The 60,948-nt window shown below is 42.3% G+C and overlaps 1 protein-coding gene across 1 annotated transcript; it reads left to right on the top strand.

Annotated features, from left to right (window-relative positions):
• Window positions 1-269: 269 nt before the first annotated feature.
• GNAT3 (G protein subunit alpha transducin 3) lies at window positions 270-51,256 on the top strand. The gene is given in 8 exon segments (XM_048836488.2): window positions 270-387; window positions 24,163-24,205; window positions 33,862-34,003; window positions 41,437-41,594; window positions 45,366-45,494; window positions 47,560-47,689; window positions 48,086-48,239; window positions 50,678-51,256. Coding segments are annotated over 8 exon segments (1,065 nt in total). The 3' UTR covers window positions 50,869-51,256.
• The last annotated feature ends 9,692 nt before the right edge of the window (window positions 51,257-60,948 follow it).

The raw sequence follows: 60,948 nt of genomic DNA, 5'->3' as shown, positions 1-60,948 counted from the left end.
ATAATAGCTGAGTAGGCCATTTTAATTTTTTGACATCATAACCCAGTAATTCCATGTCCCTATGTAAATCTCTGTTTGTGCCGTCTCTGAATCGTGTGATGGATCAAAAGCAACTGCTTAGTCTGAAGGCAATCTCTAGATAAGAGGCTGAATGGGAATTTTAGACTTCCTTATAATATTGCTGTTGCATTGCCTGTTCGAACTAAAGCAGCTCTTCTAATTAGAAATAAACTAGCTAGGACAGTACACTGATTCTGTAACACCACACCATGGGTAGTGGAGTCAGTTCAGAGAGTAAGGAGTCTGCCAGAAGATCAAAGGAACTGGAGAAGAAACTCCATGAAGATGCAGAGCGGGATGCCAGGACAGTCAAATTGCTCTTGTTGGGTAAATAAATAATAATAATCTATTAGTCCTTCTATTAAAGTATGATTTTCACATTGAAACTAAATTTCAATACAGTGATTATCCAGCTCTTACAATTTTACTTTAAAGCAGACATTTATATAAAGTGAGAAATACAAAAAAGTTTTGTGATTTTACAGTGACGCCACGCACCTGCTTTATGTCAGAACATGAATGATCGGGACAAGCAAGAGGAGACAAGCAGGTTGAAAATGAATTTGGTCTTTCTACATTTAATCATTTTTAGATCATTTAAATTCATGGAATAAAAGAATTTGAGAAACAGAAATCACTCTTAGAATAATTAGTTAGAGCAATTGCTGTCGTCTTTTGTAATGTATAATACAGAAAGTAAGAGTCAACGGTACAATAAGCAGTCTAAACGCCCTAGCAAATGGATTGAAAGACGCAATTGATTAAACAAAAAATCGACAGATGCAACTGCCTAATGAAAATGTGTTGTTTTAAATTTGCAAAACTGTTGCAACTTGCTGTATAAAGTAAAAACAGATGGTTTAGTGAAAATGTCTATATGTAAAAATGCTTCTGTGTTCAACCTGTTTTAGAATGTTTAGCGGATTATGTGAAATTAAGGCAGATGGATTTTGCTATATGCCATTTCTCCTCCTGTGAACTAGGGAGTACTTGCCAACAGGCAGCATAAGCAATACCGCAGTAGTAGTTCTGTACATGAGAAAGTTTGGAATTTTATCAGACCTCCATCAGTACACTATGTACTTCTATAGATTTCTGAATAGTGTTCTAGTGTGAGAGTAGTGTGATATTTGGCGTAACAATATAAATGAATTTGATCAGATGACTAGGACTCACTATACCTGTATTTACGAAATGCTTACAAAAGCTTTTACATTGTAGTTTATTCATACCAGTCTCATGGGAGAATTTAACTTCCCAGATTAGACTGGAGGACGAGTGCTAGTAATAATAATAGGGCTCAGATTTTCCTAGATGCGTTAGCTGATGGATTCCTTCAGCAAGTAGTTGCTGAACCGACTAGAGGGGATGCCATTTTAGATTTGATTTTGGTGAGTAGTGAGGACCTCATAGAAGAAATGGTTGTAGGGGATAGTCTTGGCTCAAGTGATCATGAGCTAATTCAGTTCAAACTGAACGGAAGGATTAACAAAAATAAATCTGCAACTAGGGTTTTTGATTTCAAAAGGGCTGACTTTCAAAAATTAAGGAAATTAGTTAGGGAAGTGGATTGGACTGAAGAATTTATAGATCTAAAGGTAGAGGAGGAGGCCTGGGATTATTTTAAATCAAAGCTGCAGAAGCTATCGGAAGCCTGCATCCCAAGAAAGGGGAAAAAATTCATAGGCAGGAGTTGTAGACCAATCTGGATGAGCAAGCATCTCAGAGAGGTGATTAAGAAAAAGCAGAAAGCATACAGGGAGTGGCCGCCCTATCTATCTATCTATCTGCCGCCCTGACCGGGAAAACCGAGAAGTCTGCTGCTTGCCGGGGGCTAAGATTCGCGATGTGACGGAGAGACTGCCGAGACTCATCAAGCCCTCGGATCGCTACCCCTTCCTGCTTCTCCACGTGGGCACCAATGATACTGCCAAGAATGACCTTGAGCGGATCACTGCGGACTATGTGGCTCTAGGAAGAAGGATAAAGGAGTTGGAGGTGCAAGTGGTGTTCTCGTCCATCCTCCCCGTGGAAGGAAAAGGCCTAGGTAGGGAGCGTCGAATCGTGGAAGTCAACGAATGGCTACGCAGGTGGTGTCGGAGAGAAGGCTTTGGATTCTTCGACCATGGGATGGTGTTCCAAGAAGGAGTGCTAGGCAGAGACGGGCTCCACTTAACGAAGAGAGGGAAGAGCATCTTCGCGAGCAGGCTGGCTAACCTAGTGAGGAGGGCTTTAAACTAGGTTCACCGGGGGAAGGAGACCAAAGCCCTGAGGTAAGTGGGAAAGCGGGATACCGGGAGGAAGCACAGGCAGGAATGTCTGTGAGGGGAGGGCTCCTGCCTCATACTGGGAATGAGGGGCGATCAACAGGTTATCTCAAGTGCTTATATACAAATGCACAAAGCCTTGGAAACAAGCAGGGAGAACTGGAGGTCCTGGTGATGTCAAGGAACTATGACGTGATTGGAATAACAGAGACTTGGTGGGATAACTCACATGACTGGAGTACTGTCATGGATGGTTATAAACTGTTCAGGAAGGACAGGCAGGGCAGAAAAGGTGGGGGAGTAGCACTGTATGTAAGGGAGCAGTATGACTGCTCAGAGCTCCGGTACGAAACTGCAGAAAAACCTGAGTGTCTCTGGATTAAGTTTAGAAGTGTGTGCAACAAGAGTGATGTAGTGGTGGGAGTCTGCTATAGACCACCGGACCAGGGGGATGAGGTGGATGAGGCTTTCTTCCGGCAGCTCACGGAAGCTACTAGATCGCATGCCCTGATTCTCATGGGTGACTTTAATTTTCCTGATATCTGCTGGGAGAGCAATACAGCGGTGCATAGACAATCCAGGAAGTTTTTGGAAAGCGTAGGGGACAATTTCCTGGCGCAAGTGCTCGAGGAGCCAACTAGGGGGGGCGCTTTTCTTGACCTGCTGCTCACAAACCGGGTAGAATTAGTGGGGGAAGCAAAAGTGGATGGGAATCTGGGAGGCAGTGACCATGAGTTGGTTGAGTTCAGGATCCTGACACAGGGAAGAAAGGTAAGCAGCACGATACGGACCCTGGACTTCAGGAAAGCAGACTTCGACTCCCTCAGGGAACGGATGGCCAGGATCCCCTGGGGGACTAACTTGAAGGGGAAAGGAGTCCAGGAAAGCTGGCTGTATTTCAAGGAATCCCTGTTGAGGTTACAGGGACAAACCATCCCGATGAGTCGAAAGAATAGTAAATATGGCAGGCGACCAGCTTGGCTTAATGGTGAAATCTTAGCGGATCTTAAACATAAAAAAGAAGCTTACAAGAAGTGGAAGGTTGGACATATGACCAGGGAAGAGTATAAAAATATTGCTAGGGCATGTAGGAATGTTATCAGGAGGGCCAAATCGCACCTGGAGCTGCAGCTAGCCAGAGATGTCAAGAGTAACAAGAAGGGTTTCTTCAGGTATGTTGGCAACAAGAAGAAAGCCAAGGAATGTGTGGGCCCCTTACTGAATGAGGGAGGCAAACTAGTGACAGAGGATGTGGAAAAAGCTAATGTACTCAATGCTTTTTTTGCCTCTGTTTTCACTAACAAGGTCAGCTTCCAGACTGCTACGCTGGGCATCACAAAATGGGGAAGAGATGGCCAGCCCTCTGTGGAGATAGAGGTGGTTAGGGACTTTTTAGAAAAGCTGGACGTGCACAAGTCCATGGGGCCGGACGAGTTGCATCCGAGAGTGCTGAAGGAACTGGCGGCTGTGATTGCAGAGCCATTGGCCATTATCTTTGAAAACTCGTGGCGAACGGGGGAAGTCCCGGATGACTGGAAAAAGGCTAATGTAGTGCCAATCTTTAAAAAAGGGAAGAAGGAGGATCCTGGGAACTACAGGCCAGTCAGCCTCACTTCAGTCCCTGGAAAAATCATGGAGCAGGTCCTCAAAGAATCAATCCTGAAGCACTTGCATGAGAGGAAAGTGATCAGGAACAGCCAGCATGGATTCACCAAGGGAAAGTCATGCCTGACTAATCTAATCGCCTTCTATGATGAGATTACTGGTTCTGTGGATGAAGGGAAAGCAGTGGATGTATTGTTTCTTGACTTTAGCAAAGCTTTTGACACGGTCTCCCACAGTATTCTTGTCAGCAAGTTAAGGAAGTATGGGCTGGATGAATGCACTACAAGGTGGGTAGAAAGCTGGCTAGATTGTCGGGCTCAACGGGTAGTGATCAATGGCTCCATGTCTAGTTGGCAGCCGGTATCAAGTGGAGTGCCCCAAGGGTCGGTCCTGAGGCCGGTTTTGTTCAATATCTTCATAAATGATCTGGAGGATGGTGTGGATTGCACTCTCAGCAAATTTGCGGATGATACTAAACTGGGAGGAGTGGTAGATACGCTGGAGGGGAGGGATAGGATACAGAAGGACCTAGACAAATTGGAGGATTGGGCCAAAAGAAATCTGATGAGGTTCAATAAGGATAAGTGCAGGGTCCTGCACTTAGGACGGAAGAACCCAATGCACAGCTACAGACTAGGGACCGAATGGCTAGGCAGCAGTTCTGCGGAAAAGGACCTAGGGGTGACAGTGGACGAGAAGCTGGATATGAGTCAGCAGTGTGCCCTTGTTGCCAAGAAGGCCAATGGCATTTTGGGATGTATAAGTAGGGGCATAGCGAGCAGATCGAGGGACGTGATCGTTCCCCTCTATTCGACATTGGTGAGGCCTCATCTGGAGTACTGTGTCCAGTTTTGGGCCCCACACTTCAAGAAGGATGTGGATAAATTGGAGAGAGTCCAGCGAAGGGCAACAAAAATGATTAGGGGTCTGGAACACATGAGTTATGAGGAGAGGCTGAGGGAGCTGGGATTGTTTAGCCTGCAGAAGAGAAGAATGAGGGGGGATTTGATAGCTGTTTTCAACTACCTGAAAGGGGGTTCCAAAGAGGATGGCTCTAGACTGTTCTCAATGGTATCAGATGACAGTACGAGGAGTAATGGTCTCAAGCTGCAGTGGGGGAGGTTTAGATTGGATATTAGGAAAAACTTTTTCACTATGAGGGTGGTGAAACACTGGAATGCGTTACCTAGGGAGGTGGTAGAATCTCCTTCCTTAGAGGTTTTTAAGGTCAGGCTTGACAAAGCCCTGGCTGGGATGATTTAACTGGGAATTGGTCCTGCTTTGAGCAGGGGGTTGGACTAGATGACCTTCTGGGGTCCCTTCCAACCCTTATATTCTATGATTCTATGATTCTAAGGGAGGGATCAGCAAGGAAAGCTACCTTATTGAGGTCAGAACATGTAGGGATAAAGTGAGACAGGCTAAAAGTCAAGTAGAGTTGGACCTTGCAAAGGGAATTAAAACCAATAGTAAAAGGTTCTATAGTCATATAAATAAGAAGAAAACAAAGAAAGAAGAAGTGGGACCGCTAAACACTGAGGATGGAGTGGAGGTCAAGGATAATCTAGGCATGGCCCAATATCTAAACAAATACTTTGCTTCAGTCTTTAATAAGACTAAAGAGGATCTTAGGGATAATGGTAGCATGACAAATGGGAATGAGGATATGGAGGTAGACATTACCATATTTGAGGTAGAAGCGAAACTCAAACAGCTTAATGGGACTAAATCGGGGGGCCCAGATAATCTTCATCCAAGAATATTAAAGGAATTGGCACATGAAATTGCAAGCCCATTAGCAAAAATTTTTAATGAATCTGTAAACTCAGGGGTTGTACCATATGATTGGAGAATTGCTAACATAGTTCCTATTTTTAAGAAAGGGAAAAAAAGTGATCCGGGTAACTAGGCCCGTTAGTTTGACATCTGTAGTATGCAAGGTCTTGGAAAAAATTTTGAAGTAGAAGGTAGTTAAGGACACTGAAATCAATGGTAAATGGGACAAAATACAACATGGTTTTACAAAAGGTAGATTGTGCCAAACCAACCTGATCTCCTTCTTTGAGAAAGTAAGATTTTTTTTAGACAAAGGAAACGCAGTGGATCTAATTTACCTGGATTTCAGTAAGGCATTTGATACCGTGCCACATGGGGAATTATTAGTTAAATTGGATAAGATGGGGATCAATAGAAAATTGAAAGGTGATAAGGAATTGGTTAAAGGGGAGACTACAACGGGTCCTACTGAAAGGTGAACTGTCAGGCTGGAGGGAGGTTACCAGTGGAGTTCCTCAAGGATCGGTTTTGGGACCAATCTTATTTAATCTTTTTATTACTGACCTTGGCACAAAAAGTGGGAGTGTGCTAATAAAGTTTGCGGATGATACAAAGCTGGGAGGTATTGCCAATTTAGAGAAGGACAGGAATATCCTACAGGAGGATCTGGATGACCTTGTAAACTGGAGTAATAGTAATAGGATGAAATTTAATAGTGAGAAGTGTAAGGTCATGCATTTAAGGATTAATAACAAGAATTTTAGTTATAAGCTAAGGACGCATCAATTAGAAGTAACGGAGGAGGAAAAGGACCTTGGAGTATTGGTTGATCATAGGGGTTGATGACTATGAGCTGTCAATGTGATATGGCCGTGAAAAAAGCTAATGCGGTCTTGGGATGCATTAGGAGAGGTATTTCCAGTAGGGATAAGGAGGTTTTAGTACCGTTATAAAAGGCACTGGTGAGACCTCACCTGGAATACTGTGTGCAGTTCTGGTCTCCCATGTTTAAGAAGGATGAATTCAAACTGGAACAGGTACAGAGAAGGGTTGCTAGGATGATCCGAGGAATGGAAAACTTGTCTTATGAAAGGAGACTCAAGGAGCTTGGCTTGTTTAGCCTAACTAAAAGAATGTTGAGGGGAGATATGATTGCTCTCTATAAATATATCAGTGGGATAAATACCAGAGAGGGAGAGAATTATTTTAGCTCAGTACCAATGTGGACACAAGAACAAATGGATATAAACTGGCCACAGGAAATTTAGACTAGAAATTAGACAAAGGTTTCTAACCATCAGAGGAGTGAAGTTTTGGAATAGCCTTTCAAGGGAAGCAGTGGGGGAAAAAGATCTATCTGGCTTTAAGATTAAACTCGATAAGTTTATGGAGGAGATGGTATGATGGGATAACATGGTTTTGGTAATTAAATATTCATGGTAAATAGGCCCAATGGCCTGTGATGGGATATTAGATGGGGTGGGATCCGAGTTACCCAGGAAAGAATTTTCTGTATTATCTGGCTGATGAATCTTGCCCATATGCTCAGGGTTTAGCTGATTGCCATATTTGGGGTCGGGAAGGAATTTTCCTCCAGGGCAGATTGGAAGAGGCCCTGGAGGTTTTTCGCCTTCCTCTGTGGCATGGGGCACGGGTCACTTGCTGGAGGATTCTCTGCTCCTTGAAGTCTTTAAACTACGATTATATAGCACAGATATAGGTGTGAGGTTTTCTGCAGGAGTGGTGGGTGAAATTCTGTGGCCTGCATTGTGCAGGAGGTCAGACTAGATGATCATAATGGTCCCTTCTGACCTAAATATCTATGAATCTATACCAGATCATCAGCTAATATAAATCAGCACAGATCCATTGACTTCAGTTTTAAACCAGACTTCAATTTGCACCAGCTGAAGATCTAACCCTCATTATTTAAATAAATTATGGAATAAACATAACACCATAGATATCTCAAGCAATAGTAAGAAGGTACCAGTTTGGTAAATATTACTTGGTTACATCATATTAGGGATATGATGTAACTTGTAAGCAGGAAAAGTTGTAAATCTATTCAGAGATGTTTAGTTGCATATCACATTGGCAAATACTCTATATATGAAAGTTTTCCCTGCAAAATTGACAAATCAGTAATGTTAAAGGGATATATCTTTGCAATCTACTGATGAAAAGTGCTACATAAAAGATAGGCATTTATTATTATTATTATTATTATTATTGTTGTTGTTGTTAGAAAGCCAGAGCTGTATGTGACCATATCAAATCCTGAGAAACAGTGTTCCTTAAATAAGACAAATTACTGTCCTCTCAGAGAAAACTAAAGTTGGTCAAAAGTTGGGGAAGAAGGAATCTTTAAAAAAAAATTAAAACTGAAATTGTAAATGTTGACAAAGATTTTAGTCAAAAATTTTAAAAAATTGACCAGCTCTAGAAAGAAAATCCTATTATAGCCAAAAACAGTGGATAGATAGATAGATATTGGTAGGAAATATTAGAATTATCACACTGGATCAGACCCATGGTAACTCTAGTCCATTATCCTGACTCTGACTCTGTCCAGCACCAGTTCCTGCAAAGTAAGGTGTGGGGAAACTCAAAGGAGACAATTATGAGATAACCTGCCACCAGGAAAAAATTTTTCCCAAACCCCCGTCATGTAGGGGTTGCATTATACTATGAGGCATGAACAGTTTTATCCCTTCCAAAATGCTTCTTTTTCAGTATTTATTATTATAATTCTGGATATGCTTTGCTGGATAAGAGTTTACTACCGTGTTGAACCCCATTAAGATCTTGGCCTAAATGTTATCCTGTGGCAATGAATTCCATGGCTTAACGGCATGTGATATGAAAAAGTATGCCTTTTTATCATTTTAAATTTGCCACCTTTCAATGTCGTTCACTGTCCTCTTGTTCTTGTCTCAAGATATAGGGTGAGTAGCCTGGTCTACCTTCTCAAAACTGTTCATTATGTTTAAGCTCTTTGCTTCTCAGTTTAAACTGATTTTTACTGAAAATTTTCGGGGTTTTACAAAAAGTATTATTCAGGTTTTTTCTGATTTTCACCCTACTTTTGTATCATTCAAACATATAAAAATAACTTGTTTTATTAGGAAAATACAATACATTGCATGCGATATCTGTATTACGATAATATATTAGTCTGTGTGTATATGCAAAGCTGCCTATTGAAGTAAGGCTATGTATGAGTCTGGAAGATACACACAATAAACAAACAGGTACGCATGCAAGCTCTGAAATGCATGCGCTTCTGAACATACTGATGAATCTCCCACCCACCACATACACATTTCAAGCTGTTAGCAGATAACAACTTAAAGATTTGACACACTGCAATGGGAAGGAAACGAAAATCTGTATCAGAATGCATTTCAGAACACAAGGAAGTATTCCAAAGTTTTAAAAAAAACAAAACCAGGAGAAACGGATGAAGTTGAGTGTATGCGCTGCAAATGGTGTAGCCTAGTTATTAAATGTAAATATTTATAGGCTAATAGTTCTAAGTCTACAACAATCAACTGTTTATTGAAATGAAAAGTTTTATTTGGGGATGAGAGAGATATTGTATTCTTAAACTCAGAGGTGGCATTGTGTTTTGTGTTCTGTTTTCATTCTGCAGCAAACCTCGTTGATGAATGGAATTCAAAGCCTCCCCCCCCACCCCACCCCCGTCTTTCCATCCACCGAAATAAACCCCGATATTTTTCATCTGCTTTTGTTGTTGGGGTAATAAACTCTGATAAATTCCCGGGAAAAATTAAATGAAATAAAAATGGAAAAAGAAGGGTCCTAATTATGTTGTACCTTTCAGTCATGTCCCCTTTTATTCACCTTCTCCCTAAGGGAAAGATTTCAGTCTTTTCCATGGGAAATACGTTTTCCCTTCTGGAATCCTTCATGTGGACAATAAGGAGGCAGCTATCTACTAAAGAGCAAGTGAAAGGAAAAGATTTTCTGGGTTTAGCAGATCCTACTTACAGTGTCCTTTAAAAAAAAAATATGGAGCTACTAAGACTGTACTTGGCCTGCCCCAGAGGGAACCACAGTGCTTCCCTGAGCTCCTGTGCAGATGCAGCATACGCCCCCTTCCATGATTAACTAGCACTACTGGCCAGACTAGATCTGGGCCCAGTTCACAGATTTTGGATCTAGCTCTAAAGATGAAATTTCCCCAAAGCTTAGGTTGCTTAAGGTCTGGGCTTTTGGTCCATACCCATCTCTGAGTAAGAGCATGGACCTGATTCTCCTTTCACTTTACACCAGGGTAAATCAAAGCTGCCTGCAGTGTAACTGCACTGAAGTCAATGGAGTTACATCAGCGAAAATCCATTTTGCGATCAGATTCAGGACCCCTCATGCGGGGACGGGGAAATGTATAGATGATGTCAGTACTTTGAGCATGGGTCAGCTATTTTTTGTGCAGAAAGTGTTGTTTGTATCCTTAATGTCATCAAGACCCCAATTATTAAATAATTTCAATGTAATTCTACTGAGCATCATAGAAAAGGACTGTCATGTAGACAGATTTTTACCCATTCAGACCATATATTGCCACTGTATTATAGACCAGATGTCACCATTGTTTCTTTAGAGATAGACATATTGCAAATTAGAAGAGTCCTGAGAGTGACCATAATGCCCTTATGATTAAAAGAATGTAATAGAGTGTACTGTTTCCAGCAGTATTTTTACCAAGAGGAGGATTTAATACTTAGGCTAATCTCTCTGGAGTTCACAGCTTTCAAATAGGAACCCACCTACAAAAATGAAGACATCATTACTTAATTCAATTTCCATTATTTGTTCAAGGAGTTTAGCATGGAGATGCTGATTATTGCTCTTGGAACAGGAATTGGGTTGCACAGAACTATAGGTTTCAGATTCACATAAGTCTCACAGTGGATGCAAAGATGAAAGCCTTTGTGATTCTATCTCCTCCCCCTGGAAAAATGCCCCACTCCCCACCATGACCATCCAGACATGCACATAATTCACATTTGATTTATGAGCTAGGAACAAACCCCAAGGAAATAATAAGGTCTCTTTGAGAACATTTGAAAACTTAGTTAAGTGGCAGCCTTTTTTTTGGTACATTTCATTTAGACTGTACATTTCACAGAATGGAGACCTGCTACTTTATTGTCCTGCCAAACTCAATGGAGACCCATGACAGTGCATCAATAATAATCACAGCGCTCCTATAAGATTGGGCCCCACTGGTAATCTAAGTGATAAACACATTGTTCGAGAATCCTGCTTCAGGACTGCTGAGACTTTGTCCTATGCTAGGGCTCCAAGCAGCATCAGGACTTAGGCAGCTTTGTGCATGCTGACCAGAGGCAAGTTAAGTGCCTGAGCTCCCTTAGCATCTACAGGGTTTGGCAGCTGTTGAATGGTGGTTTTTAGAATGTCAGTGGTCTTTAAATGTCAGATTTTGGTGTCTTGAGAAGCAGTTAGGTGTCTAAGGGCAGGTTTACACTTAAAATGCTGCAGCTACACCACTGTAATGCTTACGTGAAAATGCTCCTCCACGGATTGCAGAGAGCTCTCCCATTGGCATAGTTAATCCAGCTCCGTGAGTGGCAGTAGCCATGTCAATGGGAGAAACTCACCCATCAACATAGCGCTGTCTACATGGTGGTTAAGATCAGTGTAGCTACATTGCTCAAGGGTGTGGATTTTTCACACCCTTGAGCAACATAGTTATACTGACATAGGTCTGTGGACCTGACCTAAGTGCCTTTGTGAACCTGACCTTAAGCCACTTTCAAAAATGAGACTGGGGGCTTGTCTACACAGGACCACAGTCTGGGCTACATGGGTGAGGGGGGTGAATTGTAAAGTGCTGTAATGTGTTGCACTCTAACTGCCTCTTGTAGACCCTGTAGGCACTAACTAAAAGGCACCTAGTTTGTGCTGATGTAGACCGAAACAGCACTGTGTTAATGTGAACTAGGTACCTGTTAGTTCTCATCAGTGAACACATTAGAGCGCTAGGGTTGCCAATCCTCCTGGATAGGCCGGGAGTCTCGCAGAATCGGCCTCAATCTCACGGTGCCTATTGAAACCAATCCAGCAGATTTTAATAGGCTGCTAAAAGTCTGGTTGGTGGCACAGTGGGGCTAAGGCAAGCTCCCTACCTGCCCTGGCTCTGTGTGGTTTCTGCAAGTGACTGGCACATAGAATCATAGAATCATAGAATATCAGGGTTGGAAGGGACCCCAGAAGGTCATCTAGTCCAACCCCCTGCTCGAAGCAGGACCAATTCCCAGTTAAATCATCCCAGCCAGGGCTTTGTCAAGCCTGACCTTAAAAACCTCTAAGGAAGGAGATTCTACCACCTCCCTAGGTAACGCATTCCAGTGTTTCACCACCCTCTTAGTGAAAAAGTTTTTCCTAATATCCAATCTAAACCTCCCCCACTGCAACTTGAGACCATTACTTCTTGTTCTGTCATCTGATACCATTGAGAACAGTCTAGAGCCATCCTCTTTGGAACCCCCTTTCAGGTAGTTGAAAGCAGCTATCAAGTCCCCCCTCATTCTTCTCTTCTGCAGGCTAAACAATCCCAGCTCCCTCAGCCTCTCCTCATAACTCATGTGTTCCAGACCCCTAATCATTTTTGTTGCCCTTCGCTGGACTCTTTCCAATTTATCCACATCCTTCTTGAAGTGTGGGGCCCAAAACTGGACACAGTACTCCAGATGAGGCCTCACCAATGTTGAATAGAGGGGAACGATCACGTCCCTCGATCTGCTCGCTATGCCCCTACTTATACATCCCAAAATGCCATTGGCCTTCTTGGCAACAAGGGCACACTTCTGACTCATATCCAGCTTCTCGTCCACTGTCACCCCTAGGTCCTTTTCCGCAGAACTGCTGCCTAGCCATTCGGTCCCTAGTCTGTAGCTGTGCATTGGGTTCTTCCGTCCTAAGTGCAGGACCCTGCACTTATCCTTATTGAACCTCATCAGATTTCTTTTGGCCCAACATCTCTCTGGCTCCTAGGCACAAGGGTGGCCGGGGGTCTCTGCGCACTGCCCCCATCCCAAGCACCAACTCTGCAGCTCCCATTGGCTGAGAACTGCAGCCTAGAAGCCAGATATGTCAATCACTTCCTGGAGTTGCCTGAGGTAAACACCGCCTGAAACCCGCATCCCTCAATCCCTCCCACACCCCAAACTCTTGCCCCAGCCCTGAGCCCACCCAAACTCCCTCCCATATCCTGCAACCCACACCCACTCCTCCATCCCAACCCTATACCCCAGGCTCAGGTCGGAGCCACCTCCTAGTCTCAGATCTCCTCGGCCCCACCCAGAGCCCACACCCCTTCTGCACCCTGCTCCAGCCCAGTGAGAGTGAGCGAGGGTGGGGGAGAGGGAGCAACAGAGGAAGGGGGGAATGGAGTGAGTGGGGGGTGGGGCCTCAGAGAAGGGGCATGGCCTCGGGATAGGGGCAGGGGAAGGGTATTTGGGTTTGTGCAGTTAGACAGTTGGCAATCCTATAGAGTGCTCTACAATTCACCCCCTCCCCGTTGTCCGGACTATGGTGGCATCAGTCAGTTAGAAATAGTGTAAACCTTTATAACCATATTAGCTGTTTGCTGCCTTTCCCTGGGTTTAACCATAGCCAGCTAGCACACTTTTAAAAACTATTCTCATTGTCTATACTAGGTGCTAAGAGGTGTAAGACAATGTGTTAACTAAAATGTGTTATTTAACACAGCTCATTTATCCCAGTGTAGACAACACCCAGCTTACTCCAGATGCCCATACCAATCCTTACTGCTCCTTTCACCTCCTGTTTCTCACACCTGATTTCATGACTTCTTTCTTGCTGCCCTCCATCCTTTCCCCCACCATACGCCAAGAACATTTCACTTGTCTATAAATAGCAAAGCTCAGCCAGATTCACTTAGCCTAAATACCCCCCACACACACATACACCTGCTTCAACAGAAGAGAGTCAGTCTCAGCAGTGAGGGAGGGGACATTAACTGAGGGACACCAAGTAGCTTCTTCCACACCCCCACCAGGAGTCTCTGGCACTCATTGACCAGCTGTGGGGAAAGGTGCTGAATGGCCAGTATTCCCCAGCTCCCTGGATTTAACCTGAAGTGGGAGCCATGTGGAACCTCTTATCCACCTCAAGCTAGGAATGGGAACCCACTCTGACAGATGCTGTGGGCCTAGCTGATCATTTGGGGGGTCAGAAAAGATTTTTTTCTCCCCTGGTCCAATTGGTAGAGGATCAGGGAGCATTTTGCCTTCCCTGAAGCACCTTCAAGCCACAGTGGCTTAAGTAGGAACAGGTGTAGTATCTAATTGAGGTACTGGAGTGGCGTTGTTTATTGGGCACAACTTGTGGCCAGTTTCCAGTGTAGTTAAAAAAATAAAATGAAGGGTTCGCAGAGGTAAAAGATCTGGGAGCTGGTGTTTGGCCTTGGGCTTTTGGGATAGGGTGAGACCATGTGGCCTTATGGCTCTTGTGGACTGAGGTCCCAACCCTTCAGCACCCTCTGTCCCTCTTGCAGGGGGAAGGTGCTAGGATTCAGAGAGAGCTGAGTCCTGGGGGGTTGGCTGAGGAAAGCCTACCCCGTGTTATGGGTTATATAGTAAAGAGCCCTGTAGCTGCCACAGTGGAACCAATTAAACGCCTGGTATAGAAGAGTGTGGGTGATGGGCAGGTAGCGTCCCTCCCCTCTGCTAAAATGTAATAAAAGTTGCAGCTTGCCGCTTAATTCCATGCATGGGCCTGTCCTCATTTCACTGCTGGTCCGTATCAGTCCAGTTACATTTCTGAACTCGTAGTCATTCATAATCTGTTGAAAAATTTCCTTCCCACCTTCCTTCCAGTCATCATTCATTCCTAATCCCTACCCTCTCTTCCTATCACATGGTTCTGTCTGAGTTTGGGGCTGGTTCGCAATGTCAGATGCTATCTGGCCCTACCTGCTTTGTTAACATCCACTCAATGTGCAGCGGCAGTCAAAAAAGCGAAGAGAATGCTGGGAATCATTAAGAAAGGGATGGATAATAGGACAGAAAATATCATGTTGTTTCTATGTAAATCCATGATACGCCTACATCTTGAATACTGTGTTCAGATGTGGTTGCCCCATCTCAAAAAAGATATATTGGAACTGAAAAAGGTTCAGAAAGGGGCAACAAAAATTATTAGGGATATGGAACAGCTTCCGTATGAGGAGAGATTAATAAGACTGGGACTTTTCAACTTGGAAAAGAAATGGTTAAGGGGAGATATGATTGAGGTCTTTAAAATCATGACTGGTGTGGAGAAAGTGAATAAGGAAGTGTTATTTACTCCTTCTCATAACACAAGAACTAGGGGTCACCAAATGAAATTAACAGGCAGCAGGTTTAAAACAAATAAAAGGAAGTATTTCTTCACACAACGCACAGTCAACCTGCCAGAGGGTGTTGTGAAGGCCAAGACGATAACAGGGATCAAAAAAGAACTAGATAAATTCATGGAGGACAGGACCATCAATGGCTATTAGCCAGGATGGGCAGGAATGGTGTCCCTAGCCTCTGTTTGCCAGAAGCTGGGAATGAGCGAAAGGGGTTGGATCACTGGATGATTACCTGTTCTGTTCGTTCCCTCTGGGGCACGTGGCATTGACCACTGTAGGAAGACAGGATACTGGGCTAGATGGACCCTTGGTCTGACCCAGTAGGGCCATTCTTATGTTCTAACATTACTCTTTAAAATGACCACTGGCCCACATTCATCCCTGGTGGAACTAACTCTGTGAAGGTTAGTGGACTTAACACTTATAGCAATTCTCTGTTCCAAGTCTTTAGGAAACAAGTTTTATGTTTAGCCATTTATACTAGTCTGAGCATGAATGAAGAGTGTATTTCAGAAAGTTAGAAATGGCTTGTTATAGATTTAAAAGCTTCAAAGGTTTAGTTCAAAGAGGCACCCAAGAATTAGGACGTATGTGCAGACTTTATCCCCTTAACTCAAACATCTTGCGTTTAGACTCTAAATATCACAAGAACAGGCTTTCTAGAGACACTTCCATCCAATGAAGTGAGCTGTAGCTCACAAAAGCTTATGCTCAAATAAACTTGTTAGTCTCTAAGGTGCCACAAGTACTTCCATCACTGCATTTCACATTCCATTCAGGAAGAAAATGCAGAGGGAAGTCTTTTCTTATATATTCAACAACAAGCCCTGATGGACTGAGTGTGGATGTCATAAATATAAAGGGAAGGGTAAACCCCTTTGAAATCCTTCCTGGCCAGGGGAAAGCTCCTCTCACCTGTAAAGGGTTAAGAAGCTAAAGGTAACCTCGCTGGCACCTGACCAAAATGACCAATGAGGAGACAAGATACTTTCAAAAGCTGGGAGGAGGGAGAGAAACAAAGGGATAGACCAGGAATGGAGTCTTAGAACTTTTAGTAAGTAATCTAGCTAGGTATGTGTTAGATTATGATTTCTTTAAATGGCTGAGAAAAGAATTGTGCTGAATAGAATAACTATTTCTGTCTGTGTATCTTTTTTGTAACTTAAGGTTTTGCCTAGAGGGGTTCTCTATGTTTCTGAAGCTAATTACCCTGTAAGATATCTACCATCCTGATTTTACAGGGGGGATTTCTTCATTTCTATTTACTTCTATCTTTATTAAAAGTCTTCTTGTAAGAAACTGAATGCTTTTTCATTGTTCTTAGATCCAAGGGTTTGGGTCTGTGGTCACCTATGCAAATTGGTGAGGCTTTTTATCCAACATTTCCCAGGAAAGGAGGGGTGCAAGTGTTGGGAGGATTGTTCATTGTTCCTAGGCAAATTGGTGAGGCTTTTTACCAAACCTTGTCCAGGAAGTGGGGTGCAAGGTTTTGGGAAGTATTTTGGGGGGAAGGACGCGTCCAAACAGCTCTTCCCCAGTAACCAGTATTAGTTTGGTGGTGGTAGCGGCCAGTCCAAGGACAACGGGTGGAATATTTTGTACCTTGGGGAAGTTTTGACCTAAGCTGGTAAAGATAAGCTTAGGAGGTTTTTCATGCAGGTCCCCACATCTGTACCCTAGAGTTCAGAGTGGGGGAGGAACCTTGACAGTGGATCTGGGGGTCAGGAATCCTTAAATTTGTATCTTGGTTTTGCCATTGACTCACTGTGTAATCTTAGACAAAGCACTTAAACACTCTGTGCCTCAGTACCCCAATCTGTAAAATAATAAAATACTTCTCTAGCTCACGGTAATGTTGTAGAGGCCCCGACCTGAGATATCCAAGTACCTTCCATCCCACTGACATCACTGGAAGTTGCAGGTGTTCTGCTTCTCTTCAGAACGGACCCCAGTTTTCAAAAGTGGCCACTGATTGGGGGGGCTTCATTTTTGGGGTGCACAACTTGAGAAGTTAAAATGGAGGCACTCGATGTCAGACGCCACTTTGGAAAATGTGAGTTCCGATGCTTTGCAGGTCTTTGATGATATGAAGTTCAAAATACATGCCAAGGGTCTTTCCTGCCAAGCTCAGCAGCAAACTTTGATATTTTCGAAAGTTTACTGAACTTTTCCAGGCTTCAGAAAAGGGTTGGGTTTTTTTTTTTCAGCTGTAGAAACTAATTAGGGTCAATCATTTTTTATTCAAAGTAGTGTGCCCATTCCTGGACAAACTAACAAATAGTCTGGTGGGGAAGAGTTCTTTATGTTGTTCCTGAATAGTTATACCATTAAAACATCATTTACCTATGGAGAGACTCCAACCTAGGTAGTTATGCAGCTCTTATCATTGTGTATTGTATCTTTACCTTTCCTGGGGCCTGGACTCTGCAGAGGTAGCTGGTGTTTTATGAGCATAAGTGAAGCAACATGTTGCAAAGGAGATGCACTCTGCTCTCACTCACACACGTACACACAGAGACACACCCACACACGGGGACTTCGTTTTTGCATTCTCCTTTTATAGTTTTTTCTCTTTAATCTAAACTAACAGTGATTGAAACTGAATGTGACTGACCTTCCTGCATGGAAAAATTTAACACAGTGGTCCCCAAACTTCTTCATTCATGCCCCCCACCTGGTCTGTGCACACCCCCCCTCCCCAGAACTGCTGTCAGGAGCAGGGCCAGAGCTGCGTTCGAGAGCTAGGGGGCCAGAAGGCCAGGGGCAGAGTGGGGCTGGGTTGTACAGTAAGGGCAGGCATGGGCCCCACTCCCCCCGCAAAAAATAGTTCCCCCACACCCATCTAGGGGGCATGCCCCACAGTTTGGGGACCACTGATTTAACAGAACTTATCTCAGTCTTCATCAGTTACTCCAAGTAGGAGATAACCTAAATAGTTGGAAGGATGCAGTGTTGCCTTCTGGCTAGAGCGCTGGACAGGCACTGAGGAGACCTGGGGTCCATTCCCAGCTCTTCAGCTGGCTTGCGGGGTACGTTTAGTCACCTCTCAGTGCCTCAGTTTCCCCATCTGTAAAATGGGGGTTAAGATACTGATCTCCTTTGTAAAGCACTTTGAGATCTATAGATGAAAAGCACTAGAGAATACTTAATAAATAAGCATTATTAGATTCACTTTGTACGAGCTCCCCCTGTGCATAACTCCAGGAGTGTACCTGTTCTCTCCACAGGTACCGTTGCGGAGAGTGGACCAGATGATATGTCTGGGGCGAGAAAGCAGAAGGAGACTCCGCTGGTTGGAAGGCATGAGATGCTATGTCCTGAGGTTGGGAGTTCCACGACCACCACTCCCAAGAGGAGAAGGCGGGTGGTGGTGGTCGGGGACTCTCTCCTCCGGGGGACTGAGTCATCTATCTGCCGCCCTGACCGGGAAAACCGAGAAGTCTGCTGCTTGCCGGGGGCTAAGATTCGCGATGTGCCAAGACTCATCAAGCCCTCGGATCACTACCCCTTCCTGCTTCTCCACGTGGGCACCAATGATACTGCCAAGAATGACCTTGAGCGGATCACTGCGGACTATGTGGCTCTAGGAAGAAGGATAAAGGAGCTGGAGGCGCAAGTGGTGTTCTCGTCCATCCTCCCCGTGGAAGGAAAAGGCCTGGGTAGGGACCGTCGAATCGTGGAAGTCAACGAATGGCTACGCAGGTGGTGTCGGAGAGAAGGCTTTGGATTCTTTGACCATGGGATGGTGTTCCATGAAGGAGGAGTGCTGGGCAGAGACAGGCTCCATCTTACGAAGAGAGGGAAGAGCATCTTTGCCAGCAGGCTGGCTAACCTAGTGAGGAGGGCTTTAAACTAGGTTCACCGGGGGAAGGAGACCAAAGCCCTGAGGTAAGTGGGAAAGCGGGATACCGGGAGGAAGCACAGGCAGGAATGTCTGTGAGGGGAGGGCTCCTGCCTCATACTGGGAATGAGGGGCGATCAACAGGTTATCTCAAGTGCTTATATACAAATGCACAAAGCCTTGGAAACAAGCAGGAAGAACTGGAGGTCCTGGTGATGTCAAGGAACTATGACGTGATCGGAATAACAGAGACTTGGTGGGATAACTCACATGACTGGAGTACTGTCATGAATGGTTATAAACTGTTCAGGAAGGACAGGCAGGGCAGAAAAGGTGGGGGAGTAGCACTGTATGTAAGGGAGCAGTATGACTGCTCAGAGCTCCGGTACGAAACTGCAGAAAAACCTGAGTGTCTCTGGATTAAGTTTAGAAGTGTGTGCAACAAGAGTGATGTAGTGGTGGGAGTCTGCTATAGACCACCGGACCAGGGGGATGAGGTGGATGAGGCTTTCTTCCGGCAGCTCACGGAAGCTACTAGATCGCATGCCCTGATTCTCATGGGTGACTTTAATTTTCCTGATATCTGCTGGGAGAGCAATACAGCGGTGCATAGACAATCCAGGAAGTTTTTGGAAAGCGTAGGGGACAATTTCCTGGCGCAAGTGCTAGAGGAGCCAACTAGGGGGGGCGCTTTTCTTGACCTGCTGCTCACAAACCAGGTAGAATTAGTGGGGGAAGCAAAAGTGGATGGGAATCTGGGAGGCAGTGACCATGAGTTGGTTGAGTTCAGGATCCTGACGCAGGGAAGAAAGGTAAGCAGCAGGATACGAACCCTGGACTTCAGGAAAGTAGACTTCGACTCCCTCAGGGAACGGATGGCCAGGATCCCCTGGGGGACTAACTTGAAGGGGAAAGGAGTCCAGGAAAGCTGGCTGTATTTCAAGGAATCCCTGTTGAGGTTACAGGGACAAACCATCCCGATGAGTCGAAAGAATAGTAAATATGGCAGGCGACCAGCTTGGCTTAATGGTGAAATCCTAGCGGATCTTAAACATAAAAAAGAGGCTTACAAGAAGTGGAAGATTGGACATATGACCAGGGAAGAGTATAAAAATATTGCTCGGGCATGTAGGAATGATATCAGGAGGGCCAAATCGCACCTGGAGCTGCAGCTAGCCAGAGATGTCAAGAGTAACAAGAAGGGTTTCTTCAGGTATGTTGGCAACAAGAAGAAAGCCAAGGAAAGTGTGGGCCCCTTACTGAATGAGGGAGGCAACCTAGTGACAGAGGATGTGGAAAAAGCTAATGTACTCAATGCTTTTTTTGCCTCTGTTTTCACTAACAAGGTCAGCTCCCAGACTGCTGCGCTGGGCATCGCAAAATGGGGAAGAGATGGCCAGCCCTCTGTGGAGAAAGAGGTGGTTAGGGACTATTTAGAAAAGCTGGACGTGCACAAGTCCATGGGGCCGGACGAGTTGCATCCGAGAGTGCTGAAGGAATTGGCGGCTGTGATTGCAGAGCCATTGGCCATTATCTTTGAAAACTCGTGGCGAACGGGGGAAGTCCCGGATGACTGGAAAAAGGCTAATGTAGTGCCAATCTTTAAAAAAGGGAAAAAGGAGGATCCTGGGAACTACAGGCCAGTCAGCCTCACCTCAGTCCCTGGAAAAATCATGGAGCAGGTCCTCAAAGAATCAATCCTGAAGCACTTGCATGAGAGGAAAGTGATCAGGAACAGCCAGCATGGATTCACCAAGGGAAGGTCATGCCTGACTAATCTAATCACCTTTTATGATGAGATTACTGGTTCTGTGGATGAAGGGAAAGCAGTGGATGTATTGTTTCTTGACTTTAGCAAAGCTTTTGACACGGTCTCCCACAGTATTCTTGTCAGCAAGTTAAGGAAGTATGGGCTGGAAGAATGCACTATAAGGTGGGTAGAAAGCTGGCTAGATTGTCGGGCTCAACGGGTAGTTATCAATGGTTCCATGTCTAGTTGGCAGCCGGTATCAAGTGGAGTGCCCCAAGGGTCGGTCCTGGGGCCGGTTTTGTTCAATATCTTCATAAATGATCTGGAGGATGGTGTGGATTGCACTCTCAGCAAATTTGCGGATGATACTAAACTGGGAGGAGTGGTAGATACGCTGGAGGGGAGGGATAGGATACAGAAGGACCTAGACAAATTGGAGGATTGGGCCAAAAGAAATCTGATGAGGTTCAATAAGGATAAGTGCAGGGTCCTGCACTTAGGACGGAAGAACCCAATGCACAGCTACAGACTAGGGACCGAATGGCTAGGCAGCAGTTCTGCGGAAAAGGACCTAGGGGTGACAGTGGACGAGAAGCTGGCTATGAGTCAGAAGTGTGCCCTTGTTGCCAAGAAGGCCAATGGCATTTTGGGATGTATAAGTAGGGGCATAGCGAGCAGATCGAGGGACGTGATCGTCCCCCTCTATTCGACATTGGTGAGGCCTCATCTGGAGTACTGTGTCCAGTTTTGGGCCCCACACTTCAAGAAGGATGTGGATAAATTGGAGAGAGTCCAGCGAAGGGCAACAAAAATGATTAGGGGTCTGGAACACATGACTTATGAGGAGAGGCTGAGGGAGCTGGGATTGTTTAGCCTGCAGAAGAGAAGAATGAGGGGGGATTTGATAGCTGCTTTCAACTACCTGAAAGGGGGTTCCAAAGAGGATGGCTCTAGACTGTTCTCAATGGTAGCAGATGACAGAACGAGGAGTAATGGTCTCAAGTTGCAGTGGGGGAGGTTTAGATTGGATATTAGGAAAAACTTTTTCACTAAGAGGGTGGTGAAACACTGGAATGCGTTACCTAGGGAGGTGGTAGAATCTCCTTCCTTAGAGGTTTTTAAGGTCAGGCTTGACAAAGCCCTGGCTGGGATGATTTAACTGGGAATTGGTCCTGCTTTGAGCAGGTGGTTGGACTAGATGACCTTCTGGGGTCCCTTCCAACCCTTAAATTCTATGATTCTATGATTCTATGAATTCTGGTCGTTCAGTGTTACAAGCAGAGGTCTGGGAACTCCTTGCTTCCCCTTCTGACTCTATCCCAGACATAAGAGATACATATAAGGTAGGATTATCACTAGCCCTAATCCTCAAAGCGGAACAGGAGGGAGCCAAGGCCCCCAAGACCCTATGCAACCCACTGAAGAGCTATTGTGACTCTGGGTCCTCAGCTCACTTGCCACTGTTCCCTGTGAAGGAGGGATGGAATGCAGGTACCGTCATGACTCTCTGCCCCTTGAATGCTCTGGCCAGAGGAGCGGGCTCAACATGAGGAAAGAAGAAAGGAAAGATTCAGGGTACAATAAATTCTTACTATTACACTCCCTTGGGAGCAAGAGCTCCTTCTGAGGCAGCTAAGAGTGATCCTATACTCAAGACTGAACCGAAAAGTTCTATGTAGCCTATGATTAAAGTATTACTGAAAGATTAATTAAGAGTATAAACAAAGGATTATAGGAGAAGAGATGCACCCATTGGATTTAAATCCCAGCTCCTTCTATAATTTAACATTGTCTTTCAGTCACTGAACAGGGACTCATTTATGTATTATTTTCACTAACATTGTTCAATCCCTGGGCTAGCATTGGTATTTTGCACGAATGTCATAAGACCAGGCCTGAAGAAGAGCTCAGTACAGCTTGAAAGCTTGTCTCCCTCACCAACAAAAGTTGGTCCAGTAAAAGATATTACCTCCCCCCCCTCATCTCTCTAATATCCTGCCAACACAGCTACAACAACACTGCATAAGACCTCTCTGTCACGTAGTGACACTGTGGTAAACATTGCATAATTGGCCGGGATGGGCTGTGGTTTGCTCAGTTCCTTAAATGGGTATTGAGAAGAAACTGACTGATGACCTATTACAAAATTTGCAAGTTTCAAATGCAAAACCAATTGTTGACATGGTCGTAATTAATCACAGAGCGTGGCAGGTGGCTGCATTGGCCAACTTCGCATCATCATGGTATTTTTCACCAGTGCTTTCTGCCACTCATCTGATGGGTTTCAGAAGAATGTTTTGCATCTGTTTTGCTGGTTGTTGTGACTCATTTGCTGACATTTAAATGTTGTGAACTTTAAAAAAATCTGTTTAGAAAATACTTCTCATCAACTCATTCCCTTTAGCCAATGAACATCTAGTTGGAATAGCGATGGCCTGATTCTCCACTGCAAGTAGCCATTTACACCTGTGCCAAAGGAGGGTAAATCAAAGTATTTGTGCACTCATGCCGTAACCGACAAAGAGCAGGGCAATGGAAAATCATGTTCCTTGAATTCCTGGCGTTTAGCCCTCAAATTATGCCCCAATTCATACAATTGAAACATTAGGGCCTAAGACCTAGATGTGGGAAGTAAGTTACCCACCTGAGCTGCGAACATTGCTACTCCCCAGTCTGTGCTCTGACCGCTTTTCATGTGAGTAAGTGCAGCTCCGCTTGCTTTGCAGCAGGGGGATATCGTTTTGTGACTGTTAGCCATTTTGCACCTGAATAGGAGGGCCAGGTTCAAATAAATAAGGCTACCCACTCCCAAACCCTGATCTCAGTTCTTCAACTGACTTTATGCAGGCAGACTCAGGGACCCAGGCAGAACCTCGGTGAAGTCAATGGGGCCCTGTGCAGATACAGAGTTCTTCCTAAACTGAGCGAGCTTGGTTAGGGTCCTACTTTCCACACACACCCTCACTCTCCCTTCTACATGAGAGTCCAAGGTTATGGTGCATAGAAAGTGGAGTTATATCTGCAACAACGGGTTTGCACCCATGATGCTTCTAACTTTCCACACTCCCCCACCATGCAACATGATGCAGGATCAGGGGACTTTTGTTCATGAAGCTGAGCTCTCATATGCTTCAAGTGCCCAGTGGATGCTGACAGAACATAAGTCTGGCCCATTTTCTTTTCTCTTTGTTTCCAAAATCTATATTATTTTAATTACATCAGTGTTCTTTTAGCTTTTACAAATGACATTTCTATTAGGATTTCAGTGCAAAATACGCCTTGATTTAAAAAGAAAGAGGATTCTATGAGATAAAATGATGCCTCTGAAGAGAGTATGCGCCTCTCCCCTTCCCCAGTTTTTGTCCATGAAAATTATGGAATTTGCAAGATTGTTTTAATGTCTATTAGTCTTATTTGTGTATCAGAAATATTTTTGAATATTCCATTTCTGCAGGTGCTGGAGAGTCAGGAAAGAGCACTATTGTGAAGCAAATGAAGTAGGTATATGAATATTAATTTCCATTATAAAGTTTGTATACTTGCAGTATGTGCAGCAAATGTCTCAGCTATCAGTAATTTTATTTTCAAATAAAATGCAACAAAAAATTAAAATCAACTTCCAATTCCAACATACAAAGTGAAATACAAAATGATTGGAGATATATAGCTGATTTTCTAATCAAATATATTTGGCAAATCTTGCACTGATCCAACTACTACTGAAGTCAAGCAGCCTTTCCATTAGCTTCCACAGGAATTGCACCAAGCCATGAGTAAGGCTGCATGTCTGTCATGGAGGTCACTGAAGTCACAGATTCTGTGACTTTCCATGACCTTTGTGATTTTTGCAGTGGCCACTGCTGGGGCAGTCTCGGGCCACCACGTCCCCCCTACCCCCACCCCAGCAGCAGCAGTAGTTTGGGTGTGGGAGGGGGCTCAGGGCTGGGGGTTGGGTGTGCGGGCAGAGCTTACCTCTGGAGGGGGCTCCCCGGAAGGCCAGGGGGCTCTGCACGCTGTCCCTGCCTGCACCCAATGGGTGCTGCAGAGCCAGAACTAGTGGCAGGGGCAGCGTGTGAAGCCCCTCTGGCCTTCCCTCCCCCTAGGACCTGCAGAGACATGCCGGCCATTTCCAGGGAGCTCTGAGGAGCCAGGTAGGGAGCCTGTCAGCCCTGCCAACCCCCCATAGCATCAGTGGAGGTCCTGGGCCATGTGTCACTGCCCACCACCCCACTTGCACCAGAGGTGGTCCCACGCCACATGCCACCGCCTGCCTCCCCCAGCACCAGTGGGGGTCCTGGACCACCCCACCCAGCAACCACAGTGCCCCCCCCACCCCCGCAGCACCTGTGGAGCCCCAACAGGCCACCCCCCAGCACCCACAGTGCCCCCCCAGGGCAAGTTTTAGTTAGAAGTATATAGTACAAGTCATGGACAGATCACAGGCCTTCAATTTTTGTTTACTGCCTGTGACCTATCCTTGACTTTTACTAAAAATACCCATGACTAAAATGTAGCCTTAGCTATGAGTATTAGATCAAGGAGTATAACTGAACTCATAAATCTATGCTTTGCTTCTCAGAGTGTCAATCGCTGTTGATCTTCACAGATTTCAGAGTAACAGCCATGTTAGTCTGTATTTGCAAAAAGAAATGCATCCGATGAAGTGAGCTGTAGCTCACGAAAGCTTATGCTCAAATGAATTGGTTAGTCTCTATGGTGACACAAGTACTCCTTGATCTTCACAGAATTACTCTAATTCCTGCCTATAGCCAACTCTCTAGTGAATGCAAAGATTGTGTCTGGCCCTTGTGCCTTGTGCTGAGTGGGAGGTACAAGCATACCTGATTGCACACTTTGCACCAAGGCTAGGGACAAGTGCAGGGAATGATGTCTTTGTGTACCCAAGAATGTAAACCTCTCCAAAGGGCAAGGGAAGAAGCTGGGATGATGGCCCTACCCCACTTGCAGGCATCAATGGTCCCAGCTGGACACGCTGGGAAGCACAGGTAGGATCATCCAAAGGGCAATATCCCTTTACAGACTCTCATTGGGGATTTGATTGTGCCATTACCTCAGATAAACCTAGTGCAGTAACTGTTCACTCAACAAGGGCCTGGTCCCGCTACCATTGAAGACAATGACTGTATTTCCATTGATTTCAAAGGGAGTGGATTAGGCACTTAATGAGCTTCATCATGGACTATTTTATTATATTTATATCTAGGCTGTTCACATTTCTTTACATGTAACTAAGCAGGCCAATTTTTCTAAAGGTAGCTAAAGTAGTAGTTTAAAGAAGTAACTCAACTGTGCCAAACCAGTGGCAACATAACTCCGACTTAAATGTGCAGCCCATGTCCTCCTTTACATTTAAAAATTGTAAAATTGTATTGTTTAATCAGGGCTTATTTTTCCAGGTGAATTTGTGAATTATTGCCTGAAATTGCTTTTTATAGTCATCTGACAAATACAGAGGGCGATTACAAAATTCCAGAGCCAGAACCATTGTAATTATTTGAGCATGCCGCCACTGTATTGGTATCAATCTGTTCCAATGTAAACATTTTTAAGGAGAGCGTTTTTAATAGAGGGGACACTTTATCTCTTATTTAAAATTTTCTGGTTATTTGACATCCTTATCAACCCATTTAAAGAATAATTTGGACAATGTTGGCACAGGGATAAATGCCATAATGGAAAATGTTTCCTTCTTTTCCTTTTGGGTTTGCAGCAGGACAATTTTAATAACATCACCATAACTTTCACCAAATGTTTTTGCCAACTTTTCTGTTTCAAGTAAGATAATGTATTTTTTATTTCCTTCATTGTAAGTCTGATTGAGCCGCACATCCTCTGCACACTCTGCAAAGTGCTTTAAAACGTACTTAACCCCCACTGAAGTTGTGCTGAAGTGCTTTGCTGAATAGGGCTAAATTTAAGCTTGTTCTGCGAGAAATCTGAGAGCTAATTTACCTGATAGCATTAGAGGTAAACCTGAAAAGCTCTATGTAACTTTCAAAGCCCCATGTCTATAAGATTTAGAGCTGGTGGGAAAATAGGGGGGTTTCCATGGAAAATTATTTAAAAAATTGTTTTCATTTTTGTTAACAATTTCCATGGAAAAGTTTGACTTTTTGGTGAAATATCAAAGCCAAAATATGTTGGCCAAAACCTGAAATATTTCAATATTCAAAGGTTTGATTGTCAGGTGTTCCGTTTTTCAAAAAAATGTCAAAATTTTCCATGGAAGCAGACACTGTTTCCAAAAAAAAAAATTGTTTTGTTGAAAACTTTCCTGTCAAAAACAGTTTTGACAGAAAATTTTTGACTAGCGCTAATGAGGCCATCCTAATACTATTAATATGATTTTTTTAATGAATACATTACAATACTATACTTTCTATTATTCATCATAATGGAGATATCTGTAGACCTGATCCAAACCCCACTGAAGTCTGAATTATTCCATTGGCTTCTGTATTCTTTGGATAACATCCTCTGAAACATAAAGGAGAATTACAGCTTATTTTCAGTTAGAATTGAGGAAGACAATTCTTCAGCTATTAAAAGCTGTTCTTATCCTTCTGAGTATTTACAAGGTGATATCACTGGTTTTAAATGTTCTCTAAAGAAGGCTATGCTTTGAGAGTGCATTTGAAAATGTTTCCTTGCTTGTTAAAGTCATACATAAAGAGAATAGGGGGCTGCTACTGACTAACTATTCTTCGGGCTGGGTAGCATGGATGCTGCCAGAGGACATGAATATAAATATAAAAGCCTCAAGAGAAAACAAGTATTTTTCTTTTTGTAATTACAGTAGCTAGTGCTATTTTGAGGCCCTCTATTTTCTTCCTTTCTTTGTTGTTCAAATGCTTTTAAGGATAATAGCAACATTTAAAATGACTGAAAATTATAAGTGCATTTGCCTGTCTTCCCTTCAGATGTTCACAACCCCCCACCCTTTAAAACAGACGGTAAAAACGTGTTCTTTTAATCCCACACTTCCACACAACCTCTAATGCATGCATTGCTATGGGGCATGCAGACTAAAACAGCCAGCCTTAGGCTTTGAATGCTCTGTAGTTTGGAGTTTCCTTACATTTCATGCCATTGTATGTACTAAAGCATCTGATTTTTATAGCTGGAGGGCTATAAGGGTCACTGCACAAGTTCCAAAATATCTTGAAAACATATCGGAAATAGTTTTTTTCTGTAACAAATAGCATATACAGAAAGTGAGATGGGATAGTACAATGTGGAGGTTTTTTAATACTCATTTGGATGACTTTCTCATGACCTAGTTTTCCACTCATGACGAACATAGACATTCCACGCTCACCCCAATAAGTACTCCATGCTACCATGTATCCTCTACGTGCCTCATATGTTACATACAATTGGCATTCATTTTTTTCTTTCATTTTGAACGTTTCTAGAGGTTCTAGAGGTGTTTCTCATTCTGGGGCCAAGCCCACTGAAATCAATGGGAGTCTCTGAAGCCTTCCACTGTCTTTGATGGGCTTTGAATTAGATCCAATATATATTCATTTTGAGAATGTCACTCAAACCACTAGGCACTTCCAAAAAGGAAGGTAAGCTTTAAGCTATTTTGGAACTGTTTTAGAGAGGGGGTTTGGTACCTCACTGTATGCAAAGTTGTAGCTTTGCCTTTTCTTTTGTGATTCGGGTCAGAGATATTCCATTCTATTCTATTTGTGATTCGGGTCAGAGACATTCCATTCTAGTCCACTCCCATTCTCTCCTAGGCCTTGTCTACACTACGCAGTTTTGTCGATGCAGGTTATGCCAATGATCAAAAACCAGTATAATTACATCGCTTGTGCATGTTCACACAATGCTCCTTCTGTCAGCAGAGCACGTCCACAGTTGGTGCTCTAGTATTGACAGTGAAACGCTATCCCACTGTGCTACTTCCCACCTTCTGCAGCTAGGAGGTGTGCGACGGCAGAGTGGATCGCAGTGCATCATGGGTGTGGCTCCACGTCCCATGATGCAGTGTTTTCCATCCCATCATTCCATGGGCTTCTGACTGCGTTTCACAGCATTTTTCAACAGCCCCTGTTTACTGTGCGCCCACCATCTCTGTCTGAAAAGATTGATCCTGCACTGCTCTCTACTGTTGTGGTCACTGTTATAAACATATTGCAGATGGTTATGCAGTATATCATGAACTCCCCATCTGAGCAGGAATCAGAGTTGCCTGACCTGCTGTTTGTCATGGAAAGAAACTACACCAGATTACTTTAGGCATTCATGAGGCAGCTGCACACAATGGTGCACCGCTTTTGGGCTTTGGTGGAGCACTGAGTGGTGGAGCACTGAGTGGTGGAATCACATCGTTATGCAGGTCTGGCATGATGAGCAGTTGCTGCAGAACTTTCGGATGTGGAAAGCCACCTTCCTGTGTTTGGAGCTTGCACTGCAGCGCAAGGTCACCAAAATGAGAGCTGCCCTCTCAGTGGAGAAGCATGTGGCAATTGCTGTGTGGTGACAGTTACAAATCAATTTGGAGTCGGGAAGTCCACCGCTGGAGCTGTGTTAACGCCAGTGTGCAGGGCCATTAATCACATCCTGCTATGAAGGACTGTGACTCTTGGCAATGTGCATGAAATAGTGGACAGCTTTCCAGCAATGGGATTCCCTAACTGCAGCAGGGCAATAGATGGTATGCCTATCGCAATTTTGCCCCAGACCATCTTGCAATGGAGTACATCAATAGAAAGGGGTATTTTTCTATGGTATTTCAACTACTTGTGGATCACTGTGGATGTTTTACTGACATCAATGTGGGGTGATCTAGGAAGGTACATGACACATGCATCTTTAGGAACATTGGTCTGTACAGAAAGCTACAAGCAGGGACTTTTTTTCTAGAACAGAGGATTCCAGTGGGAGATGTTGAAATGCCCATATTGATCCTGGGAGACCCAGCCTACCCCTTAGTCCCATGGCTCACAAAGCCTTACACGGGAATCCTGGACAGCAGCAAGGAACACTTCAACAATAAGCTGAACAGGTGCAGAATGGTCATAGAATGTGCCTTTGGAATATTAAAAGCACACTGGCGCTGCCTTTATGTCAGGTTAGACCTAAATGAGGAAAATATTGCCATGGTCATAGAAGCCTGATGTGCACTCCATAATGTTTGTGATACTAAGGGTGAAACATTTCCCCCAGGGTGGAGTATGAAGGTGGATCGCCTGGCATCTGATTTTGAGCAGCCAGATACCAGGACTAATAGAGGGACACAATGGGGGGGAGGAGGGCTATTTAAATCAGGGAAGCTTTGAGGCAACATCTTGACAATGAGCAGCAGTAATGTGTCTTTCTATACAGCACTCTACCATGCTTTGTTAACTTTCATGAAAATTTTTGTGCAGGATTTGTGCAGGAAATGGCCCAACTTGATTATCATGCACATTGTGTAAAGAGTTGTCACTTTGGATGGGCTATCACCAGCAGGAGAGTGAATTTGTGTGGGGGGGTGGAGGGTGAGAAAACCTGGATTTGTGCTGGAAATGGCCCAACCTGATGATCACTTTAGATAAGCTATTACCAGCAGGACAGTGGGGTGGGAGGAGGTATTGTTTCATATTCTCTGTGTATATATAAAGTCTGCTGCAGTTTCCACGGTATGCATCCGATGAAGTGAGCTGTAGCTCACAAAAGCTCATGCTCAAATAAATTGGTTAGTCTCTAAGGTGCCACAAGTACTCCTTTTCTTTTTATGAAAATTTTGATGATTCCTGATTAGGATTTGTAATCAGCCAATGATGAAATTGCCGTCGTGTATTAATTCCAGCAGCAATCACCATGTTTTGGAGACAAATAAAGATTGGTTATCTTTCAGAGAGTTTATTTTTATTAAATACCAATTAACAACATACACAAAAGGCTTGGTGGGAAGGGATATAATAATAAAGGGCAGTGTAGGCTCTCATAGCTGTTTATAAGTCCAGCTATCATTTTGGAAGCTGTCCGAAAGCGTGGAGTGAACGAGTTACCGAGATGGGCTGGGAACTTAGAAGGAATGTGTGGGAGGAGTTTGGGGAGGGCATGGAAAACAGTTCTGTATCAGTTCAGGGGGAAGGGGTGCACTTCCTGCGTGTGAACGGTTTCAGACCAGGTTGCTATACTGCTCACCTGTGTGCCGCTTTGGTCCCTGCACAAGCAATTGCTGATTGGCGCGGGAAAGTTTCCTACAATGGGGGAAGGAACAGAGCTCTTCTCTCCTGTATCATGAGACAGACTCCTGGGACTGGCTAGATCCCTCTGGACTGGAAAAGAGATCAGGACTCGCCACACCACCAGACGACCCTGCCATATGCTGCACATCATCCTCCAACTTGACCTCCTCATTCACGACTTTATCCTTGGGGTTGAGTCCACTGTCCTCAGTCTCCAACCCTGCCGAAGTATCCATGGAGCTCTTGGTGGTTGTCATAAATATAAAGGGAAGGGTAAACCCCTTTGAAATCCCTCCTGGCCAGGGGAAAGCTCCTCTCACCTGTAAAGGGTTAAGAAGCTAAAGGTAACCTCGCTGGCACCTGACCAAAATGACCAATGAGGAGACAAGATACTTTCAAAAGCTGGGAGGAGGGAGAGAAACAAGGGGTCTGTGTGTCTGTCTATAGTCTGTCTTTGTCGGGGATAGACCAGGAATGGAGTCTTAGAACTTTTAGTAAGTAATCTAGCTAGGTACGTGTTAGATTATGATTTCTTTAAATGGCTGAGAACAGAATTGTGCTGAATAGAATAACTATTTCTGTCTGTGTATCTTTTTTGTAACTTAAGGTTTTGCCTAGAGGGGTTCTCTATGTTTTTGAAGCTAATTACCCTGTAAGATATCTACCATCCTGATTTTACAGGGGGGATTTCTTTATTTCTATTTACTTCTATTTTTATTAAAAGTCTTCTTGTAAGAAAACTGAATGCTTTTTCATTGTTCTCAGATCCAAGGGTTTGGGTCTGTGGTCACCTATGCAAATTGGTGAGGCTTTTTATCCAACATTTCCCAGGAAAGGGGGGGTGCAAGTGTTGGGAGGATTGTTCATTGTTCTTAAGATCCAAGGGTCTGGGTCTGTAGTCACCTAGGCAAATGGGTGAGGCTTTTTACCAAACCTTGTCCAGGAAGTGGGGTGCAAGGTTTTGGGAAGTATTTTGGGGGGAAGGACGCGTCCAAACAGCTCTTCCCCAGTAACCAGTATTAGTTTGGTGGTGGTAGCGGCCAATCCAAGGACGACGGGTGGAATATTTTGTACCTTGGGGAAGTTTTGACCTAAGCTGGTAAAGATAAGCTTAGGAGGTTTTTCATGCAGGTCCCCACATCTGTACCCTAGAGTTCAGAGTGGGGGAGGAACCTTGACAGTGGTGAAGGTGGGGTCACTGCAGAGGATGGTGACCAGCTCCTTATAGAAGCGTAAAGTTTTCGGTGCAGCATCAGAGCAAAGGTTTCACGCCCTTGCATTCTGATATGCTTACCTCAGCTCTTTTATCTTTGCATGGCCCTGCTATGTGTACGATTTGTAGCCCTTCTCCAGAATGCCATGAGAAATCTGGCCATAGGTATAAAAGTGCCTATGGCTGGAGCGCAGCTGGGACTGCACTGCCTCCTCTCCTCACAGTGCCAGCAGATCCAACAACTCAGGTGTGCTCCAAGCAGGACGGCATTTGCTGTGTGGAGCCACCATTGTCATCTGCGAAGATGCTGTGTGAGCTGTCCATGCCGAGAAAACAGGAAGTGGAATTTCAAAAATTCCCAGGTCTTTAAAGGAGGAGGGGTGGATGCCTGTGTACCTGGGTGCTAACTGCTGACCAGAGCAGTCACAAACGGCACTGTGGGACACCTCCTGGAGGCCATTTACAGCAACATAACCAAGTGCAGTGTCTACACTGACACTTTATCGATATAACGTTGCCGCAAAAAGCTCTTCGCCTCTTGTCGAGGTGGTTATATTTTGTCGGCAACGCAGGAGAGTTTTGTTGGCAGAAGGAGCATTGCAGTGGGTACACCTCCACTGTTTTGCCAACAAAACTGTGTAGTGTAAACAAGGCCTTAGTGTAGGCTTGTGCCTTGCAAGAAAAGTCTCGCTGTACACTTCTGTTCATTCAGAACTACATTGTCACAGCCCTTATTCTACTGGGCAGGGAGTACTACTTAGCCCTGTTTGGATTGTAATTCTGGCTACAGGGAAACAGCAGGAGTAGCTCACTTGGTACCCTTTCTTCACCTTTGAGTAAGTGGGCAGGAAGAGTGGGAGGAGTGGGAGTAGCCTTGGCTCTCTGCCCTGTATTTCCAGTCAAACACCTAGCTGGATGCACAGCAAGGAGTAAGCTGCACCCCAAAATGAGGGGAAGTAACTTATTCCCCTCCAGAGTCAGTGAGGAATTGTGTCAGAGGGCTTGTTTTCATGCACCGGGGCACCATAGTAGCACTTAAGTGAAGACGTGACTATGCCAAAGGGAGAGCTCTTGTTGGTGTAGTTAATCCACTTCCCTGAGAGACAGTAGCTATGGCAACAGGAGAAGCTCTCCAGTCAAGATAGCACCATCTACATGGCAGGGTTAGATCGGTATAACTATGTCGCTCAGGGTCGTGGATTTTTCACACCTCTGAGCAATGTAGTTATACCGATATAGGTCTGTAGTGTAGACCCGACCTGAGTAACAATTTGTTCTCTGGGCTGCTCCTGGAGCAGTGCAATTAGGTGCCACCCCTAACTCAGACAGATCATGAAGTTCCAATCTATCCCTCAGTGTTAGATCTTCCATTCATCCTCACTGTCCATCTGGCTGTGAAACAGGAGAGCTACCATCCCAGTCCTTTTGTTCCCTTTAGCCAAAGGACTGTTCCCTGCTAGTTCCCTACTATATTAGCCACTCCAATGTGGGCAGAGATGTGTAGAGATAGTGGTCTCGAACCTACCCACCTCTTCACCAGCCAGAAGAGCTGACTGACTTCAGAGACTCACAATTGGCTTCACATTTCCTGATTTACAAATGGTTCTTCTAGAGGAGGCTACATTAAGTTCTTCTTAGTATTCAAACAGAATTCAAAAGCACTTGTTATCCAGTTCTTCTTGAACCTTTACTTGAAAGTTATCTGAGATCTGTTTTTCTATTTGCATCACAGGATCATCCATAAAGATAGCTTCACAGATCAGGAATGCATGGAGTTCAGATCTGTCATTTTCAGTAACATGTTGCAATCCATCCTGGCTATCGTGAAGGCAATGTCCACTTTAGGGATTGATTATAAAAACTCAGCCAGTAAAGTGAGTATGACATCTGTGCCTTTGAAAAGGCATACAAATACAAACGTTTGTATCAAGATAATGGATGCCTATGGGATAGCAAGAGAGCTCAGCCTTTGTTTTACTGTAGTGGACACATTTATTCTTCTTGAATTTTGTTTGTGTCACTGTGTCCTTCGGCATCTGAATTGTAACATTTAACACTGAATTGAACATTTTTTTGAAGGCTGACACATGAGATTCGAGATCTAAACTTTTGAGCAAAATGTTATTCAATTTGTACAAATATTGCCCAGAACCCAAACCAGTAACTCACCTCCTCGCCACTAATAAGAGAGAGAATCCCTTTGTGTTTAATAGCTACTTTTCCACTGCTGTTGGGAAGTGCAATGATTTTTTCCCTTTTATGGACAAATTTGGGGGCTCAGTTTGGGGGCTGAAAGGTCACTGAGCCATGGTGAGAGTAGTGCAGAGTTACATGGCCTGCTTGTGCTCCCCAGAGCTCCCACATTGTGCAGAAGCAGCACACCTACCACTGCATCTGTAAGGGGTGCAGCGTCTCCTCCCCTGTGTGGTTGCTTAATTCTGCTGGTGGTGCACAGAGGAAGACGTGACCTCCACCCCCCACTTCTCTCTCCAGCCTCATGAGGGTGGCTGGTGGCATTAGTGGTGCTGGTACTTTCCAATCACTGAGTACCCATCAAATATTGCCACTGTGGCTTGCACACGGTGGAGTGCACAGGGAGTAAAGGAGGAGGGAAGCCCCTTGCTCCCTCACACACACTTTGTGCCCTTGCACACGGACCAGCTACTTTGAAGTCCTATTATGTATTAATGTTCCATATGCAAAATGAAAGCGTTAGGTCTACTCTTTAGAGATACAGACATACAAGTAATTCTCACTTCCTCCACACAAGAAAGTCTATTATCCCAGACTTTTCATGCAAAGCTCCCATCACTATCACCAGGAGCCGCAGGGACAGAACTCAAATAAGGGCCTACATCTTCCCATTTAATGCTATGATTAATCAATTCCCGGTAATTAACACATATATTCCCTATAATTCACATCTATTGATCTGGAATCACAGTATAGTAAGGTCATATTGGTCTTTCAGAGTGGAGAAGCCCCAGCAGGTACTGACCATCTCCTTGTTGCTAAAATGGCAGTTACCTCCTGATTTCACTGCAAGGCTGTGCCTCTTATGACACATAAGGCAAAATGCATCTGTGAAAATTCAGCACTTGCTAACTCCGTCACAATAGAGAACAAATTTGACACACATGGTGCTCTCTCAGATGACGTAGAATCAGCTTGGACAGCCATAAGTACAATCATCCAAGAAGCCAGAGATGCTGTTCCCAAACTGGAATGCTACAAGTGATTCCCTTGGCTATCTGATGAGATATTTCAAATTTTGCAAAAGAAATCTAAGGCTAAACAGAGCCATGATGCTGCTGAACAAGGTGTTTGCCATGATGCCATTGACAAGGCACTTTTTGGTTGAGAGTAAAAATGGGGCATGAAGCTTATTTTGACAACTTGGCAAAAGAGACAGAAGATGGAATAAGATCTAATAAATTATTCTCTGCATTCAAAGCTACTTACTCACTTCGATCAAAACTGGACTTTGAATGGGGTTTATGTGGATAAATACAGCTGATGAGTAAAACATGTTTGACCCAAGAAGTCCTGCAAAGATGGAAAGAATATTATGAGACTGCTCTTAACAATTGTGAATTAACTCCATGCCCATATATGGATGCATTACTAGTAGTTGCATTTCCTGACCCTGAAACCTGTATAGATGTTCCTACATGGGAAGAGTATCACTGCCATGAAGAAACTGCAAAGCTGCCAGACCCAATAGCATAACACCTGAATTTCTCAGCAACACCAGAGAACCCAGAAGAGCAGCATTTTTGTCTGGGCTTGTACTACTGGGAAGGTTTCAGTGGAGTGGAAGAAAGGGATCACCATCCCACTTTATAAGTGCAAAGGTCCATGCACTGAGTGCAGTAGCTACAGGCCAATAACCCTGCTTTTCCCAGAAAAGTTTTTATATGTGTCCTACTCATCTACCTCCAGCCTTTCGTTGTGAAATGCCATTGTCCAGAGCAATCGGGATTCACTGCTAGGCAATCTACAATGCACACTACACTTGCTTTTTGTCTTTTATTTGAGATCTATCACAAATTCAGTGGTGGCAAAAGGTGGGAAAATTTGCAGACGATACAAAACTTCTCAAAACAGTTAAGTCCCAGCAGACTGTGAAGAGCTACAAATGGATCTCTCAAAACTGGGTGACTGGGCAACAAAATGGCAGATGAGATTAAATGTTGAGAAATGCAAAGTAATGGACATTGTAAAACATAATCCCAACTATACATATAAAGTGATGGGATCTAAATTAGCTGATACCACTCAAGAAAAAGATCTTGGAGTCATTGTGGATAGTTCTCTGAAAACATCCACTTAATGTGCAGCAACAGTCAAAAAAACGAACAGAATGTTGGGAATCATTAAGAAAGGGATAGATAATAAGACAGAAAATATCATATTGCCTCTATATAAATCCGTGGTACTCCCATATCTTGAATACTGCATGCAGATGTGGACACTCCATCTCAAAAAAGGTATATGAGGAGAGATTAATAAAACTGGGACTTTTCAGCTTGGAAAAAAGACAAATAGGGGGGATATGATAGAGTTCTATAAAATCATGACTGGTGTGGAGGAAGTGAATAAGGAAGTGTTATTTACTCCTTCTCATAACACAAGAACTAGGGGTCACCAAATGAAATTAATAGGCAGCAGGTTTAAAACAAACACAAGGAAGTATTTCTTCACACAACACACAGTCAACCTGTGGAACTCCTTGCCAGAGGAAGTTGTGAAGGCCAAGGCTATAACAGGGATCAAAAAAGAACTAAATAAATTCATGGAGGATAGGTCCTTCAATGGCTATTAGCCAGGATGGGCAGGAATGGTGTCCCTACTGTCTGTTTGCCAGAAGCCGGGAATGAGTGACAAGGAATGGATCACTTGATGATTACCTGTTCTGTTCATTCCCTCTGGGGCACCTAGCATTGGCCACTGTTGGAAGACAGGACACTGGGCTAGATGGACCTTTGGTCTGACCCAGTATGGCCATTCTTTTGTTCTTATGTCTTTGACAGCAATATATGTAGACCTAAAGACCGTCTTTGATTCTGTCACCAGAGCTGCCCTATGGAAGGCTATATGAGGCACTTGCATTCCTGACATCCTCTTGAGGTTAATTAACGATCTGCATAATGACCGGGGACATGGATGTGATGGAGGACCCATACATCTGAGAGGTTTTACACTAGATCAGAGGTGAATCAGGGATGTTGTCCTGGCCCCAATCCTGTTCAGTCGTGCAGTGGATTGGTTCCTTGAACATATCTCTGCAAATATGTGTATAACTGTCAATTTAACTTCTAATACAGACCTGGATTAAGTAGATGATGTTGTCCTTTTTGGACAGGGTGCAAATTACTTTAAAGAGGCACTAGAGAGCTTTCGACACATGGCAGCTGCCCTTGGACTAAGAGTTTCTCTGGCAAAACCAAAAATCCAGAGTGATGGCGCAAAATTTCTGATACAGGACATCTGTGCTTCCTGACAAACCATGGAAGTAGTGGATGATTTCATGTATCTAGCAGTAAATTGTCATCAAATGGGTACAGCCAGACACCCTGAGCAGAATCAGTTCAGCAGCCTCTGCCCTGAAGGACCTGCATAGGCTCTGGAGCCAAAAGAAAGTGAAATTATATGAAAAAGTTCAGATTTATCAAATCTGTGTACTTCCGATCCCCTTATATGGAACTGAAACATGGACATTGCTTACACAAGACATCAGAAGGTTGGACGCATTCCATATGCATTGCCAGTGGTGACTATTGGGCATAAGATGGTTTGATTTTATCAATAATAGGGATGTATTCTTAAGAATTGGCCTTGAAAGGACTGAAGACCTTAATGGTCACTGCTGGCTGACACTTTTTGGTCATATAGCCCAACTCAGAGATAAAGCTCCCGCACATCGAGCCCTAAAGGTCGGATTTGAGGTCAGGAGGGGGCACTGCTCAGCCAAAGACTGGCACCAGCCACATGGTCATCCACAATTAATCTGGCTGCACCAGATCAGTAATAACTCTGGGGTGCTTTTAGATACCAGGAGTAAAGCTGTACAATGTGGCCATGGACATTTGGTGCCATGGATCGTTGCCATCTAAGCGTATTGTTGTTGTTGTAGAATTCATATCTTGTTGCAAATTTCTCAAAGGCTTAAGCATAACCAACATTTCAATTGACTTTTCTAGTTATGGCATGAACTGCTTATTGAATGTTACCCTTATGTTCAATATAGATATTCCCCAAAGATTTATTTAATATTGAATTGAAGCCACTTATGTGAAATTAACTTCTTATTCCAAAAGGCAGCATTTTATGATAATGGCATATGGTATTTTGGCCTAAAAATTATAAACAAACACTTTACAGTTTGAAGAAAATGAAGAATGATGAAATGTAGAAAAATATAAATACTGCTAGTTTATAACTAATAATACAATGAGTCTGCCCATATAATGTTTTATTCATAACTAGAGATGCGTGAAAAAATTGTGATGAAACGCAAAACCATTTGAGTTTCATTATGAACTAGAAATGCATGTCACGTTTGTTCCAAGGATCCACCACTTGATGCTTCTTCTTGGTGAACCTGGACTAAATTATGCTTTCCATTACATCATCCAGAGTTCATGGGTATGGGGAACAGCTTCCATATAGGAGAGATTAATAAGCCTGGGTCTTTTCATCTTGGAAAAGAGATGACTAAGGAGGGATATGATAGAGGTCTATAAAATCATGACTGGTGTGGAGAAAGTAAATAAGGAAGTGTTATTTACCCCTTCTCCTAAAACAAGAACTATTAATTAAGAAATTAATAGGCAGCAAGTTTAAAATAAACAAAAGGAAGTATTTCTTCACACAACACACAGTTAATCTGTGAAACTCTTTGCCAGAGGATGTTGTGAAGGCCAGGACTATAAAAGGGTTCAAAAGAGAACTAGATTAGTTCATGGAGAATAGGTCCATCAATGGCTACTAGCCAGGATGGGCAGGGATGCAAAACAATGCTCTGAAGTGTCCCTGGCCTCTCTTTGCCAGAAGCTGGGAATGGGCAACGTGGGATGGATCACTTGATTATCTATTATGTTCATTCCCTGTGAAGCACCTGGTATTGGCCACTATCAGACGACAGGATACTAGGCTGGATGGACCATTGGTCAGACCCAGTATGGCATTCTTATATTCTGATCGTTTCTCACAGTTTTGACCTGAGACTGGACAATACTCATTGATTTCAACAGGGCTTTGCTTTTAGATGCAAGTTTTGTTCAAACCCAAACCTATGAAGACTGAAGCAAAAGAAAATGTTTGCACAAAGTTCTTTGGGTGAAACTACTGAGTTTCACAGATCCTTATGGCTAATCCATTTTTTTTAAACAACCTTCAATTAAAATACTTTACTTATTCATTTGAGATAGGAATAAAGAAACTTACATTTCAGATCAGACCAAGACTCTACATCTAGAGCAGCATCCTCTTTCATTCTATCCAATGTAATTGGATATTCTGAGGTATATGACACCCAAGTCTGTCAAATTTTGTGAAATATATTTGACTCCAGTGTTTGTATTTTACTGATGCTGGATATACTAGAAAGAGAAATAGACATATAATATATGGTCCACAGGACCCAATCGGCTCTCATGATTCATGCTCAACATCTGTTGTATTTTTCTCTTGTTTTCTCTAAATGACACTTTCCACCAGAAAACTTGGAGGAAGTAGTTTTGTTATTAGTGATGTAGCTATTGTGCTCAATATTGTGTAGATATAGGATAAGGCTTAATTCTGTCACCTTTACTTTCACTGAGCAGTATTGACTCAAGTCAACATGAATAGGATTCATTAAGACACAGTCCCTGCCTTCAGTGATCACATTTAGGAACAGAGAGGATCTACTAGACAGTGCTCCTGCCTTTTAGCCAGTATTGATCACTACTGCTATAATTTAAAATAAAGAGAAGAGTTTGTTTTGTTTTAGAGCAAAAAAAAGGGAGAATATTTCATTAATTTTTTCAAACGCATCCATTTTTATTCTTCAAAACTTTCAAAATATCATATTTTCAATCAGTTCTAGTTATTTCTTCATTGTGATTCATTTGCTTCACATGTTACAGTAACCAACTTAACTTTCTGCAATCAGCTTCATTCACTCTACAGTATCTATCTGGGAGTCGTGAAAGGGACCCAGGAAAAGTAACAAAACAAAACAAACTTTCAAAAATTAAAAAGAGAACAGACAATTTGTTCCAATGGTTAGAACACAAGACTTGGAATTAGGACACCTTGAGCTCATTCTGTGAAAGGCTTGCTGCATCTTACTCTGGGCAAATGCCAACATTATCAAAACTGTGTGCTCAAAAGTAGGTTTTTAAATCCTTACTTAGGCACCTAACTCAGTAGCCTGGTGTTGAACAGCCATAATACACATTCAAATTAATATCTGGTTGCAGTCATTTCAGTTGTCTTATTATATTACTTAGCTTGGTGAGAAATGATGGTAAGGGATTATTTTCTATAATTATCCACTGATATGACAGTGTATCAAGTGATCCTTATATAATCAAGCTCTTTATTTAAACTCTGCTTCTAAGCCACTGGGTATTGAAAAATATATATATTTTCCACACAGTACATTGCCTGCAGTCTTTTGTTGATTAATTACAATAGGATGCACACAACTATGAATAATATATTTAAAACTGCCACTCTTTTCTTTTTCAATTACAGGTTCCGTCCCTAAAGTCCACATCAGAAGGGAAATGCATTCATTAGCTGGATTCACTTATCAGCTTTTTTTTTTTTGGGGGGGGGGGTAGTGCCCTAAAGCTAGCAAAACCTGTGTAGTATTTTTTTTCAAATTACATTAAAAATATCCTTAGGAAATATTTAAGTCTTAAATCTCACTAACACTTTAGCTCAGACGACATGTCTCTGACACTACATAAAAAAATCTTTCTTGCCATATCGATCTGCTGTGAATAGCTCTATTAGGATGAAACTGACCTGTGGTACAGAAAGCCAGAGGATGCTCTCTTAACCACTTAAGTCCTGCTTTGGACCTGCACCAGAAGGTGGTGTGATAAGCTGCGAGGCCATGAAGGTGTGTGTATGTGCCCCTCCACCCCCCCACACACAGAAAAGTTGCACAGATCAACATAACAACGACAAAAAAACCTGCAAGAATGAGAAATTTCTAAACCACTGTGATTCATTATAGAATAAGTATGTTTCAGAAAGAGATCAAGGACCACAATATGTTTGAACTATATTTACTGAAATTTCCCTTTAGGAAGATGAAAGACAACTGTACACTATGGCAAATTCTCTAGAGGATGGATCCATGACTCCTGAATTGTCTGAAATCATAAAGTGACTATGGAATGACCCACGAATCCAAGCCTGCTTTGAAAGGGCAGCAGAATATCAGCTCAACGACTCAGCAGTTTAGTAAGTGACAAGAATTTTCCCTTAAGAGTGTTTAGATATTGCAATGATGTGCAAGAAAGACCTAAAATTAGATGGTCTTTACTAGAGCTTTTAAAAGGTAGTTTCTACTAGCCATTCATTTATTATTGCTATCAAGGAAATATAGCAAGTATAGCCTGAATATCGTGAGAAAGGCAGGGATGCAGCAAATGTGGTGGGTGAAAATAAATGCATGGTAACTTGAAAAAAACCAAGACAATTTTTGATTTGCCTATGATGCATTAGTCACATTTAAACAAAGAAAACAAGTAATGATAAGAAGATATTTCATTCTTTGAAATTTGGTTGATAAAATAGTTGAAATATTCTTAGACTTTTGTAGGGAATTTGATTTCGTACAACACAACATTCAGACTAAAGAATTAGTACTATACAATATCAATTACATGGATTAATTGATATCTGGCTAGCGGCCAGATTTCAAAGTAGCTATCAATGGGAAATCATCACTGAAAGGAAGTGTTTTCTAGTGGGGTTTCCCTGGGGTTGGTACTAGACTATTATGTTCATAGCATTCAATCAGAGAAATTGTATAAAAAATACTCTTTCTGGAAGGTTGCAATTGGAATGTAACACTAATTTATTTCTTAAAATCCAGAACCATAACACAAAGAACCAAAAACAGTGAGAAAGTAGAGAGGCATAACTTATCCTACCTTACTCTAGGCTGGCTCTTGGAGACTGACTCTGAAAGACCCACTTCCCTTCAAACCCCTTGCAAACTTAAAGTGATAGCTTGTAATTTTAACACCATTTTCAATACACCACATAGGCCAGATGCTAGCCAAGATTTTCATCAATGATCAGGAAGTAAACAGAAAATCATTGTTGATAAAAATGTGTGGAAGACACAAGATTGGTAGAGTGGTAAATGATGAAGAGATAATGGATACTTTTAAAATACCACTAGATACCAATGTGCATCTTTAGGCACCTAAATACCTTTGAAAATCAGACCTTTAGAGCAGGGATTGGCAACCTTTGGCATGCGGCCCATCAGGAAAATCTGCTGGCGGGCTGGGATGGTGTGTTTACCTGCAGCGTCTGCAGGTTTGGCCGACTGCAGCTCCCACTGGCCGTGGTTTGCTCTTCCAGGCCAATGGGGGCTGCGAGAAGTGGCGGCCAGCACATACCTCGGCCCACGCCGCTTCCCGCAGACCCCATTGGCCTGGAACGGCGAACTGCAGCCAGTGGGAGATGCAATTGGCCAAACCTGTGGACGCTGCAGGTAAACAAACCATCCCAGCCTGCCAGCGGATTTCCTTGGCATGCCGCGTGCCAAAGGTTGACAATCCCTGCTTTAGACCCTGATCCTGTACTGTTAAAGTGCAAGTGAGTTTTGTCATTGCATTCAAAGCTCTCATGGTCAGTTTAAAGCCTACTGGAGCCAACCAGCCATTCTAACATTGCACTTGAATTGCTTTTAAAACTACTTAGATTGTAAGCGCTTTGGAGTAGAGACTATCTTTTTGTTCTGTGTTTTTTTCAGGGCCTAGCACGATGGGGTCCTGATCCATGACTGTGGCCCCTAAATGCTATTGTAATTCAAATAATGCAGAATAAAAGACACTTCCTCAGAGGATGTAATTCAGTATAGCTCCACTTATTTCTATGGAGATACTCCAATTTATACCTGCTGAGGATCTGGCCCCAAGAGTTTCATTGACTGATCTTTGAACTTTTTTGTTAGGTAAGTCCAGTAAGTTTGGACACTCTCCTTCTTTCCGGTGTTTTTTATTGTTTTTTTGTTTTTTCTTAAACTTCTTGAACTCTGGAGACCATCTCTATGTTTAGGGTATCATAATTTAGAAATTCCTTGTTCAAATCAGTTCAAATTTGGCTGAAATGTTTTATCTTGGAATCAGACACAATTTATCCAAATTTAAGGTCAGTGTAACAGGGGAAAAATTAGGGTTATAATAGAAATTCAGTTGCAGCCTGAACTATGGAATGACAGAACAAGCACTTAATGCCTCTGGCTTGTTTAGGCACTTAACTGTTTTTGTGTTTAAGAAGACCCAAGGTGTGTGTATACTGACTAGCATATACACGTGTGCTTTACCACTTTTACACATAGTGAAGACTGCCGTGGCTCCTGACTCCCACAAACTGACCTCTGGCTAGAGTAACTGCTAGGACCCGTGCTCAGAGAACAGAAATTTAGATCCAATGAACAAGAATTTGATGGCAATTTTAAAACAATAGGTCAGCCATTTCTGCTGGACATATATAACAGGCTGACATTGAAATGCTCAGCTGAGCTGAAGTACTCCTTCCTTCTTCTGTGAAGTCTATTCAGTTTGCAATAAGAAAATCCCATTTGTTTACTAATCTGCAAGGACTGGAAAATCCCAGCACTTTTTAAATTTGCAGGTATGTTAAACATTGCCGGATTACGATGGTGAGTTGCGGTGTTTGCTTTTGTAGTTCTCCAATTAGCTGAACTGTACATAGGCACATCGCACACAGGCTAAACCTTGTGTGAGAGATGAAAAAAGCACAAAGCCTAACAAACATCAGAGAGACTTCCATTTGGGCTACATTCATTGTTTGTCTTTGATACACAAATCACTGTAAAAGTGCCGGCTCAGAGACATCCCAGAGGTCTGAAGATGATGACACCATTGTTAAACCACATATCAAAACTGATGTATTTTGCCTTTACATTTTGTTCGCTATTTGGATATCAATTGTAAGAGTCAATATACTTATAAGCCAAAAAAGTTCTTGCCTTCCTTTTTGTTGCTAGTTCATAACTCTCTTTATGTTAGCGTTTAACTTCTTAATGGAGGGAATCTTTACATGTTAGGGAGTTGGGTTACTGATGAGCCATTTCTAAACCTTTACTTGAAGTTAAAAGAGATAGGAGAAGGGTGAGCTTCAGGATGGTCAATGCACTCAAGACTCATGAGATCTGGTTCAATCCCTGGCTCTGCCACAGACTTCCTGTGTGATTCCAGGCAAGGCATATAAACTTCTGTGCCTAGTTTACCCCTTGGTAGAATGGGGATAGTACTCCCCATTTCACAGGGGTGTTGTGAGGATATTAACAAAATGGGCCCCCAACTTGGGTTAAGGCCTCCCTGTGCTACTATAATATAAATGTGAATCAACAGTAGTAATTAATAATAAAGAAGACACACACATTCCTGGACCTTCAACTTGTAAATTCATGCATGTGCAGGGAAATGAACCTTAGTTGTGAATTCTTCTGAACCATTATGTTCAGTCATTATGACATTATTCCATTTAGAAGAGGAAAGATATTATAGCAACAACCTGGGAACATTGTCTGATGCTCAGTTTCCTGGAAGATCTCCTTCTATCAGAGGGATTTTGTCATGTTGGAAACTTCTACTTGATTGAACTAAGTTAACTAGACAAACTACCTTTCTGATCTGTGCTTTCTTAGCATTCTTGAGGAAGATTAAAGATGTGCTGGAGTTGAAGTTTTCCAGCAGATGCTAAATTCTTTTCTTGCTTCTGAGGGCAGATCCCCATTGAAACCTATGGGACACCACTGTATGTGAGAGTAGAATGAGTCCAAATAAACACTTTGACACAAGTGTAACTCCATTGACTTCAGTGGAGTTTCTCCCAGTTTACAGGAGTGGAAGAGAGAAAGAGAAGTAAACACAGGCCCATTTATATTGGGAAAAAAACACTCAGTTTTATTGGTATCAGAAATCTCCCTTGATTCACAGATTATTAAACTCTGCTCAATTTCTTTAGCTATCTCAATGATCTGGACAGGCTGACAGCTCCTGGATATGTTCCCAACGACCAAGATGTTCTGCGTTCACGAGTGAAAACAACTGGAATTATTGAGACTCAGTTTTCCTTCAAAGATATGAACTTCAGGTATAAAACCCTCTGATGCTCCTTGCTGGGTCTGTCACATTTCAAGGTCTTTGTAAAGGTTGAAAAAATAATTACAAAAGGCTGATTCCTCCGGATGCTACTTATCCAAAAAGGCTGGTTTATTAATAACTCAGTTGTGGCATCTTTGAATCCTCTATTACTTATTTGATAGTTCATAACTGAAACAAGCAAAATACTATGTCGTGAACTTACCAAGTTTAAGTTCATAATGAAATGGTTTTAGAGATCCCTGAGGAATTTGAATTAGGGTTTAATCTTGCAGCCCATACTCAGGCACAACTCCCACTGTCTTCCTGTCTGTGTACGGATTGCAGCATCAGAGACCTAAAAGGGCATCTTTACATTTGCAAACGTCTAAGAATCAGGTTTCATGCTGTGCCACCTGCATGGTGGCTTGTGACTCCTGTGCAATCTGGTTACCTAAATGATTTTAACAGCATACAAATATTTTACTATTATGGATTTGCATCTACTTTCTTTCTTTCTTCTTCTTTTTTTTTTTTACAGCAAGAAGAACTATGATTTGCATTGGCATTGAAAATTATTAGTGTGGGTCAAAAATTGGAATTTCTGTCCCATGTGAAATTCCAATACTTCAACATTTGTTTTCTTGGAACAAAAGTTCTGAAAAATATTGATCAAAACTAAATGGTCCAACATTTTGAAATCTTCAATGTTTCATTTCAGTTTGTTGAACCAAATCACAATATTTAGTTTCAGCTTTGTTCAATATCTAACTGCCACAACTCCCCCGCTACCTCATAGTTTGGGTGCTTCATTCCCCCCATTCTCCTCTATGGGCTGGACTCCATCTCCCACCACTGTCATGGGATTCTCATGATGCACCCTGACAGTCCAACTGGGTGGGGGATGGGGATACTGCAGGGCACCATTAGAGATGGAGTCCAGCCAGGGAGCCCAGCTCATAAGGAAGAATAGGGGCATGAGTCACCTCAACTACAACTCTTGTGAATAATTTAGGCAAATCCAGATTAATGTCAAATGGTCCCAAAACAAAATGTTTCAATTTGACAAATTAATATGTTTCAATTTGAGTTGACTCCACTTGGATTTTCTCCATTGAGAAAAATTTAAAAAAAACAGCAAAGTCAAAAATTTTCCATAGAAAATTTTGATTTTCAAGAAACTGCATTTTTCATTGAAAAAGCATTGATGAAAAATTCATGACCAGCTGTCATAATTCTGCCTTATGCTTGAAAATTGGCCATGTCTGCTTCCAACTAAGGTCTTTTCCAGACACAGAGTAAAACATCCCCCTGCCAACACACCCATACTTCCAATTAAACATTTTTTGAAAGGGTTCGTATTAAAAATATACTAGTACCTCATAGCTCAGCTCGATGATCAAAGGCTCCTAAGTGACTAAATCCCTTTTAAAAGTTAGCTTTTTGAATCCTAAATCAGTTAGGCATTGTGATGCTGAGCGCAGCAATACGTAAATACCTTTAAAAATCTGAGCCTTAATTGCTACTGCTAGGTCAACCAGTGGCTAGCTTCCCCTTACTCCTATGTTTTCTACTGACCAATCTGCCAGTTCTCCACATGCACAAGAATTAACCAAAGAAAATGATAATGGATTTGCGTTGCCTTTTTTTTTTTAAAAAGGTTAGGGAGGCTCCCTGCCTGTGCCTATTACAAAAGGCCCCCTCCCCCATTCATTTCAATGGAAAATTTAACGTCCACTCCTGCACCAAGCTCTGGGTGGATGGGTTCCTTCACCTGTGCGGAGCCCTAGTGACTTAACTGGAGCTCTGCATGAATGTATGGGGCCAGCCACCCAGAGCTCCCTTGGAGAAGTAGGGCTTTGGTTTGTACTGGATCCCCAATATACACTTGGAAGAAAAAATGCAGGTCTGCTTGGCTTCCCTGAGGGGGAAGGAGAATAGTGCCCACCCAAGGCTTGAGCCAGCTACGTATTAAAATATCCATACATCTCAAGTTACTTTGTGTACTTTGGAGGTGTGAGTGTGTCTTCAATTATCTATTGTTACACATAGTATGCATGTTATTTTTTTCTGCCCAGAATGTTTGATGTGGGTGGACAGCGATCAGAGAGAAAAAAATGGATGCACTGCTTTGAAGGAGTTACTTGCATCATATTTTGTGTTGCACTTAGTGCCTATGACACGATCCTGGCGGAAGATGAAAATGTGGTAAGTCAGAAGGGAAAAAAAACAACCTCTTGTGAGTTGTGAAGATTCAATGTGTTCCTGATGGCACATTAGAAACCTTCCCTTCCCCTGTTTGCCAGAAGCTGGGAATGGGCGACAGGGGATGGGTCACTTGATGATTACCTGTTCTGTTCATTCCCTCTGAAGCACCTGGCATTGGCCACTGTCGGAAGACAGGATACTGAGCTAGATGGACCTTTGGTCTGAGCCAGTATAGCCATTCTTATGTTCTTATGTTCCCTTTCCTTTTCCTAATAGGCTTCTTTTAATGCTTAACACACTATACTGGTTTATTGATAGAAAAGCACATCAGAGTACAAGTAACACAAGGTGATGGACGCTGTCAGCTTCTAATCGGCACCTTTTGCATTTTAACAGAACAGAATGCATGAAAGCCTTCACCTGTTCAACCATATCTGTAATCAAAAGTACTTTGCTACCACCTCTATTGTGCTGTTTCTAAATAAAAAGGACTTCTTCCAAGAAAAAATAACAAAAGTTAATCTCAGTGTCTGCTTTCCAGAATATGATGGTAAGTTGTAGGTTTCAAGATGAAAAAGACATTAAAATAGTCAGCATAGGCAAAGCTGCTGAGAGCTGTCAGAAGGTTATTAGGACAAACCCGCACTATGTTATCATCATTCTGTGTGGATGCTATACTGATACACATCAGACCAAATTCAGAACCAATATAAGCAGGTGCAATGCCACTGAAATCAATGGAGTTTCACCTACTTATACCAGGCCTGAATCTAGCCCATTTTTTCCTGCATTCCATAAAGACATACTGTAAAATGTGTGAATGCCGGTCCTTTTTGGAGGTTATAATTTTTATAATTTTTTTCTATAGAAAAAAGTCATTGTTACAGGCTGGTACAGCAGAACATATAAAGTCACGTTATACTGCACTAGTAGAAAAACAGTGCCATGCTCCAGACTGTTATCCTAATATGTACATTAAGGCCCAAATTTTCAAAAGTGACTAGTAATTTTGACAGGTTTCAGAGGAACAGCCGTGTTAGTCTGTATTCGCAAAAAGAAAAGGAGTACTTGTGGCACCTTAGAGACTAACCAATTTATTTGAGCATGAGCTTTCGTGAGCTACAGCTCACTTCATCAGATGTTTACCGTGGAAACTGCAGCAGACTTTATATACATACAGAGAATATGAAACAATACCTCCTCCCACCCCACTGTCCTGCTGGTAATAGCTTATCTAAAGTGATCAACAGGTGGGCCATTTCCAGCACAAATCCAGGTTTTCTCACCCTCCACCCCCCACACAAATTCACTCTCCTGCTGGTGCTAGCCCATCCAAAGTGACAACTCTTTGCATAATCAAGTCGGGCTATTTCCTGCATAGATCAAGGTTTTCTCACATCCCCCCACCCCCATACACACACAAACTCACTCTCCTGCTGGTAATAGCTCATCTATTACTGAGCTATTACCAGCAGGAGAGTGAGTTTGTGTGTGTATGGGGGTGGGGGGATGTGAGAAAACCTTGATCTATGCAGGAAATAGCCCGACTTGATTATGCAAAGAGTTGTCACTTTGGATGGGCTAGCACCAGCAGGAGAGTGAATTTGTGTGGGGGGTGGAGGGTGAGAAAACCTGGATTTGTGCTGGAAATGGCCCACCTGTTGATCACTTTAGATAAGCTATTACCAGCAGGACAGTGGGGTGGGAGGAGGTATTGTTTCATATTCTCTGTATGTATATAAAGTCTGCTGCAGTTTCCACGGTAAACATCTGATGAAGTGAGCTGTAGCTCACGAAAGCTCATGCTCAAATAAATTGGTTAGTCTCTAAGGTGCCACAAGTACTCCTTTTCTTTTAGTAATTTTGAGTAATTCCAACTTGGAATACCTTTCACAGGGGCCCTGATTTTCAAAATATGGGTTCTCCAGCACTTTCTGAAATTCAGGCCCCTTAAAGGTGTCTCAAATTGGCTACCCAAAGTTGCTACTCAGTTTTGAAAACTTAGGCCAAACAGTGAAACAATATGGGCCAGATTCAAAGGAGCTATGCTGATACTGGCTTAGGACGTGGCCTTGCATAAACATGACTGAGGCCCACCATTGTCTTCAGGCAGCAATCAGCCAAAAGTTTTCTCCTCCACATTCTGCCCTTGGCTTAAAATTGATCCCCTGAACCTCCTTCCAGGATCCTTCTTTCTGTTAGGGAAGGACAAATAGGAAAATTACATAAACAAACAAATATTGCATCCTTAGACCCATTTGGCTTTCTTGCTTTTTCTTGATCTTTTTCCTCTTTCTTCTTCTCGCCTGCCTTCCTGCAGGCCTTTTCGTTTCTATTTTCAACTCTTTTCTTCCTTTCCATCTTTGTCCTGCTATTTTCTCATCTCTTCCTGTTTCTCCCACTTACTGCTCTCCTCCCTTTGCCAAGTCCCCCAACTCTTTTGCCAGTAGAAAAACAGCTCAATTTTCCAGATTGTTTCAGAAGGTCTAGCAATTTTGAGTGCCCAACTAGAGACACCTTTTAAAGGGGCCTAATTTTCAGAAGATGGGTTCTCAGCACTTTCTGAAAATCAGGCCCCTTTAAGATATCTCAAGTTGGCCATCCAAAATTGCTAGTCAATTTTGAAATTTGAGGTTTATGTGGTTTTCTTGCTTTTTCTTCCCTTTTTTTACTCCTTCCTCTTCTCACCTTCCTTTCTCCCAGTCCTTTCTTTTCTATTTTCAACTCTTTTCCTCCTTTCCATTTTTGTCCTACTATTTTCTCATGTCTTCCTCTATTTCTCACACTTACTGCTTTCCTCCTTTTGCCAAGTCCCAAAACCAGACCAATTATTTATATGATGAAATATGAATTTTGCTGCTCAGCTTAGTTTCAGAAAATTCAAGCGTGGGTGCCTCAAGTTATCTTCCTGACAAAATTGTTTGTTATCAGCTGCTATGAAGCCTTTGAGGAAAAATGTTTATGTCACCCACTGTTGTCTCCAATTAGGACAAAACACATTTGAAGATGCGGGAAATTACATCAAGAAGCAGTTCCTAGGTTTGAATTTAAAGAAAGAAGACAAGGAGATATATTCTCATATGACCTGCGCCACAGACACCCGGAACATCAAGTTTGTTTTCAATGCAGTAACAGACATCATAATCAAAGAAAACCTGAAAGACTGTGGGCTCTTCTAACCATTCGCTCCCTCAGCCCCATCCTCTCTTTTTTCCTCTACCTCTCTCTTCTCACCTCTCTTTATCCTGTGTGTGGGTTGTGGTGGAAAAATGAGAGGAAAGAGAAGGTGCTGTCAGCTGGGCTTTGGTTAGATGTAACTTTATACCTTGGATGTAGTTTGCATTGTAGAACAAAGACCCCTGTGTAAGGAGAGTCATGAGATTATATGATCCTGATGTTGAGAGATTCTGTGCTCCCATACCTCCTATTGGAGTCAGTAGGAGTTTCCCACTAAAATCAATATGAGTTACCAAGGTGATCAGCACTTCTCAAGATAAGATCATTTATTCTTCAGTGAGGGGGGGGAAAGTGGGGGTGAGTGAAAGACAATATGCAGGAAGGATTGTGCTGAGGGTTTTTTAGATTTAAGAAAACCTTAATATTAAAAAAAAATACCTCTAAATATTACCCATCATTTCAGTTCAGTTTTCTTTTGTTTTCATGTTACATTGATGGTTCAAAATTATGTTGCATTAATTCAACATTTTTATTCAAATATAGAATAACATGCCCCAATGGAATTTTAGATTGTTGTATTTAGTTGGCTTATGACACAAAAGTTTATGGAATATATATGTATAAATACGTACATACTGTGACAAAGCTCTGCCCTTGCCTCTGTGAGTCCCGCGTTTCCTGGCAGATTTCGCTAGCCTCAGAGGCTCACTGTGACCCTCCACATAACCCTTCTTTCTCTAGAGACAAGGGTCACAGTCTACTGAGCCGTTTTCATCATAAGCCAGCAAGGGAGGTGAGGAGAAGTTATCCTTCCTTGCACAGTCTCTGTTGTCTCCCAGTCTCAGTGATTAATCAGGGGGCAAAGGTTAGGGGGGGAGCCTGGGCCCACCCTCTACTCCGGGCTCCAGTCCAGGGACCCTAATAGTATCAGCTATGGTAGCTGACCTTTTAGAAACATGACATGTACAATTCCCTGGGCTACTTCCCCCACAGCAGCCCTCACTTCCTCAAGCTCCACTTCACCCTTACCTAAGGGCCTCCTTCCTTGTGCCTGATATGGTGTGTACTACTCAGCCTCTCCAACAGCGCAACTTCCTCCCACAGCTCCTGACATGCACACCCACCTGACTGACTGGGAGGCTTTTAACTAGTTTCAGCCAGCCCTTGATTGGCTTCAGGTGTCCCAATCAACCTAGCCTTCTCCCTGCCTTCTGGAAAGTTCTTAATTGGCCCCAGGTGTCTTAATTGACCTGGAGCAGCTTCCATTTAACTTAACCTGGTACCAGGGATTTGTTTAGCCTGGAGCTAATGTATCTATCTCCCACTACTTTTCTATAGCCATCTGGTCTTGCCCCGTCACAATATATAAACAATTTATGCAAGAGCTATACACAGAATTTGAAAAAATGTAATATTGGAAGCATGGGGCATCCAATTTTTGGAAATATCATTGATATGTGGTAGAGCAGAATTAGAGATATACCTTACAGTACATCCCTTAAGGATAAACTGCAAATCTTTCTTTGTAGCTGCTAAAATACGAGTTTATGTTAAACCACTTTTCATAGTATGATAGCTGCCATCTTGGACGACTGAAAGTTCTATATATGTGCAGAAAGTTAAGAGGTATAGAGAACAGTCTATAAATATATGAAGAGGGCAAACATCAAAGAGGGAGAGGATTTAAATGTAGGATTAATGGAATAAAATTAAGAAAGGAAAATTTTAGTCCTACTTTCAGGAAAATTCTCTTGACAGTAACACGATTACACTGCGTATAGTCTTTCACTTGGGACTTTTAAAATTAAACTGAACAAAACACTAGAAAATTGAGTGTAGTGGACAGTCCTGCATTACACAAGATGACCAAATATAGTAGGGTCTGCCATCCCTAATATCTGTGTTTCTATTAACTTCTGAATCGCAGCCCTTTACTTGATTTATTCATTATTTGTATTTTCAGTAATGTGTATTCAATGCCAAGGCCTTGGGTTGACTTTAAATCAACAAATCACTTTTAAAATGAACCCTGTCAAGAGTGGCAGCATCAAAATTAATTTCTGGATGCCATGATGGTATAATGCAAGGCAAAACCTTTTTTAAACCATCCCTATTAATTGGGAAATCCATGCATTATTTATGATATTGTTCACACCACTTCAAGCAAGAGCATGAGCAAATGAATGGACCTTATACCGTGCCCTGAAGGTCAACAAATGTAAATTGCACACTCTGGGGTTTTATGCTGCATTCTCTGAAGCATCTGGTGTTGGCCACTCTCAGAGACAGGATTCTAGGCTTCAAGACCCATTGCTCTGATCCAGAATGCCAATTTATTTGTTCTTAAACTTGAGATCTTGCAAGCCAGCAACAGGAATGAGCTTCAGCATTGAAGGCCCAATACCAAAAATATTCTAATGCTCCCAAAAGTGCAAATCTAACTACTTTTAAGAGAAGCACTTCTTCTGATCTCAGCTGTCAGAAAGGCAGTGTCTGTTGTACCCAGAACCAAGACTATGCCTGTAAAACGACCAGTTTTTCCCTCAGGAATATTTGCGTGCAAAACCTGATATTTTCACAAATTCTGCCAACTAAGCAACTCATCAACTTGCTTAAAGTAGTCACCACAAGAAGAAATTCATTATGGGCCCAGTCCTATGAGGTGCTGAGAGCTGTCCACTCCCTTCTAATTACTGATTTATCAATTGCTTTCTTTTCTTTTTTTAAAAAAAAACATAATTAATATAATTGATTACTTTGTAATACGTAACACTTCTTGAACCAGCACACAGAGGCAGCAAACACGAGTACTAGCCATATCAAATGGTACCTACCAAAATTTATAGAACATCACATCATGGTTCTGACATCTGCCTGTAGAACTGTTGGGTTTTTTTTTTTTCCAGAAATCCCGATTAAAACAAAGTGCACCTAAAATTCTAAGTGAGAACAGCAACAATTATATCAGCAAAGCAAGGAAAGGCCCCAGGGATCCCTTTCAGTTTGTCTCAAGCCTCATGAAAATAAATAACCATTAAACATTTTCACAATACACTTGAGATAGTGGGGGATTTTGGGGAAAAGCACTTCCACAAATTCATTTCATTTTTCAGTGAAACAAGGCAGCAGAATTATTTAAAGAAAAACCACTAAATCTCCATGTACTTTATTTGGATTTCATAGATATTAAGGCCAGAAGGGACCATTATGATCATCTAGTCTGACCTCCTGCACAATGCAGGCCACAGAATTTCACCCACCACTCCTAAAAAAGACCTCACACCTATATCTGTGCTATTGAAGTCCTCAAATTGTAGTTTGAAGACCTCAAGGAGCAGAGAATCCTCCAGCAAGTGACCCGTGCCCCATGCTACAGAGGAAGGCGAAAAACCTCCAGGGCCTTCCAATCTGCCCTGGAGGAAAATTCCTTCCCGACCCCAAATATGGCGATCAGCTAAACCCTGAGCATATGGGCAAGATTCATCAGCCAGATACTACAGAAAATTCTTTCCCGGGTAACTTGGATCTTACCCCATCTAAAAACCCATCACAGGCCATTGGGCCTATTTACCATGAATATTTAATTACCAAAACCATGTTATCCCATCATACCATCTCCTCCATAAACTTATCGAGTTTAATCTTAAAGCAAGATAGATCTTTTGCCCCCACTACTTCCCTCGGAAGGCTATTCCAAAACTTCACTCCTCTGATGGTTAGAAACCTTCGTCTAATTTCTAATCTAAATTTCCTAGTGGCCAGTTTATATCCATTTGTTCTTGTGTCCACATTGGTACTGAGTTTAAATAATTCCTCTCCCTCTCTGGTATTTATCCCTCTGATATATTTATAGAGAGCAATCATATCTCCCCTCAACCTTCTTTTAGTTAGGCTAAACAAGCCAAGCTCCCTGAGTCTCCTTTCATAAGACAAGTTTTCCATTCCTCGGATCATCCCAGTAGCCCTTCTCTGTACCTGTTCCAGTTTGAATTCATCCTTCTTAAACATGGGAGACCAGAACTGCACACAGTATTCCAGGTGAGGTCTCACCAGTGCCTTATATAACGGTACTAAAACCTCCTTATCCCTACTGGAAATACCTCTCCTGATGCATCCCAAGATGACATTAGCTTTTTTCACAGCCATATCACATTGGCAGCTCATAGTCATCCTATGATCAACCAATACTCCAAGGTCCTTTTCCTCCTCCGTTACTTCTAGTTGATGCGTCCCTAGCTTATAACTAAAATTCTTGTTATTAATCCCTAAATGCATGACCTTACACTTCTCACTATTAAATTTCATCCTATTCCTATTACTCCAGTTTACAAGGTCATCCAGATCCTCCTGTAGGGTATCCCTGTCCTTCTCTAAATTAGCAATACCACCCAGCTTTGTATCATCTGCAAACTTTATTAGCACACTCCCACTTTTTGTGCCCAGGTCAGTAATAAAAAGATTAAATAAGATTGGTCCCAAAACTGATCCTTGAGGAACTCCACTGGTAACCTCCCTCCAACTTGACAGTTCACCTTTCAGTAGGACCCGTTGTAGTCTCCCCTTTAACCAATTCCCTATCCATCTTTCAATTTTCCTATTGATGCCCATCTTATCCAATTTAACTAATAATTCCCCATGTGGCACAGTATCAAACGCTTTACTAAAATCTAAGTAAATTAGATCCACTGCGTTTCCTTTATCTAAAAAATTTGTTACTCTCTCAAAGAAGGAGATCAGGTTGGTTTGGCACGATCTACCTTTTGTAAAACCATGTTGTATTTTGTCCCATTTACCATTGACTTCAATGTCCTTAACTACCTTCTCCTTCAAAATTTTTTCCAAGACCTTGCATACTACAGATGTCAAACTAACAGGCCTATAATTACTTGGATCACTTTTTTTCCCTTTCTTAAAAATAGGAACTATGTTAGCAATTCTCCAATCATACGGTACAACCCCTGAGTTTACAGATTCATTAAAAATTCTTGCTAATGGGCTTGCAATTTCATGTGCCAATTCTTTTAATATTCTTGGATGAAGATTATCTGGGCCCCCCGATTTAGTCCCATTAAGCTGTTTGAGTTTCGCTTCTACCTCAGATATGATGATGTCTACCTCCATATCCTCATTCCCATTTATCATGCTACCATTATCCCTAAGATCCTCTTTAGTCTTATTAAAGACTGAGGCAAAGTATTTGTTTAGATATTGGGCCATGCCTAGATTATCCTTGACCTCCACTCCATCCTCAGTTTTTAGCGGTCCCACTTCTTCTTTCTTTGTTTTCTTCCTATTTATATGACTATAGAACCTTTTACTATTGGTTTTAATTCCCTTTGCAAGGTCCAACTCTACTTGACTTTTAGCCTGTCTCACTTTATCCCTACATATTCTGACCTCAATAAGGTAGCTTTCCTTACTGATCCCTCCCTTCTTCCACTCCCTATATGCTTTCTGCTTTTTCTTAATTACCTCTCTAAGATGCTTGCTCATCCAGCTTGGTCTACAACTCCTGCCTATGAATTTTTTCCCCTTTCTTGGGATGCAGGCTTCCGATAGCTTCTGCAGCTTTAATTTAAAATAATCCCAGGCCTCCTCTACCTTTAAACCCATAAATTCTTCAGTCCAATCCACTTCCCTAACTAATTTCCTTAATTTTTGAAAGTCAGCCCTTTTGAAATCAAAAACCCTAGTTGCAGATTTATTTTTGTTAATCCTTCCATTCAGTTTGAACTGAATTAGCTCATGATCACTTGAGCCAAGATTATCCCCTACCACCATTTCCTCTATGAGGTCCTCATTACTCACCAAGACCAAATCTAAAATGGCATCCCCTCTAGTCGGTTCAGCAACTACTTGCTGAAGGAATCCATCAGCTATCGCATCTAGGAAAATCTGAGCCCTATTATTATTACTAGCACTCGTCCTCCAGTCTATATCTGGGAAGTTAAAGTCTCCCATGATCACACAGTTTCCATTAGTATTTACTTTATTAAAAACATTAAAAAGGGCTCTATCCATATCCAAATTAGATCCCGGCGGTCTATAGCACACCCCAAGCACTATCCCAGGGGAGGCTCTAATAGTTTTCTTCCCCAATTTAATTGTTGCCCAGACAGACTCAGTCATATCCATTTCATCGCTTCTTATTTCTTTACATTCTATCTCATCATTGATATACAGTGCTACTCCACCACCTTTACCTTTATTTCGGTCTTTCCTAAACAGCACATACCCTTCAATACCTGTAGCCCAGTCATGACTACTATTCCACCAGGTCTCTGTTATACCTATAATATCTGGTTTCACTTCCTGCACCAGTAACTCTAGTTCCTCCATTTTATTACCTAGGCTCCTTGCATTAGTGTACAAACATCTTAATTTTTGCTGTTTGGCCTCACTCACATTCTGTACCCTATTAGGCACGGTTATTTTACTACCAGTATAACCTATTAGACTTGTATCTACACTGCCCTTCCTCCTACCTACAGCTGTATCCACTCTTACTTCATTTTCTTTCCACTCTATGCTAAATTCTGGCGTGGAGATTACCTGGACATCTCCCAACCATCTCCCCCAAATTCCTAGTTTAAAGCTCTCTTAATCAGTTGTGCCAACCTCCATCCTAGAAGTCTATTTCCTTCCCTACTCAGATGAAGTCCATCCCGAGAGAACTGTCCTCTATCCATGAATGCCTCCCAATGACCATACATCCCAAAGCCCTCCTTATAGCACCACTGCCTAAGCCATCTATTGATAGTCATAATCTTGTCACACCTTTGTTGCCCTTCTCTAGGAACAGGCAGAATCCCACTAAAGATCACCTGAGCCTCAATTTCCTTAAGCGTCCTCCCCAGATTTGATGCCGAATTGATTGATTTGCCTCTAAATCTCTCCCGAATAGTGAGCAAACAGTAGTCTATCTCTGGTACTGTGTACAGGAGTCTACAACCACATGGGGGCATGCTGACACCATTTTTCTCCTTTTAGAATATATGGCATAACTTCATGGGTAAACTTCAGTATCATTTCTGTGCTGCTACCAGTGTCTGTAATGGAACAATAAATAAAAATGGATTAGACATAATTCCTCCTAGACACACAGTTCATGCTTCCAGTCCAATAATATACAATGCCATTCAAGCAATACAATAATATAATTTATATATTTTGTATGCCCATACATGCACACAGTGGCTAAATGTTGCTGAGTAGATACTCTCCCAAATTACTGTGCATGAGAATGGATACAATTGAATTGTAATAGAGATTATATTTACCATTAAATCCTCCATCAAGGTACTGTTATTTACAAGAAATCGTTGCAATCTGAATTGCCATCCATTGTCTGACTTCAGTAAGTTATTATACAAGGGACTGATCTTGCTCACACGGACTTCAAGGGCAAAAAAGCAAACCTTTATACTTTAATGCCACATCTTACATAGAACTTTTCATCCATAGATCTCAAAGCACTTTACAAATAAAAATATTATGGTTTGTTGGGTGACAAATGAGATTCACTCCAATTTAGACTTACAGCCTTTATTTTGTATGTTTTAAGACAATGCTATACCACCTTTCAGTTACATATGCATGGAAAAACAGATAAGACAAATAAAAGTAATTGATCAAGCTACCTCTCTTGGGAACTGGGCAACTTTTTCCAAATCTCTGGTCTTTGCTATGTTCTTCCCCTATGTTTTCTCCACTTTCCTATTGTCAATGACCTATCTTTTTTCTTCTGTTCTACGCAGACTCCGTTACCTCATCTGTACCTATCCATTCTAGACCCGTGGATAAACATTTTATGCATAAATCATAACTAACCTAAGTAATGCATTTTGTTTAACCTGCTAAAACTTACTTTTATCTATTTACTTTTGTCATTTATTCTCCACTGTTAATCCTACTGGCTCCCTCAAGTTGTTCGAAATGGTCTGTTTTTGTGGCCTTGGGTTTTTACTGGTCAGTTTGTCTTGGGGAGCACCTGAAGTTAAGAATTCCCTCATGACACTCTGCTTCATCCTGCTATGTACATAGACCAGACACACAGACCAGGTTTCATGGTTTACACAACCCTGAAGCTGTTTCAGCTAAGTTCTGGAATGCTGTATCAGCAGAGACACATACATAAGAAAAACTTCCTTTATATAGATATACAATCATTTCTTTTCATTACATACTATTTTTCAAAACTGTTGCACAGACAGATGAAGTGACTAGGTCAAGGTCAAAGAGCAGGCCTGTGGCAGAATTGAGGATGACGCCAGGTCTCCTGATTGGCAGGCTAGTGTCCTAGTCACTAAATCATGCTACTGCTGTTACCCAGTAGTAGCAAGACCTGTTTACCATTGAAATTCAGACCAAAAAAAGATTATTTTGCAGATTATTTTTCTCCTTACAGACTATTCATTTGTATTTTCATTTTTATGTGAAAATCAACAAGCTGAAAGAATCTAAAGAAAAGAAGTGGTGAAAGCCACTAGCTCTAACATATATATTCTTTCACATCGCCCTCTCTCTTTGCCCTCCTCACAACTAAATAGGAGAGTTTAGTTTATTATTACTGTTATTATTGGACAGACACAAGGTGGGTGAGGTAATATATTTTATTGGACCAACTTCTATTGGTTAAAGGGATGAGCTTTCGAGCTACACAGCTTTAAAGAACAGCTCTGTGTAGTCGAAAGCTTGTCACTGTCACCCACAGAAGTTGATCCAATGAGAGAGATTACCTCACTCACCTTGTTTCTCTCATATCCTAGGACCCAGACCGCTACAACAGCACTGCAAACGTTATTAAATGGAGACTCTTTTTTTACACCCAAATGTCGTATGCGTTTGCTTTTCAATCATGTTGGTGTCACAAGTACAGTGAAATAATAGAACTGTGCAAAACAAAAGGAATAAAAAAGAAAGTGCAATTTCACTCTGCCAGGATAGAAATAGCCTTTCATTGTACCTTTCAGGTGAAATACAATACACAGTGATTTCTTGATTATGTTCACATATTTACAAACCATAGGTTAGGATTTTCAAACGCACCCAGGAATGTGGCAATTTTCCCATTGGGAGCATTCAATGGAAGCAGAGTTAGGTCAAGACTAAGCACCCGTGGTCTCCTCTAGTAGAGTTTCAGCAGGTGTAGGAGATGCACAATCCGCAGTGCACCTCTGCTGAAGCAGAGCTTGAAGTGGGCGCCACCCTTGTGATCTTTTTAAAGCTGCTGTGATGTTGAACCGGCACCCCTGTGAGTCACCCCGCCTTATTTGTAAGTCAGCATCCAAGGGTTTGAAATCTTTTGAGTTAGAAATGCACATTTACATCACTTTTACTTGCTGAATGAAACTGGAAATCCAGGACAAAGTCTTTGTAACGGATTACTGAGACCATAGAATATCAGGGTTGGAAGGGACCTCAGGAGATCATCTAGTCCAACCCCCTGCTCAAAGCAGGACCAATTGCCAATTTTGGCCCCAGATCCCTAAATGGTCCCCTCAAAGATTGAACTCACAACCCTGGGTTTAGCAGGCCAATGCTCAAACCACTGAGCTATCCCTCCCCCACATTGTACAGTTTGCATTTTGTGCTGTTTTCATATCAGCGTATGAAGTAAGTAAAGTTGATGTACCGTATGCTTCATCCCTTTGCTAAATTATGGATATGAAGATACAGTACTGTACATTAACCTTCAAGCTAGATAGGCGGGGGTTTTATCGTCTTATAAAACTAAGACTAAAGAAAGAGTGGATAAGATTCTACTTTTTATGTCTGACACTGATTAAAAGTATCTTTAACCATATGATTAAAAATAATGATATATAAACTTGACCACTTTTGTCTTTTATGAAACATAAAGGTACATGTGAAATTTCTATGCACATGAATTTGTGACCACTGAACAGTGGTAAGGGACAGTTTAATGACACAAAAGACGTATTTATTCACTGATTTTTATTTTACTAGGTTTCTCCCAGCCCTTTATCCTTTCATCTCACCAATCTTTTGTTTTGCTTTTACTTCCCTCATCTTCCTCCATTCCCATTCACTTTGCATCACATCAACTGTCCTCCCACATC

This window comes from Caretta caretta, chromosome 1, assembly GCF_965140235.1.
Source record: "Caretta caretta isolate rCarCar2 chromosome 1, rCarCar1.hap1, whole genome shotgun sequence".
Classification (NCBI taxonomy): Eukaryota; Metazoa; Chordata; order Testudines; family Cheloniidae; genus Caretta; species Caretta caretta.
The sequence above is the reverse complement of the archived record's forward strand: the minus strand, read 5'-3'. Positions and strand labels throughout refer to the sequence as shown.